The following is a 70306-nucleotide window of genomic DNA, read 5'->3' as shown; positions in this document are numbered from 1 at the left end:
GGGCATTCAAGCTCATCACTCAAATATTTCTAGCTCACGAAGTATGGCTCTGTTTGCTGTACTACTTAGAATTATAAAACTAGCCTGGAAAGGCCACACCACGTGACCACTTTGACTGCCACTTGTCAAGTGGTACCCCGTCCAGTACAGAGGGTTTAGACGGTCCACGGGCCACGTCACATTGCTTGAAGTTCGAATGGCCTTTTAATTTTCCATACAGCACGATTACCTATTGTCTATTCTTATCAGGAAAAGCTTAATCTGGGACCTTGGCAGCCAAGTCTGTTCTTCAGTGTTGGCTGTTTTATCCAGGTGAAGGGTTATGCGACTGTTGTTATCTGCACTGTCTGGAGAAGGCTGGCCAAATATTTCTTCCAAGAGTAGTACTAACACTCAGGTGCATTACAATTATATGGTTTGGGGATACACAACCTTTTGCAGATAGATGTGTTATGTTGGAGAAGCAATCCCTACAGAAGGTTTCCATTATCCTTTGTAAAAAAAAGTGTGTATCTGCGAGAGATAATCTCCAGTGACGTTTGGGATCCTCGGGGAGTGTGTCAAGTCTCTTTCGTTTAATGGAATGTTTATGCTTCTCAACAAAGTAACATTTCTGATTTGCAAACTTCTGATCTTGGCCTCTCAAATCCATTTTCCCCGGCGAGAGTATAATCGGTTGTGCGTTGGAAATAACCATACCATAACCATAAGAATCGCCCGGTATCAAAGGCTGCCTAAGTGTAGGGACCACGTGGGGTCCAACGTGCCGTTTGTGACCTTCACTGTTGTTTCGTCCACGTTTCTTCCCCTGCAGACGAGGACCAGGAGAGCTCGGGGGACTTTGGCAGCGGTGGCGCGGTCATTATCCTGGACGACCAGGAAGAAGAAGAGGGGGAGCGGGAGCCATTACAGGGCGAGCGGGGGAGGCAGAAGAAGAGACGGGGTCGGATCCACCCCCGGGGGGCCGTGGAGGACGACGAAGACCGGGAGGACGACAAAGACGACGAGATGGGATATGTCTGGTAGCTCCGCCCCCAACCCCACCCCCACCCCCCGCTCCCCTGGCCGTCTTTGACATCAGTCAACCCAAACCCAGCACAGATCTGAAGCCATTCCCCACGCGTGTCCTTCTCAACAACTTGGCATCTGTCCATCCTGAAGCTCCTGAACTCGCTCCTAAGACTATCCAACTCTCTCCCTTCAACGACTATCCTCCTCTAGGTCAAAAACTCTCCTCATAAAGCAACAAAGCCAGATAGAAACCCCTCTAGAGTTCCACCAAGGCTCTGAAGACTCTCTTCTACCTTCCCTCAAACTTCACTGCAATGACCTGGCCACTCTGCCTTTTAATCGTCTTTCTTTCTTACTTTCTTTCTTTGGTGTCGCCTTTACCCGTCCTTCCATCACAGGTTCATTACGTTTTCAGTTTTGCCGCTGTAGGGTAAGGAGAACCAGAAACTTTTTCTTTTGCAATGACTACACTTCTCCTAAGACAGGCTACAAAAAAAATTGACGGTATCTGATGGTTAAACACATCCAATGGGGCATGGTACTCATGGATCATTCAGTGCTCCATAACATGCAAAATACATGTTTATAATTAACACGTTAGTACATAGCACCCTTCGACCCGCTATCATTCTGTATATGTAATTATTAACTCATCCCCATTCAAGAAAAGGTGCCCCTGGTCCTAAACACAGAGCATCAACAGCACAACTACCTTCAGTAGCACATTTAGTGTTCATCAAAGGTGATGAACGCTCCCACAAGGACAAAAATTATTTTGCAAACCTTCATAGAACCACCGCCCTTATTTTTCTTTCAAAGACAAACTATTGGGGAACAATAGGAATTGCACTCATCTCTTGGCTTAAAACAGAAGAAAAAAAGCCTAAAACGCAGCCACAGCAGAGAAGATTAAAGCTCAATAATGGTTGTTTGTAAGAATGGTCTTGCCTCTTATCACCCGCGGGCCGTAGTGACTCCTCGCGCTCTCTCTGCTCCTACCCACGGTCTGGAGCAAAATGAAACGTTGTTTCATACATTATTCACATTAGCAACAGAATGTGTCCCTTCGGGTTCCGTTAAACCTAACCAGGAAAAGAAAGAGAGCCAATGAGGCCCCAGTAGACCCACTTATCAGGGTTTATGAAGCACTGTAATCACCTAGAAACAACTAAATCTCAGAGCAGTGTCACATGTCCAAGACATGGCGTAAGAATTTTAACGGAACATCTAGACCAGTGGTCTCAAACTCAAATGACCTGGGGGCCACTGGCCAGGTTGTCTTCTTCTAGGGAGGCCGTCTTGAACTTCAAGGGAAAACCAGCCCGTTTTTTTGTTGTTGTTTTGTTTACGTTCTCTTTTTTTCTCCTGCACATTAGCGAATTGCCTGCCAGCGAATTGCGAATTGAATCCTGTTAGAAATAGCTCTGCTTTGATCTATTTAATTGAGTTTTATATTTAGAAAATAGTCAGTATCTTTGTGTGTATTAATTAAGCATTGTGATTTGAAAATAATTATTTGCCAGATTAATCAATATATTAACACCATGTAGCCGGCCACATTAAATTGTCTCGCTGGCCGGATGTGGCCTGTAGTTTGAGACCCCTGATCCAGTGCCTGTCTTTAGTACTTAAGCGTTCATATGGCTTATAGTTTTTTAATTGATTCTGATCACAGTGAGATGTTGCATTCCTCATTGAAGCTTCATCGAAGCTTCATTTCTTTCTAGGAAAAGACCAAAGCACTTCATGACAAAAGTTCAGACTGGCTCACAAGTCGTGGCTCCTTTCGGGGCCCAAAAATTGGCATTGATTAATTTGTCCTTGAGAGGTAGCTCCAACAGTCAATGTCACTCTAATCTCTCACCATCCACCTCTGATCCTTGGAGAGATGGACGATAATCTCCTCCGGTAGTCTTGGCTCAGTTAAGCGGAGCCCGAGTTCTAGCATTTTATTCTAAGTTATGCGCACACACCAATCCCCATTAAAACACAGTCCATCAAACACGGTCAGTGGCGGCTTAGGTTTTCAAACCCAGTTGAGCGATTTCGACCTAACTCTCCTGTCCACCTAGGACTTCAATCTCATTTGATCATCCATGAGTCTACTCCCCCCCCCCCCCCCTCCCACACACACACACACACATACACAATTTTGCTCACTCCTCTGCGTTCCATGGTGTCATTGCCATCCAGTGGGCTATTAAGAGTCGGTTTTAATGCCGTGCCGCCCGCGCCGTTCCTGCGCTTCATTTCTGTTGGTTAATATGACTCTGGGATGGCTCCCAGATCAATCACCTCCCCCCACCAACCGTAGCGGGAACCAGGCAGGACAGGAAGTTTATGAGTAACATAAGATTTCAGGCAGTCTACGGGGACGACAGGTTATTGGACATCCTGGCTTTCAACCCTGTTTTTCTTTCTTTCTCCTTCTACTTTTTGCCATCTGATCTCTCTCGCTCTCCTGTGCACTGTTCATCCCCTATGTCTGGCTCACTTCCACCATCGATGTACAGTGTATATAAATACTGACTGTGTGGTGGAAGCTATGCTTAGTAGCTTACACGCCATCCAACCAGTTCTGGTTCAATTACATGTTGTGACCTATGACAAGCTCTGTGACCCGGACTTGTCTTCATAGATCTCACACTGTAACATACGCTTGTTTGCCCGCAGTTAAACCCCCTAATCTTTCCACTCTTAGCTCAGCGGACATCTACAATCTACAACCTTTTTCCACGGCCTCAAGACGTTGTCCATGAGCCTCACTCTGCTCTGGGCCTGCGGCTGTCCCTACCATGCCGGTTTGCCCCCCCACCCCCAAAAGAAAACAGACTGGCATTTCGATTTGGGATTAGCCCAGAGTCTCTCAGACGTCCATTACCCTTCGATCTCTGGATCCCTCAGAGTCTCATCCACAGCGGCGACTGGACCTGCTGTTTGACTGTTCTCACACACTGACGCTTTTCACACTGACACACAAACACACACACACAGACAGATTTTGAACAGATCAACAGAAACCCAAATGGCCATATTTGAAGATGTATTGTTTGTTAATTATCTATATTTTTTAATGAAAAGAAAAATAATGTGACTTATGACATTCAAGGGGTGTAATATGCTTTGTTGCGTGGCACTGTCCAGTTATGTTTAAATGGACTGAAATGTGTAAAGTTGATTGTCCTTATTGTAGCTCGAGTCCTGTAGCTCTCTCTTCATAAAAGCATATTGTAGTGAGTTTTTCTAATTATTTTCTCCCATTTTCTGGATTTCCAATGGAATGTTGATGTTATGAGCTAAAAATAGCTTGGTTTCCCTGTGACAATTCCACAATGTCTGAATTTGTCTGAATAAATTTGAGTCTCCGTCTTGTCCCATAATGTCTCTTTGTAGTGTCCTCATTTCAGTGGCTCCATTTTCTCACCATGTGCACGTGTGCCAGAAACCGTTACTATGTGCACGTGCACACATGCAATAAAAACCTGCTTTCACTGGTACTGGCAAAATTGCCAGGTTACGTGCACATGTGCAGGTGCAGAGTGGACAACATATTTATTCCAGTTTCAAAATATGACAAAGCTTTTAACCATTAATCCATGATTGAATAGGAACCACTTGTATGGTTGCTAGGTATAGTTGAAAGCCAGTGTAAAGACGTTAATTCTCCTGACAGCAAGGCCGTGCTACCACTCCAGAGTTTCGTCATTTGGGACCCGTACATTTGTCCTTTTAGGCAAATGTCTTGATTGCTGTGTGAATTAATGCCCAGCTAAGGTTGGTTTTTCCTTCTACCTGCCTCCTGGTCTCATCTTATCTCTCTCGTCACAGTAGTGCCTGATGTGGGGCCTGATGGACAAACAAACTGGAGGACAGAGTGAATCTTCTGGAGCAGGCCCTTTGCTGCCTAGTAGAGGTACAGGGGGGTCAGGTGGCCATCCAGCAGCTGACCCAGGCCTTGGTGGAGCTGATGGGACAACGTCAGGAAGACCAGGCTCTACTGTGAGGGCTGCGTAGTTCAGACCGCGCGCCACCCATCAATGTTTTCCCCTGGATGACCCAGGCTGATAACCCGAGGCATTTCTTGCCACCTTTGAGGACACCACAGAGGCGGGCCGCTGGCCATGGGTGGAATGGCCAGTGAACCTGCTTCCCTTCCAGACAGGGGTGGTGCAGGCAGCAGGCTTACTGGTGGCCTCATACACAGACTACAACTTCATCAGACCTGCTGTCTGGCCCGGGTCACACCCTAGATCAGGGGTTCCCAACCTTTTTATTATCACGACGTGCAGTGATAATAGGTTGCAGGTTATATCGAGTGAGCCCTGACACTCAGACAGGAGAGGAGATAAACCAGTTGTTGGTGCCAAAGAGCGGTCAGGAAATTGTCCTCCAAGTGGCTCACCATAACTTGATAAATGGTCACCTTGGTCACAGCAGATAATGGCCCGCTTCTATTGGCTGGACATTTGGCCAGATGTCCGTGAACGGTGCCTGCGTGTCCTGAGTGCCAGTTAGTCAACCCTCCAGCTGCGCCAAGAGCGCCAATGAGGCCCCTCCCCCTAGTCAAGGTCCCGTTCGAAAGACTCGGTATGGACCTCATCGCGCCATTAGACCGCAGTGCAGGGTATCGTTTTGTGTTAGTCCTGGTGGATTATGCAACCCGGTACCCCGAGACGGTGCCATTGCGCAGTATTACGGCCAAATGTGTGGCGCAGGCGCTGTTTCAGGTAATCTCCAGAGTGGCGATTCAGAAGGAAATCCTGACCGTCAAGGGCACTACCTTTATGTCACCTACACTTCAGGCTCAGACAATTGGCACCGGTAGACAAGGTGTTAGTGTTGCTCCCTACGTCCAGCTCTAAATTGCTCACGGAGTGGCAAGAGCATTTTGTGGTCAAACAGCGGGTTGGAGAGGTCAATAATGAGGTCGACCGGTCTGACAGGCAGGGGGCGAAACAGATTTATCACCTAAACCTCTTTAAAGAATGGAGGGAGGGGGTGTCCGTGGTTCTGTTCACGGAGGTCATTGAGTGGGATGAGTTGTGGCCAGAGGTTCCAAAAGCGGCCGATCATACCCCAGCCCTGTTAAGTGACCATCTCTCTGTCCTAGAGGGCAGACGTGGCCACACTTCAGTGTTGCTTCTCTGAAGTTTTCTCCTGCCTGCCAGGCCTCATGTCCCTCATCATGTGGAAACGACCCCGGGGGTGAATGTGCGCTCTCAGCCATATCGCCTGCCCAAACATTAACGCAAGATCGTGCAGTTGGAATTAGAGGCCATGCAGGACATGGGGGTGAGAGAGGAGTCCTCGAGTGACTGGTCTAGTCCCATCGTGCTGGTGGGTAAGCCTGATGAGTTCTACACAGACTACCGAAGGGTGAACGTGGTGTCAGACTCGATGCCTAGCCGATGCCCTGTCGATGAACTTCTCGACCGGTTAGGTACAGTCCTTTTTTCACAACACTGGATTTTAACCAAGGGCTACTGGCAGAGTCCCTTGTTTCAGTCCAAAGAAAAATCAATGTTCTCCGCTTTGTTTGTGTTGTACCACTTTAGCATACCTCCTTTCGGGTTGTTCGGTGCCCCTTTCAGAGACTCATGGACCACATCCTGCGTCTGCATGTAGTATACTGTGGTGGACCAATGGTAGCGACCGGTTGGGGATGGTAGCTCAGGCGGTAGAGCTGGTGGTCTAGTGATCTAAGGGTTGCTGGTTCGATCCCAGGCTCCTCCTGCTAGCATGCTGTAGTGTCCTTGAGCAAGACACTTGACCCCTAATTGCTCCTGATGGCTGCGTCCGTCGGTGATTGAACAATTGTAAGTCGCTTTGGATAAAAGCGTCTGCTAAAAATGTAATGTAATGTAATGGACCAAGTGGGCGGGGCCAAGTCACTGCTGCAGCCGCTCAGCTGCTGGGGACAAGCCTAATCAGCGGAGGGACTCCACTGATTCGCCTGTTCCCCAAAAGAGGAAGGTATAATTGTGTGTGTTTGTCCCCGCTGTAGGATGGGACTATTTATATATATATCGGCCTGCGAGCCCTGAGTTTCTTTTTCGGCCGACGAGCCACCTTTGCTTTAAGAAACTTGTTAATAAACACGCCAACTGGTGCTGTTTCACTTCTGCCTGCCTCCTCTTCCTCATTCTCTGGCCCCTGAGCTAGAACGATCGTTTACAAGTGGCACCCGAGCACGGACATTGAGTAGCGCGAGGCAGAATCCCGGACGCCCTCCCCACTGGAACAATGTGGTGACCCTCGCCACAATGCAGGAACAAGAAGCCCTGCAGTTCCAAGAGATGGCGAGGGCCTGCGAGCAGGACCAGGGGGCGCTCCAAGACAACCAGCAGGCAATACAAATCCTCCTCCGGGAGGATCTGGCGAAGAAGATGATGGGGGAGGATGATCCCGAGGCGTTCCTTGCCAACTTTGAACAGATGGCCAAGGCGGCCGGATGGACAGACCATGAGCAGGCATGGCGGCTCGTTCCACTCCTCACAGGCGAGGCCCAGCTGGCAGCGCATGCCCTACCGCCCGAGCAGCGGATGAGCTACGCTGTCGTCCGGAGGGCGGTGATGGAACGGGTCAGGAGGACACCTGATCGCCACCTCCTGTGCCTCCGGTCACTTCCTGATGACACCGCGGGACAGGCGTTCCTACACGCCCAGCAGCTCTTGGACATGGCCCAGCAGTGGCTCAGACCAGAGGAGCATTCCCCACACCAGATCGTCGAGGCGGTGGCCACCGGACAGTGATGACCTGGCGGCCATCACCAGCCTCCCTTCCGGACCCCCAGGGAGAGACCACCTCCTACCCTGATGCCCCCTCCCAATCCTTCCTGAGCGACGTGGCCTCGGGACCACCGAGAGCTGGGCAGGAGCCTAGACAGGTATGCTGGCGATGCGGAAAACCCAACCACGACTTCCAGGACTGCCCAATTATGGAGGTTGGCAAGGTGATTCGGCTCGCCGGTCTGCCGGATCCCTCCCCCGGTAGAGTAGGGACCTACTGTGTACCGGTAAGGTTACAAGGGGGTAGACATCAGACTTTGGTGGACTCGGGCTGCTGTAGGACGATGATTGAGCAACACCTGGTTCGACCAGGGGCTTTGGTAGAGGCATCTTGGGTGGATATTTGTTGTGTGCATGGGGATATTCACACCTATCCGAAAAAAAAACAACAACCTTAGCTCAGAGCAGAGGAGGGGGAGCCCCAGGTGGGAACTTCCCTGGAACCCTCAGTCCATCCCATGGAGGAATTTCCTCTGGAACAATCGCGGGACAATACGCTTTGCGGGGCCTTTGAGCGGGTCGATAAAATCGATGGCGTGTTAGTGTGTCCAGAGGCTGCACTCACTCACCTGTATTTTGCGGTAGCTCGGGATTGATTATATCAAGTGAACCGTGACGCTCAGTCAGGACAAGAAGTTACCAAATTGTTAGTCCCTGAAAGCTGTCATGATTTAGTCTTCCAGGCGTCTCATTATAACCCAATGGCCGGTCACCTAGGACATGGAAAAACACGGATAATGGCCTATTTCTACTGGCTGGGCATCTGGGCGGATGTGTGATGGCGCTGTGCTGCCTGTCCCAAGTGTCAGCGGGTGAATCCACCAGCTATTCCCAGAGCGCCGTTGAGCCCCCTCCCCTTAGTTGAGACTCCATTCGAGAGAATCGGCTATGGATCTCATCGGGCCATTAGACCGTAGTGCTCAGGGCTATGGATTTGTGTTAGTCCTAGTGGATTTCGCGACCAGATACCCAGAAGCAGTGCCATTGCGCAGTATTACGGCCAAAAATGTAGTGCAGGCTCTGTTTCAGGTCATCTCCCGGGTCGGGATTCCGTAGGAAATCCTGACTGACCATGGCACTTTGTTCATGTCACACACACTGCGCAAACTATGGGTTACAAGGCAACCGCTCTATTCGGACTAGCGTTTGCCACCCGTAGACGGATGGCCTGGTCGAGCGCTTCAACAGAACGTTGAAAAACATGATCCAGAAGTTCGTCCACAATGACAGCCGAAATGGGACACATGGCTGAACCCCCTGTTGTTTGCGGTGCGGGAGGTTCCTCAGTCCTCCACAGGGTTTTCCCCCTGCTCAACCTGATTAAGGAAAACTGGCAGGAAGGTCCCAGCACCAGTAAAAACGAGGTCCAGTAGGTCCTGGACCTGAGAGCAAAGCTACACGCCTTAGGGCAGGAATCGTGGGAGAACTTGCTCCAGGCCCAAGAATGTCAGCGGCATCTGTACGACAGGTGGGCTCGGTTAAGAAAAATCTCACCGGTAGATAAGGGTTTAGTACTACTCTCTACGTCCAGCTCGAAATTACTGGCAAAGTGGCAAGGGCCCTTCGTGGCCACACGACGCATGGGGGAGGTCGATTATGAGGTCAAAGGCACAGATAGGGAGGGGTCTGCCCAAATTTACCACCTAAACCTCCTAAAACAATGGAGGGAAGGCATGCCCGTGGCACTGGCCACAGCGACAATGAGAGGGACGAGGTGGGGCCGGAGGTTCCAAAGCCAGCAGATCACACTGCGGCCCTGTTAAGTGACCGTCTCTCTCCCGGCCACAGCGCGTATGTCGTTGCGCTGCAGCAGCGCTTTGCTGACGTGTTCTCTCCCCTGTCCGGCCGTACACCCCTCATACTCCACCATGTGGAGACAACCCCAGGGGTGAAACTGCGCTCTCAGCCCTATCGCCTGCCCGAAAACAAACGGAAAATGGCACAGTCCGAATTAGAGGCCATGCTGGACATGGGGGTAATAGAGGACTCTACGAGCAAATGGTCCAGCCCCATCGTGCTAGTGTGTAAGCCTGATGGGTCAGTGCGGTTCTGCATAGATTACCAGAAGGCAAACGCGGTGTCAAAGTGCGATGCCTACCTGATGCCCTGCGTCGACGAGCTTCTCGACCGGTATACAGGAAGGTATAATTGTGTGTGGATGGGCGTGCAGGCGAGTCTGAGAGGCAAGATGGACAGTTAGTGATCCAGTAAGCGGAGATCCACGGATAACCCAGAACTATTTATATATATATATATATATCGGCCTGCGAGCCCTGAGTTTCTTTTTCGGCCCACGAGCCACCTTCGCTTTAAGAGACTTGTTAATAAATATGCCAAGTGCCGCTGTTTCACCTCCGCCTGCATCCTTTTCCTCTTTTCATGGCCCTGAGCCAGAACGATCGTTTACATATACAGTACGCTGCAGCCTACCTAGATGATTTAATCATTCACAGCGACACCTTGGAGAGGCATATGTAGCATGTGGGCGCAGTGCTTGAGTCCCTGAGGCAGGCGGGGCTCACCGCCTACCCAAAGAAGTGTGCCGTAGGACAGAGGGAGGAACGGTATCTGGGTTACCACTTGGGTGAAGGCCTGGTCCGACCCCAGCTTGATAAAACCGCTGCGGTCGCGAACAAGCCGAGACCCAAGACCAAGAAGGAGGTGAAGCAGTTGTTGGGGCTGGCCGGCTACTATTGGAGATTTGTACCCGAGTTTTTGGAGCTAACCAGCCCCTTACATTTACATTCAGTCATTTAGCAGACGCTTTTATCCAAAGTGACTTACAAGGGAGAATAACATTCAAGATACATTGCGACAGAGACATTAGTGTAACACTAATAGTAACCGTTTTCGCCATGTTTAGTTGAAGATGATAATCCTTCATCCATGTGGATATGTCAGTGAGACAATCCGAGATCCGCGTCGAGACAGTGGGGTCGTCAGGCAGGAAGGACGGATAGAGTTGAGTATCTTTCGCATAGCAGTGATGTGAAAAGCCATGCGAGCGTATGATCGGGCCCAGTGAGGTGGTGTATATGGCAAAGATGAGGGGTCCCAGCACCGAGCCTTGGGGCACCCCTGTGGTGAGGTTGTGAGGCACAGACAGCTGGCCTTGCCATGTCACATTGAACGAGCGCCCAATAAGGTAAGATTCGAACCAGGGAAGTGCACTGCCAGACATGCCCATACTTGAGAGTATGGACAGGAGTATGCTGTGGTTGACAGTGTCAAAAGCAGCTGATAAGTCTAGCAGAATGAGAACCGAGGATTTGGAAGCAGCTCTAGCAGTTTTTACGGCCTCCGTCACAGACAACAGGGCTGTTTCGGTGGAGTGACCACTTTTGAAGCCAGATTGAAGTGTATCGAGAAGGTTGTTTCTTGACAGGTATTCTGTTACCTGTCTAGAGACCGCTCTCTCTATGGTTTCGGAAAGGAATGGGAGGAGTGAGACTGGCCGATAGTTTTATACTTGAGTGGGATCGAGTGAAGGTTTTTTGAGCAGTGGTGCGACCCTAGCTACCTTGAAAGCAGAGGGGAAAGTGCCGGAAGTTAGGGAAGATTTAATCATATGTGTGATTGCCGGGGTGACAGTCGGTGATACGGCTTGAAGGAGGTTAGATGGGATCGGATCTAGCGGACAGGTAGTAGGACGGCTACATGTTAGTAGTTTAGATACCTCACTTTCAGCGAGAGGGTTGAAACCAGGGAACGATGAGCCTAGGGCTGGAGAAGACAGGTTGTGAGTAAGTTGTTTAGTGAATTGGCTGCTGATGGCTGCCACTTTGTTGGTAAAAAAGGAGGCAAGGCAGTCAGCAGTGAGGTTAGTAGCTGGAGGAGGTGGTGGAGGGTAAAGCAGAGACTTGAAGGTGGAGAATAACTTACGTGTGTCTGTGGCACCGTTGATCCTTGTCTGACTTAACTCGAAAGGGTGCTCGAGATCAAGTTCAGTGTTCAGAGAAGTGCCAGCAGGCGTTTGTGAGGATAAAGTCAGCTCTCTGCGGGAAGCCAGTGCTGTTTAACCCCAACTTCTCTATCCCTTTCTGTCTGAAGACCGACACATCGGACAGAGGGCTGGGTGCAGTCTTGTCCCAGTGGAGGTGGAGGGGACGGAGCGGCGAGTGCTGTGCCTCAGCGGCAAACTCTCAGAACGGTAGTCGAGGTACAGCACAGTGGAGAAGGAGTGTCTTGCCATCAAGTGGGCCATTGGTTGCCTCCGCAATTACCTCCTGGGACACGCCTTCACCCTCCATTCGGACCACCCCCCACTGCAGTGGCTCCACCGCATGAAGGACACAAAGGCCGGATCACCCGGTGGTACCTGGCTCTCCAGCGCTTTAACTTCCAGTGGTCCATAGGCCGGCAGCGCAGATGGTCATGGCGGACTTTCTCAGTGAAGTGAGCTGCCCCTTCAACATTCACGCATTAGCTCCTATGTTAGAAGCTGGCATTCAAGGTTGTCCTCTGAGATCAGCTCTCAAGTATTTGTCTCCTACATCTGAAAGGGCTAGTGGAGCGATTGTGGATGGATGAGAAGAAACCAGATCAGTTGGGTGTGTAGCTCCATGGTATCATGATGATGGTTAGGAATTAATTGGTAGCCACCGAGGCTGCCGGTGCTGGTAGTGGTGGTCGAAGTGGGAATAGATGGTAGCCACTGAGGAGGCCTGTGTAGAACCAATGCCACTGAGTAGGCCTTAAAGGTGCTAGTAGTGTCTCTGGGCAGGCCTGTACAGTAGTAAGGATTAAGGGTAGTCACTGGGCCTGTATGTGCAGTTCCAGTGTCGGTAGTTAATGATTATCAATGTACATGTATTCATGGAAGAGTGGTAGGCTGAGCATGGAGGGGGGTTGAGTATTTTGGAAATGTAGTCGGCCCAATTCAATGAAACATCAGTGAAAGAGGGTGCCCGCTTGATAAACCAGGTGATACTCGGTGGCACTCGTGGTTGTTGCAGCTTGGTAGCCAATAAGCCATTCAGAGCTGGTTTATGGAAATTTATGATGGCATTGCCTGAGGTGTGTGTGAAGTTGTTTGGCTTCTGAATGTAGTCCACTAATTATCAGCACAAGGGATGTAACATGAGAGTCTGTGTATTATTGCATGACTGATTTTGTTTAGTGCTTCCACCATTGCTTTTTCATTTTGAGATGCTTAACCCTCACCCAAATACCTATCAACTTCCGATCACACCCGTCGCCATTCGTCACAGTAATCCCGGCTGTCCAGACACGCCTTTGTCTTCATCTAATACACTGTATTAAATCTATCGATCTGATAACACCCCTCCGTAGTGAATTTGATTAATGTGGCGAGAAGAAAATCAATGTCCCACCATATTTTTTCTTTTCCTCTTGCTCCATCTTCCCCTCCACATTTCTCCTCTCTCTTTTATTCCAGTCTATCAGTTTATCTGTATGCCTGTCATGTTGGTGGCTTGGCCATATGACTTCCGGCTGGTTTAAAAGTTGTGCTGCATGATTGACGGTGTGGATTACTGTGTGCACTGGACTTTTATGAAAACTTTATTTGCCTGGCGTGCGCGGGTGGGTGTGCCGATGTGTGCTCATGACTTTGTAAAAACAGGTGGGCATCAGAGGGGGAGCCAAGTGCTTCTCCTCGGATTCTGTCACATAACATGAAGCGTGAGTCATGCAGAGGCGTTGCCAAATCAAAGTATCACCAAAGCTGGAACAGTTTCAGCAACTGATTATATCTGCCTGTCTGGAGATAATCATCAAAATCATCAATCATTTTGCAGATGTCATTTTGCTTTCATTTGGACCCATCACGTAATACATGCAAGAAAGTAACGCCATTGTTATCATCAATTCTGCACAAACGGTACAAAACAGATCTGGGCATTTAAATTCTCTCCACGCTTGGAGCCCTAGATGTTATTCCAAATGGCGAAGGGTGGAAGATAAAAATCCTTTCTCTCTGGGAACCGGTCTGGTTTTGAGTGGTCACAGAAATACTCTTCCTGGTGTCGTGCATCCTCTGTCTGAAGTTGTTTCGGTCTAAGCCGCTACACTCTCCTCTCCTATAGAATTGCTTTGGCAACATAAAATGGTGGAATGGAAAACATCTGGGGCTGGTGGCGGTGGCGTTAACTTTCTTCGTGATTTTGCTCTTGCACATTTGTGTTTCGGCATATTTTCATCCTTTGTGTCGCCTCCATTTTTTTCCGTCTGTTGGCAGCGAAATGGCATTACGCTACGAGTCCCCCGGGGGGCGGTGTGAGGGTGACAGCACCATATGGTAGCCATTTTGCCTCTTTGATGAGTGATGAGTGGCATCACGGCACCATCCATCATGTGCCAACGATGACTCAGACTCCCAGAATCCTCTGGCAGGGAATACATTTGTTCAAACTTAAAACCCAAACTTAATATTTCCATATTCATTAGTCCATGGACATGGATTTTCTGTCTCTTCTTGCTTTGAGGTCTCTTGGAGCTTTAATTAGAGCGCATAGTTCAGCAGAATCAATTTCCTGGGGAGAAAAAAAACTTGGTCAAGTTTTGTTTTGTTCGTCACTTTGGATTGAGAATGGGTTTTTGCACAAAAAATCCAAGGGAAGGGTGTTGCTTTAACCGCCGCCGCAGTGTGTGGGCGGGCCGGCGGGCTCCACATTACCTTTTAGCACGACCCGTTATCGACCACATCATGAGGGTCGAGTGTGTACCCCGGCCTAAAATTGAGGTTATTGGTCTTAATCCACTGTGTTGATAAAAAAAAGATCTCCTAATAGCCTCCGCCATGTGGACAAGCGAGTGAGCCTCGCCCTCCGCCTCAGAAGCCCTCATTTATATTTATGACAACCGCGGCTCCTCCGCTTCTGATTAATCCACTTAATATTGGGAAGCAGATCCGTAAATCTCCTGTCCGCCGCCTCTGAGTGGAACAGAAAGCCGCGTGGGGGGAGGGGTGTGGGGAGGGTGGTGTGATAAGAATGTCAACTCCCAGATCTGCACGAAAGGACACACACACACACACACACACACACACACACGGACACACACACACACGCACTCACACACGCACACACGCACACACACACACACTCCAAAGCCACTACTGTGGCAATCCAAAATCCTGGCACTTGATGTCCCGGCACCAACGGCACACAGTAGATTCCCAAAAGGCACAATCCCTCTCTCTCTCTCTCTCCCTCTCTCTCTCTCTCTCTCTCTCTCTCTCTCTCTCTCTCTCTAGTGCGCTCTCAGCTTTTAGCAAACACACACACACACACACACACACACACACACACACGCACGCACGCACGCACGCACGCACACACACACACACACACACACACAGCTTCTTCAGAAGATTGGTTTAAGTCACACGGAAGCTATTGAAGTGCTGACGATTATGATCCCCTCTTTCACAGAGGCAGAGAGAAACAGTGAGAGAGTGAGAGACAGAGACGCAGAGAGAGAGAGAGAGAAAGAGGCACACTGAGTCACAGATTAGCCAGTCAGCAGAGATGAAGTGCTGCTTAATTCCCTGCGAGAAGCACAAAGGTTCCCTCTCGCCAGAAGAGAAGCCATGCTGCATTCACCGAGGAGGGTAAACATTAACAGGGCTGTAAAAAGTCTGGAAAATTCACATCTGACAAGGTTCATTCACATTTGCGTTATATTTTTTATTGTTTTTAGTTTTTTTCACGGTTGTTGTGTGTTTGAATCATTTCAGACGTGTCAGAGAACGCTGCTTATCCGCCCTTTCCATCGCTCTCTCAATTCAATATCATTGTATTCAAAAAGCTTTATTGGCATGGGGGGGGGGACATACATTAACATTGCCAAAGCAAATGGAAAACAAAAGAAAAAACTTACAATTAAAACAGAAAAATGTTGTTGTTGCATTCAAAGAATATATATATATATATATATATATATATATATATATATAAATGAGTCAAGGTTACATAAAATAAAATATGATATTAACATTAATTATATTAATTTAAAAATAGTATATAGAACATACGTTAACATAACCTTAAACATTTAAATGGAACATCTTTTAAATTTGCTGTCAAAAATATATATACAGATAAATTAAGATAATCTAAAATAGAAAACTGTGTGTTGTGACACCTTTCTATCATAGCAGCATTAACTTAGTAGCTCTTCTGTGGTATCAGACCAGACAGACTAGACTACGCTCCCCACGTGCATCAATGAGCCTTGGGCGCCCATGACCCTGTCGCCGGTTCACCGGTTTTCCTTCCTTGGACAACTTTTGGTAGCTACTAACCACTGCAAACCAGGAACACCCCACAAGACCTGCTGTTTTGGAGATGCTCTGATCCAGTCGTCTAAACATCACAATTTGGTCCTTGTCAAAGTGGCTCAGATCCTTACGCTTGTTCATTTTTCCTGCTTCCAACACATCAACTTCAAGAACTGACTGTTCACTTGCTGCCTCATATATCCCACCCCTTAACTGGGGCCACTGGAACGAGATGAGAAATGTTATTTACTTCACCTGTCAGTGGTATATATATTATATTTTAATTTATTTACAAAATACACCCCCCTATCTCTCTCCTTCAGTATAGACAACCATTACAGTTTAAAAAGCCTAATTATTATTGTGTTGTTATCTTGGGGGTCCCTGCTTTATCCATTTGGCTCCTTTTTTTTATCTGTGAGGCCCTGGTGGAGCTTTATCTAGGTGGAGCCCCACCCAGCATGACTTCCCTGACACACGGTGCACAAGGTAATGTATTTAAATGCTGCCAGGCTTCCCTCTACCCATCCATCCATCCATCCCTCCAACCATCCATCCATCCACCCATCCATCCAGGCAGATGGCTACAGATGTAAAAATGTAAAAATAAAATACAATCTATACTTTCCTTTTTGTTCAGTTTAAAATTGTCTACACAAAAGTCTACTTTTCTACTACTATGCTTTTTTGCATTTCATTGAAAATGAATACATTGTATATTCCTGAGCTGTTTATTATTTATTATTTTATTTATAATATATATATATATATATATATATATATATATATATTTTTTTTTTTTTTTTTTTTTTTTTTTAACCGCCATTATTATTTTACTTGTTGAGCTTCTGTATTACTTAATGTATATATTTGTGAATTTAGTGTATATCTTCTACACTCCATGGCTTTAAGTTTTCTCTACGGGGAGTCAATAAAGAACGTATCTTACCTTATCTCATCTTATATTATCTTATTGCACAATCCTCTTGCACCAAATGAACTGAAAAAAATGCATTACATTCCATATCTCACAATGCATTTTGTGACCTTTGACCACTACCACCAACCAGCCCATATACATTAAATTGCCTCTATAAATTATATGACTTCCGGCGTCATTATTTCATGGGAGTATCTCTTCAGAGGAAGATAGATTTTGTTTATACAGTATATTAATGCATATTTATAACAGCCTCTCGGCTTCCGTCGGCGTTGTGATAGTGAAGCCGTCCCGTCCTATTGAAATGAACTTGGAGAATGAAAGCAATGTGACCTTCTCTCCTCGGCAGATGGAGCCAGGTATGCAGCATGAGTCAGAATAGCCAGTCTCCATAGCACAGCAGGCACTCTGCATTTGAGGGCTATGGGTGATCACAGCGCTGATGTGCGGACAGATGGTAATGAATTGCCTGTTGGTACCGGTACCTGGTCATTTTCTTTTTCTTTTTTTTTTTTTCCATTTTTTTCAAGTAGCCCATTCCGGAAAAAAAACACTTCATTATGATGGGAGTGATCATTGACTTTGTCCCTAGGTGTGCAAGCAGATGTTTGCCTTGAATAAAACGAAATGTGATCATCATGCTGTATGACAACCTGCCAAATAGTTGCAAACTTGTCACTCAGATGCAAAGAGAAGAGGGGGGGGGGATCGACATCTTAAATGGCAAAAGAAGAGATTGTTCAATTTAAATGTCATCGTCGTCCACTAATTGCCCACTAATTGGAAGTGTATGTTGTCTCGTATGAAGACGCTTGATTTGTTCATTAGCCGATAGTTCCATCTAGTGGTTCGGCTGTGGTAGGGGCGCATTCTTCCGTTCAAAACGACCTTTAAATATAAACTCGTGTAAAAAAAAAAAAAAAAAGAAAAAAAAAGGAAATAAAATGAGAGAAAAGTGGAAACTCGTGAAAAAATAAATCACTGAATTGTACAGGAAAACGAAAAACAAAAATGTATTTCCAGCTCTGTCGTTTCTTTGCCATATTAAGACTGGTAGTTGATAAATCATTCGTGCATCTTATTTTACTACTGTCTTCATGTCTTTACCTCGTTATATGTTCGGTGCGATCATCGTATTTACACGTCTTCCCACGCTCTGCCAATGTCCGAATGGCTGTCGTGACTTAAAGCACTTTTTTTTTCTCTCTTTCGTTTGTTCATTTAAAATAAAATGAAGAAAACGATGAAGGTGGGGAAATGGAAACAGACGTAGAAATAATACGCCGGTGTGGCTGTAGTTCGTAAAAAAAAAAAAAAAAAAAAAAAAAGAAGAAAGAACTACAACTCCCATCGAAAAACAGCGACGCCCATCCGACTCCGCTCCGACAGCTTCCGCCCTGTTTGGACGAATCGCCCGCCGCGGTTTCACGAGCGACGGCGGAGGCGGACCAATCGCGACGCGCCCCTCGGTTTCTATGCGGTTTCCAGGAAGTGAGCGGCGGCACCTCGGAAAACCTCCCTCCCACACGTGTTGGGAGAGAGAGAGAGAGAGAGCGAGCGGAGCGGAGCGGAGCGGAGCCGGCTGGAAAGGCAGCGTCATTCCTCCGACCAGCGACCCGGCCACCTCGCCAGCAGCAGCCGCAGCAGCGCCAGAACCGAGAGAGCGGGAGCGGCGGTGTCCGAGGCAGGTGCGGCGTCGGTACGCCGGTTGGTTGGGATTGAGGAAGAGAAAGAGACGCTTATTTCGGCGCCCGCTCTGTTTTCGTTGCGGCGGGGCTGGTTCTCCTCCATTGGGGGGGGGGGCGAAGTAGGTCGGCCGGCGCCGCCGTTAGATAACGAAGCCGGCGGACACTAGGGCCCGGCGGAGCGCTCGCGTAGGCCGCGTTTTTATCCGCGCCCTTTCCTGACCGAGGCAGCCGGGGCTGGGTCTTTCCCTTTCCGGTCAGCCCGCCTGCCAGCCACCGGTCAGTTGCCGTACGGGACGACCGACCCCGCCACTTGTTTCCGAGAGGTAGACGGGCCGAGCTACCGCGCGTGTGTCCGCGGGTCCGCTCCGCTCCGCTCCCCCCGGGGCCCGGGCCCGCGTCCGCCTCCTTTACCACGTCTTTTCTCTCACCAGGTGCTGAAGCGACCACAGTGGGAAGATGGCGGACGACCCCAGCGCGGCGGACAGGAACGTGGAGATATGGAAGATCAAGAAGCTGATTAAAAGCTTGGAGGCCGCCCGTGGGTACGTGGGGTGACCGTACGCGGTGACCCGCCGTGGGTTTATCGCGTTGTTTGTTGTTGTTGTTTGGGGGGTTTTGCGGGAGGGGAACTGTCTGTGGACATCTGGAGCTCGGATTTGGCAGCGGAGTTAGCTTAGCCATGCTAACCGCGCTTGCCTTGCTAACGTGAACTAGTGTCGCATCGACACTCTGGTGAGGCTCCCTACCGTCGGCGCGAATAGACGAGACAGCAAGGCCCCGGCGAGATGTGTGCTTGGCGGCGTGGGGAAAGTTAACCTTGTTTTTGTTGTTATTGTTTCTTTTTTTAATTCAGCTTAAGTATAGCGGTCGCCGGGGCTAACAGACGTCATGGGTGCGAACAGGCCTCTGACAACGAACCACGTTGGGTGATCGAGGAAGGCCCCGGCGGGGAGAGAGGGGCTGGAGCGGTATCCCATGTGCTCCCACAGACGTCTCACCCAACACGCACCCTAGATTAACACGAGAACCCGGATAGAGGCTTCGTAGGCCAGTTTACACATACAAGGAATCAGACCGTACGGCAACATTTACAAGCAGTTAAAGGCAAAATGTGACCACTATTTACATTGGGTACAACGGGCAAGCATCCTGTTCAAGTGCAAATGTACTGATCAATACACAGTGAATATTACCAATGAATGAATGAATGAATGAATGAATGAGTGTACAGGTTTGTGGCAGGCACACAGATTAGGACTTGACGATCAAGTTGGCATATGGGAGTGAGCGGCTGTCTCCGGTGTTTGTTTTGCTGTTTTCGGCTCTGAAGCACCTGCCAGGGGCAAGGTGTGGGAACCGGAGGAGGGGGCGGTCAGTCAGCGGATAATGTCCCCCCCAGTCCACTTCCTGGCCCCGTCGCTGACCAGATCATGGAGGGTGGCCGGCATTTTGACTCCTATGGTGGGACGGTGCGCTCCAGTCTGTTTCTGTTGCGGACCCCGCCCCAGACGGTAGTTGCGGGGGTGGTGAGGACTGCCTGAACAGTTGCCGTGAGCTTGTGATCTGGTTTTCACCAGCTCCATTGCACTTCGGCTACAAAGTAGGCACTTTAAAGTACTTGGACGCTGGCGTTTGAGGGCGGAATACCGTTACTCCGAACCTGCGATTGTCGCTCGATTGGTCGAATATGACAGGCTCATCTCTGCTAGCGTGTTCCCGTTCTCCCGGCTTCTAGCGCGACGCAAAATGTGCCATCTCAGGTATTCGACTCGGTTTGACCATTTTGACAGGTAGCTAGTTCTAGCGGATGCTATTATGGAACTTAAGCGTGTTAGGGACCCTTGATGTCAAGGGCATATGTTGTATAGCATGTAACTCAAACACTTGCCCTCTCTCCCGCCCTCTGTTACCCTCAAAGCAATACTTAGCCAAGAGGCTGGATAAGTCTTTTCTTTTTAACAGAAGAGAATACTGGAATAGAATGAAGTACTTTGACAGCGGACGGGAAACACTACCTTTTTTTTTCAAGAGGTTGAATCTGCCGCTAGTTTTGTGGCAGATCGTCTGGAAATTAGCGTCATGTGTTGCGATGACTTTTTTTTCTTTCTCTCAAAGAGCTATGGTGGCACCGACTATGCAAAACTCACTTTTTCAGTGCTCGAGCACCTACATTTTGGTCTCTGATGAGCCTTCTAACACACAAACTGAAAGAAGACAACCCAGTCAGTTTTTGAGTGTTCTGATTAAGAAATCCTTAAACGAGCCATTCCAATTAGCCTCAGTACTACGTAACATTTAGACACATTAGAATTAGAACATTTGTTAAAACGGATTTTGGTAGAGTGATGGCTGAAATCAGTGAACGTTTATGGAGTAAATCAAACTAAGCCCGGAGTAAAGCTCAAACCCCATTGGCTCACAGAACTAGGGGTTTTGTGAGCGTGCCTCCTCCCACTCACACCCCGTCTGAAAACGGGCTGTTTATTGGACGCACGTTAGAGTGGCTCAAATCTATAATCTAGTCAAGAAAGGGATTTAAAAACAACATATTTACATATCTAACGAAATATTACCGGGAGTTGCTCCCGTACATGAGTGAACTAATTATAACTAAGTAAAAGTAACTTGGAGCTCATGGGAATGTTCAAGGATTAACGAGAGGAGAGGATTGATGGATTGGCAGCGACAAAGCAATGATTATTCTTAACCGGGCAATAGATTGCCGGACTGGACTAACCTTTCCCTCCCCATTCCTCCCTCTTTTTTTTTTTTTTTTTTTTTTTTTTTTATCATGTTGGAGATTATATTTCCACATGCAGCATAAATCAGGATTTTCTGTCAAATGTCTGACTTTCTCCCTCTCCCCTTTTTCCCCTCGACAGTAATGGGACCAGTATGATCTCGCTGATCATCCCCCCAAAGGACCAGATATCCAGAGTGGCCAAGATGTTGGCGGACGAGTTCGGCACCGCCTCCAACATCAAGAGCAGAGTGAACAGACTCTCTGTGCTCGGGGCCATCACCTCTGTACAGCAGAGGCTAAAACTCTACAACAAGGGTGAGTGTTGTGCGGAAATCAAAAACACTTTTGTGACTTTTTTTTAATTTATTTTTTATTTTTTTTAAATGTTCATCTGACTTACACTGTTCACTAGAATATTATTTAATCAATAAAAACCTGAAGAATGAACTAGGGATGTTGATCGATAACTGGTAAGTATTTTGACGGATTAATACTATCAGTTAAACAGTTAAATATATTGTAAAAAAAAAAAAAAGTTGGCATCATAAATTAAAAATAGTGAGGGTTTGTTTGTTTTTTTTGTCCGATTTTTATTAATTATTTCTAGAGCTGTACCTGACTCAGAATTTGGCTGTTCAGTGCGCCTATTCGAGCACACTCACGCACACTATATGAGTTCCTCCATGCCTCCAAATCAATCGACTAAAGACAATGTTTCTTGTCGTTTTATTTGGAGGAACGGCTTCATGTCTCGCGATCGGAGGCACAGGGAGATGTGTTGGTGCATACTAATGTACTTATGATTCCTCTTGTATATAATTATAATTTGTGAAGTCCAATAAAAAAAGCGTTTTTTTTCTCGGGGGACATTGCCCTAATTTTGTTGGATAACGCTTAGTGATCAGTTAACCAGGGTCGTCTATCGGTCATTCTAAAATAGCATCCCAAGAATAACTAAAAAATAATCCATTGAGATATTAGGCTATCTTGATGAGATACACTGCCTGTAATAAGCTAGTTAGTGCATTGTAATAATTCACATTTTAATTTATACTGTATAAACCATAACAATAATTTAGCCTGTGCCTATTGCATTTTGTATATTTATAAGTATGACTTGTGTTTTATATTTTTCAGCAAGCTGTATATAATTGTATTTTTTATCTGATCATTTATTTCATAGTGAAAGATGGTAAAGACTATTTTGCTACATTTTTGACATTTGTTAACAAATTAAATGTCAGACGCTACGACCGTAAACATGGTCACAGCACTTGATGTTTTTAGACTATTAAAGCAGCATTATGTAACTTGATATTTGCACCCATGCATTTTCTGAGTGCAATTGCGTTTTACACAACTTTCCTGAAATTTGGTTCATTGTCCGAAAATAATTTATTTTTCCGGACAAAACTGAACTTTAGTGGTCACGTTTCAATAATAGTCTGTTACAAACGCAAATATGGTGTCCGCCTAGGTTACAGCGGCCCTTGCACGGACCTCGCTGCTTCCAAGCCGTGGGGAAGGGTGCGGGTCAGGGTGAAACAAACCCTGTGGCGCAATAAAAAGTGAGGGGAGGCGCGCGCTGGCTGATGTGCGGGTGCCGCGGGCACCATTGGCCCGTCTCACCCGCTCCCTCTCGAATGTGGAGCGGCTACGTTTTTGTATGCGCGTTATCATTATCATTTTGACCGGCAAGTTTATCATTCATAAACTTTTTTACCAGGGGGGAAAAACGGATTATAGCATAATTATACCCAAACACAGAAGTTACATAGTGCAAGAACATGCTTTCCGGGGGGATGGGTGGGAATGAAAGACGTGCCATTCTTCAAATATAAGTCCATCAAAATTATTTAGAATCTGTTATTTTAAGGTAAAAAAGTTACATAGTGTTGATTTAGGCCACAAAACTCCCAAAATGAATGAACTTTAAAAGGAAAAAAAACAACTTGTAATTGGTTTCAAATTGAGCATACTTAATAGAAGTTTTCTGTTTTGCATTTGTCTCCATATATAGTTGATTTTAATAATAATCAATTCGAACACTTTGACCCATTCACTTTCCATCCAACGCAATGTATTTGTATTAAGTTAACTCTGTACAGCACACGTCCTCGTTGCAGCTGTATCTGTTCCTTCTTGCACAGCAAAGCCCAGTTCTGACCTTTCTGCCTACTTCCTTCCTTTTATCTTGTTTTTAGTGCCACCCAATGGCTTGGTGGTGTACTGCGGCACCATCGTGACTGAGGAGGGCAAAGAGAAGAAGGTCAACATCGACTTCGAGCCGTTCAAGCCCATCAACACCTCGCTGTACCTCTGTGACAACAAGTTCCACACCGAGGTGAGGGGGCGCACGTGCGGTGGTGCAGGTGGGGCTTTTTAACATCGCTTCTGCCTTTTCCCTTCACCCCACCTAATGCCACCGAATCTCAATCTTTCTGACCCCAGGCGCTGACTGCCCTGCTCTCTGACGACAGCAAGTTTGGCTTCATTGTGATAGATGGTAGCGGGGCTCTGTTTGGCACACTGCAGGGCAACACCAGAGAGGTGCTGCACAAGTTCACCGTGGACCTGCCCAAGAAGCACGGTACTGGCGGCGCGCACACAGACAACACCGCTTGGGCTCCCACGCCGACACACTCTCTCTCTCTCTCTCTCTCTCACACTGGGCCATTTCTATCGCCGGGTCTTGTAGACGTGGGGCTGGGTATCGTGGCAGGATCTCATGGTTCGATTCCGATACAAAGGGTCACGACTAGGTCCGATCTGATGTTAATGAGATGGAAGGTTGCCGGTTCGATCCCCCGCTCCTCCTGGTAGCGTGATGGCGTGTCCGTGAGCAAGAGGCTTAACACCTAAACCTGCTCCCCAGGCGCCTCTATGTGGCAGCCCACTGCTCCTAGATACGTCAGTTACTAGGATGGGTAAATTCGGCAAAATTGCAAATTTACCCGTTGTGGGACTAAAGGTACAAAGAAAAAAAAAATTAGTTTTATTTTTTTTCAAATTGATTCAGAAACTGAAACAAGTGAATTGTATCTGAGTATCTTGTTTTTCCAAGGCCTTAAGTCACAATGAGAACAATCATAAATCTAAAAGCGGAAAATCAACAGTAAAAAGTCAGTAAAAAGTAAATCTACACCTGTTAATATAATATTCATTTGCACTCCTCCCGCTTTTAGGAAGAGGAGGGCAGTCAGCTCTGCGTTTCGCCCGCCTAAGAATGGAGAAGAGACACAACTACGTGAGAAAGGTGGCTGAGACGGCCGTCCAGCTCTTCGTGTCCAACGACAAGGTCAACGTGGCGGGCATGGTCCTGGCCGGGTCTGCCGACTTCAAGACGGAGCTCAGCCAGTCGGACATGTTTGACCCGGTAAGCGATGATTGGACCAACTTAAAGGGGACCTATTATGCAAAGCTCACTTTCAGTGCTTGTACACATCCATTTTTGTCTCTGGACCTACTTAGACACAAACTGAAATACGACAATCCAATCAGTCAGTTTTTGTGAGTCAGTGTTTGTCCTAAAACAAGCCGTTCAGCTCAGCTGCCCTAATATACGTCATCGCAGTTATATACGCCACTGTGATAGAATTGGAACAGACCATCATCTGATAACCACCCACGGCTGGAGCGTGACCGGACCCGCTAGCATCATAGCTAAGCAGGGGATGTGCTCTGTTGGCTGCAGAGACCAGCACAAATCTTTTTGAAGAAAGAGGAATTAATACCAACTGTCCGTGACAGAACTGCAGACGGTGGAAATCGAAGTATTAAAAATAAAAAACAATTTTGCTGTGTTTTTGCGTCCACGTTAGTTTACTGTAGGCTGTGGCGTGCGATCTGCTCCACGTATATAACAACAGATGGGAAATCGTTTTGTTTAATATATTTTATTGGAGTCATCACCATAGCAACACCATTCGTCACGCTTGTTTCGTTTTGCCTTGTACCTCTCTTGCGCCGGGTTTTTGTTTCCCTCCGTGCCGTCATCCTGTTCCCGTCTACCGTGTTCTATGTGAACGCAGCGTTAGTTGTTGAGATACAATTAACATTGTTTTTTCCTCTGTGTCGTGAAGTTCCCCTTTTCTATGCACAACCATGTTTGTCCCATCATTCCGTTGAGTACTACGACTTACTGGCTGGGTAATTTTTATTTTTCTCCCAATGCCCTGTGCCCCCAAGGACTCCTGTTGATACAATTATGATGATACCACAGATTGTTCAGTTCTTATAGAAAAGATTGATTATCGATTAAATTATTAACATCCCTAGCTCTGACCCGTGGAGGCACGGACTCCACAAGACCTCTGAAGATGTCCTGTGGTATCTGGCACCAAGATCCTTTAACTCCTGTAAGTTGTGAGGTGGGGCCCCCATGGATCGGGCTTGTTGTTCCAGCACATCCCACAGCTGCTCCATCGCATTGAGATCTGGCGAATTTGGAGGCCAAGTCGACGCCTTGAGCTCTTTGTCAGTGTTCCGCAAACCATTCCTGAAAGATTTTTGCAGTGTGTCAAGGCGCATTATCCTGCTGAATGAGGCCACTGTCATTAGGGAATACTGTTGCCATGAAGGGGTTGCCATAAAGGGGTGTACTGTACTACTACTCTGCAACAATGTTTAGGTAGGTGTGGTACGTGTCGAAGCAGCATTCACATGAATGCCATGTGATCCGACCAGAGAGCTAGCCTTCACTCCCAATGTGCATCATGAGCCTCGGGCACCCATGACCCTGTCGCCGGTTCACCAGTTGTCCTTCCTTGGACCACTTTTGGTAGCTACTAACCACTGTGCTGTGGTCTAGCCATCACAGCACAGTCATCCTTGTCTTAGGATTTCATTTCAGACCAAAATATTACCCATGAAATGGATACACACGATGTAATTATCAATTCAGGAGTTGAGCACTGAAAACATATTTTAAGTCCTGTAAAGTGAATTCAGTGATTTGCTTCTAAACACATTATACATGGGAGAGATGGGGCACATTTTGAGCACCCGTCTCCCTCTCCGATGGTACAGACAATGCCAGTGCTGGGGTGCCCGTAATCAGCTTGCCAGAACTGGGTTTTTTTTCCGTTTTTTGTTTTTTTTTATCTGAGATGTAGGTTATTTTACATTTGCTTAAGGATCAAAAGCGTGCGCAATGGAGACATTTTCTCTGTAAAATAATCTTTACAAGTTGTGCCCCGTTCCTCGATGCCTTGTCCCCACACTGGTTTTAGTTGTTTTAATTGGGGATAGGCGCTCCATGTTGCTCTCTGCGATCTGAGCTCATGGATGGCCGTGTTCGCGTCAGTGTCCGGTTGCGGGCGATTCACACGCGAAAAATATATTTGCCCCATTGAAATAATATCCATGTGCATTTGGTAAACTTCTATCTGTTCTATATTGTGATTGCAATGCACACTGACTGGGGAAGGGGCGGTGGGGTCGACTTTCAGGGGGCAGCCCTAGTTTTTTATTGTCCATCCCCTCCATGTGCGCATTATTTGGGCGGGACTGCTTTGCGATGTAACCTTTTTGATATCACCTAAGCCTACTTAAGTTATGCTGATGTGGTCATCCATGATTTCACTCGGGTATAAATATGAAGTGACACCAAGGCCCAACTCCCTTAATCATCCATCAACATGGGAAAGATCAGAGAGTATATGAGGCAAGTGTATTGACAGTCATAAAACCAAGCAATGGCTATAACTAAAACAGCTACACACCTGAAAACGTCCATCTTTACTTTAAGGGCGATAATCAAACAGCAACTGACCCATGAGGAAACTTCCTGAAAGAAGACACGAGTGTGTTTTTGCCCTAATTTCCCCGAGGAACACAGTCGGAAAAGTTTGCAAGTCTGGGTCGAGTCTCCAAAACGTCAATCAGATGCTGTCTCCATGCCAACAAGCCATTTGGAAGAAGAAGAAAGTTGAAGAAACGCTTGGCCACCATCAAAGCACAAATATAAACTCCCAGAGTTTTCTAAACATCACCGGGACTTTGACTTAAACCGGTTCTACGGTCAGGCAAAGTGGAGGGAAAAGAGCTTTTTGGCAACAAACGGGGAGAATGTTTGGAGCTAAAAGGGGATGGTCATGCAAAAAATAACCTAATCCCTGTAAGTATGGTTTTGTGGGAACCTTGTTGGGATACGTGGCATCATGGACTCCCATCAACCACCAGGAGGCTTTAGATCCAAACAGAGCCGCCTCTGCCGGGAAGCTAAAATGGTTCAGATGCCATGGAATGAAGCTTCTTGCACGGCCGTCCCAGTCCCCTGACCCGAACCCCCATGGAAACCTGTGGGGCGGGGGCTACAGAGGAGTCCACCGGCGAAGACCTCAGACTCTGAAGAATCTGAAGAGGTTCTGAACTGAGGAAGGGTCTCTGAGGAGAAGTCTCTTTGCCGTTACATTGGCAGAGGATAGGAGCACCAAGTACTGAATACAGCGGTGCCAATAATTGTGACGTGTCTTTTTCAGAATATTCTTTATCCAGCATAATTTTTTTCCACTTCATTTGATTGAGGGTGCCAATAATTCTGGAAGGCACTGTCGCTTGTGTTCTGCTATCGTGAAAGATCTGAAACCAAATTTCCCTGGCACTCGAGTACCATAATATGGGTTCGTCAACGGGTCGACTAACAGCTGAAAAGATTGAAATTATTGCAACATTTAGAAGAAGAAGAACAGTCTTTATTTGCCACACAGCACACCACACTACAACACATGCTTGCACGCACGCACACACACACATGCTTTGGATGGTGGCCGGTGAAATGGTTCCTCTGCATTTAACCCATCCTGGCTTGTCCTTCCTCCGGGGCCACAGCCAGGAGCAGTGGGCAGCATACGTTGACGCGCCCGGAGACCTGGTGATGAGTGTCCATCGCTGGTCAGACGATGATGGGTGCATGTTTTTGAGGGGGGTCCTTACTGACGTGAGGTGGAGGAAACCCTATGTGAGCACGGGGAGAACATGCAAACTCCACACAGAAAGGCTCCTATTTGGGAGATAACCCACCGGAGCACGGTGCCAACAGCGCCCCATTTTGGTACAACACTGTGGATGAGATGTATTTAAAATGATTCTCAATGTTGTTTATTCATTTGTTTTACAGATTATAGATGAAGTAATTGTTTTGTCTGTGTGCACCTACAGAGGTTACAGGCCAAAGTTCTCAAGCTGGTGGACATCTCCTATGGAGGGGAGAACGGCTTCAACCAGGCCATCGAACTCTCGGCAGAGGTCCTCTCTAACGTCAAGTTCATCCAGGAGAAAAAGCTTATAGGTGGGCGGCCATGGAATTTTTTTTTTTTTATTTACTTAAAAAATATATATATATATTTTTTGTATAATATACAATATCATTTTAGTACTTTTTATTTTTATTTTTTTTTAGAAAGTTGTTAATCTCACCCTCTCTCCGTGCAGGGCGGTACTTTGACGAGATCAGCCAGGACACGGGGAAGTATTGTTTCGGAGTGGAGGACACGCTCAAAGCCCTGGAGATGGGAGCGGTGGAGATCCTCATCGTCTACGAGAACCTGGACACCATGCGCTACATCCTGCGCGTTCACGGGGCCGAAAGCAACGGGGCCGAAAACGGTAGATACAAATCCAAATAGGCAGCTTCTACACCTGCAGTGTTGACAAAAATCCAGCGTCCTGGTCTATGTAACTCCCGTTATTGTGTAGTTATTGTTCATATGATGTATGTTGGTTAATAGCTTATTTGTTCTTTGTTTTTTGTTTTTTTAGACGAGAAGACCTTGTATTTAACGCCGGAGCAAGAGAAAGACAAGTCCCACTTCACAGACAAGGAGGTCAGCGCCCGCTCACAACGTGCTAAGTGAACGCAGTCACATTGCCAGACGGAGGAGTTGGTTTGAGTTTTGAGTTGCTGCTGGACGGCGTCGCAGGCTTTCTAAGTGCACTGATTCTTATCTTGTTTATTTTTTGAACAGACGGGGCAGGAACACGAGCTGATCGAGAGCATGCCGCTGCTGGAGTGGTTTGCCAACAACTACAAGAAATTCGGGGCCACGCTCGAGATCGTCACTGACAAGAGCCAGGAGGGGTCCCAGTTCGTCAAGGGCTTCGGAGGCATCGGGGGTGAGCGCGCACGGTCTTTCCTAAAAGCTCTGTAGAGGGGTCAGGTGCCCGGTTTTTTGCTTCATTGAAGCTGCTGCAGATTAAAGAACAGTCTTGCATACCCAGACTTTATTTCCTCCTGACCCCCGGGCCACAACAGAAGCAACACGAAAACCCTTCAGGTATGCTGCCGTGTTGATCAACATGCAAGATCACGCCAAACGAGGGCGTCGCAAAAGCGGTGCCTCGGCTCTTTTTTTCGGGCGAAAATCGTAAACTGGAGCATAGATTCCCATAGAGGTCTATTCAAAAGAAATATTTACTGAAAGTATTTATTACCGAGCCTGGTATGCATCAACCACACATCACTGCAACCCTGAGATTATGCAGACATAACCCGGAGGAGCTGTATGTGTGAATGCAAAATGGCCGAATCATTTTAACTGGACTTCAACTTGCCAGCACCCTAGTACAAACTCTGCGTGATTGAACGGCGCAGGTAATTCACGGCGAGTGAGTGGGCGTGTCGCTTGTCGATGGTTTCTCTATCTGGCACCAGTTATTTTACCTTTGTGTGGATTTTCATGCACAGAGCATAGCTGCTTCGTTTTCCTTTATATTCCTTTCCACTCTTTCGTTTGTATTGCGGATACCTCCAAATACATGGAGTATCAACGCCAAAGAAGATTAGTCTTGTGTGCTAAAACTCCAGTGTCATTGCGTCACGTCCTGCCTCCTGCACGCTCTACCCAAACTCCTCCCCTCGCCTAAACCAAACAGTCTGTTTCCAGGTAGTGTAAACGCTTCTGACATGGGCAACCTCCGTGTAACATGTGTGAAAGGGATAGGATGATAGGCACTAGGTAAAATCATATCTAAAGAATTTCCTTCAGCTTCACGCCTATATTATCAGATAAAAAAAAAAAAGAATTAAAAACAATTTGTAAACAAGCAAAATATTGCATGTAGGCCTCTCTGGCTCTTACCATTTATATGACCGTGTACTTCCACCTTGAAATCGAATTTGATAAACATATCACATCTGCCATATGTCATGTAAGGAAGAAGTATGAAGTGCAGCTGCTTTAACATTTCACTTAAAAGTTAAATAAAATCGAAAATAAATATGCCAAGTTGGCCTCAATTTAAATAAATCAAGTTTGTGGTGTCCGTCTTCATCCGCACGTATTGACATATTTTGCACAATGAATATTCACCGTCTGTTTTGGGTTGGAAATTAAGTATCCAAAAAAACGCCAAACTATGGATCTGTGTGGCCCTCATGTATGGACATCTTGTTTTTCCTTCTCTGAGTTGCTCATTTTGGGCGCTGCAACTCTCACCGAGGCCGGCGTGTTTACGAGCAACCTCCCCACACGGATAGGGCGGGGCTTTTTTTATCAAACCTCCTTGGCTCCTTGGGTAATTGGCTCAGCCTTAGATCATCTTATTTGATTGGCTTTCCGTTGCAACTTGCCCCACGTTTCTATAAATGAACAAACACACGGAAGATTTTATTGAAATGATCAAGCCTATTTTATTTCGACATCGAAGTGGAAAAAAATATTGCTCTCATCGTTTTATCGCCCAGCACTAATTGGATTGTGCTTAGTATTTTCACCGTACATTATGACCGGAGAGATTTAAATGTGTCGGTCTTCAACCGATTTTTTTCGGTTAAGAAAAGCTTAATTACTTAAAAGGGAAACTATGCGCATCGTAATGTGCATCGTTCCTTTGACGTCGTCCTGATCTCCATAACCATGAATTTAAGCCCTTTGTTTCCCTTCTTCTCTCTGTGCTCCTCAGGTATCCTGCGGTACAGGGTGGACTTCCAGGGTATGGAGTACCAGGGAGAGGACGACGAGTTCTTTGATTTGGATGACTACTAGGTAGTCCGGGACTGACATCGGGAGAGAGAGAAAAAAAAAAAATGACAAAAGCAAATCAACAGAATGAAGAAATGAGGAAGGAAAATTAAAACACGCCACCTCTCTTTTGCAGCAAGTGAGAGGAGGGGGGAGCAGAGCTGATCGCGAACGACAAGACACTCGCCAATACACCGGTCGCATACACGCACACAACACACACTCATTTGATACACACACACACACACGTACAAAAAAAACTCACCCAGGCTGAAGCGGAGTGAAATTTTCTTTCAGTCCGGCGAGGGAGAAAACCCTTCATGAATAAATCCCTGCCTTAGAGTGCTGGTTCCTTCCCCTCGTTGGATTGGACTTAACTCATTTTTTTTGTTCTTTCTTTTCCTCCCCCTCCATTTGAATGAACACAACAGCAAGTTCCCAGAATCCTCGCTGCCCCCAACCCCCCCCCCCGCCCCCCTCCAACCGGGTCTGAAGAAGAACTTTGGAATCGCTTCTCCTCGCGTATAGAAAATATATATATTTTTTTCCCCTCGCCCCCTCCCTCCCTCCTATTGTTTTTTTTTTGGTTTTTTTTTGTTTTTTTTTTTCCCCTCTTGCCCTTTTTCATTTTATTTTTTTACTGGTTACTGCTGCTGTTGTATTTTATGAGAGCGGGGGATTTTTTTTTACCTGGGTTTTCGTTAGAGAAAGGGGAACAAAAAATATTAAATTTGAACTGCTGAAAACCATTGCTAACTCCTGCTCTGCTGCTCCTCTACTCTTCTTCCACGCTCTTTGGTACCAAGTCTTGTGTTTTTGAGATGCGATATCAATTCAGTCCAATCTGCCAAGAATCGACTGTTATTCCTAATTGTTTCCATCCCGGTGTCTTTACTTTTGAATGCGCTAACGTTTAATGCATTCCAAATGATTTTACCGTGTTCCAATCTGCCACTAATGCATTCTCAAAAGTATGATATTGATACAAACTGGAATCATGTCTAGTCTCCTTTTAGGTGATGCACTGAAACGTGAGTCGAAGTGTTGAGGTCAACAGAATAATGTGCAGACTGGGAAATGGCCAATTTGAATCGACTCCCACATGCTGGATTCATCCGTTAATTTTGGGGCGCCAGGTGGTCCGACAAAGGAATCTAGTTTACATACTGTTGAGGTCCAGGAGCAGATGATGTATTAAAAACCTGTGCAGCGGAGCCACGCAGGTACGATTTGGTGTCCGGTTCTGTGCCGCTGCCTTTCATCCCAGTGGGCGAGGCTGTATTGTAAATGAACATTCTGGCGTAAAGGAGGAATGAATGCCACTTGCGATCAGGAAAGCCGTTGGCGCAGGGCTGGGGTCGTTCCCATTCATTATACTCCATATGGAACCCGAGTGCACTCCCAAGCAGCTGAAGGTGGGCCAAACCGAAATCTACTTTGTCTGATAAGGGATCGCCTTGCTCGAACACATCCGAGCGCCGGAGATGCGAGTTTGCAAGGTTTATTTATTTATTTAATTGAACTTGTGCCTCACAGGCCCCAAGTTTAATGTTATTGCTAACGCAGCACCACGCGTCCTGCGGCATCTCTCGTATCTCTTGTCAATCAAATGCAATCATAAGAGGAAGGTGCAGTGAAATGCACAATCCAACCACTGCGCAACAGGATAAGGAAATCACATTGAAAATTAAAAAAAAATAGCTGTAAATATATATAGATTCATTTAAAAAATCTTCAATCAAATAACTGGTTGAGCGCAGAGCTCTGCGGATGACTGATCTCCGCGGCGTGCTCCTCTTCATGACGTCATTTGCGCCCGGCTGCGGCGGCTCGCGCAGCCCGGGGATGGCAACAGCGTCTCCGTCCATTTGCCCTTTTGTTTGGGGGCGTCGCCGGGGGAAGCCTCGGCGGCGCGGCCGGCCAATCGCCGAGAGGCAAGCCCGCCTAGTCCCGCCCCCTTGGGCGAATCCCCGCCAGTGGCCGCGGTCCTCGCCCCGGCGTGGGCGGCGCCCGGCGCCCCGACGCCGCGCCCCATCGGGGCTGTTTGGCTGGAGCGCGAATGACGTCCTCGCATTTCGCGGCCGCCGACGCAGGGCTGGGCTTCCATTTTCACAGCCAGTTTCGGGGGGGGAGGAAAAAAAAAAAAATCGTCAACATGGAGCCGGAGATGGAGGACAAAACGTTGGAATTGATGGTAAGGTTTGCTCGGGATGTCGTTGCCCGCACCGGCGGCCCCGCGTACGTAGATGTAAAACCGACCGAGCCGGAGCCGGGGCTCGGCGGCCGCCGGAGGAGGGAGGAAGGAAGGAAGGAGGGAGCGGAGACGGAGCGGAAGGGCCTGGATTACGGACACATTCTGGGGAGGAAAGCCTTCGTATGTTTGGTTTCATGCTTCGGAGAAATGCGGAGGAACGGGTCCCGCGGCGCGGTCCGCCGCTTTCAATGTGACACGAATGTAGAAGAAGAAAAAAAAAAAACAACCCACCACCGACCCAGGCAGTTGAAAGGTTACTCGACAAGTCGTCGGCCCGGAGAGAGCCGATGATTCTCGGCGTAGCGTTGACTGCGGTGACGCTGCGCCACTGAGCCTGGGCCCTGCCCGCTAGTCTTTAGCACTGGCTAGCGCCGGACCGGACTGCCCCCCCCCATTATTTAACTCGTTTCGCCGCGCGGCCCGTGGCTGCTACGCCGGCGCCGTGGAGCGGGGTAATCGACGCGCCGCCGTTATTCGATATACACCCGGAAACGTCCCGGGTTCCGCTCCGTATGGTTTATTCTCCGAACTGCGTAGAAGGAAGTGCGCTAGCGCTAACAAGGCTCCCGTGGTTAGCCACTAGCTTAGCACGCTAGGCTAGTATGCCTAGCGGGTAATTACAATGACAGCCGAGGTCCAGGTCTGCGACGCTTAGCACGTTAGCCAGCCGCTAACCGTTTCGCCTCGACAATAATACCAACGCCGGCTGCGGGCTCGTTGAAGCGGGCTTATTGCGGCTTGGTACCCGCTAGCGGGTCGAAGTGGGTATCGGTAACCGTCGGACGTGCTGTGAAACCCTCCTTAAAGCCACATTTTAAGAGTACGTATATGATACGATTCTTCCCGTCAAGCTGGTCGCACTTGACCAGGGCCGCACTTTGTGTGTCGCGGGGTCTGGATTACGCGTTGATAAGGGCTTTACGTGGCTGTCATCGCGGACACGGGTCCGGCCCAATTCGGCGGCGAGCCCGTCGCGCACAAACGAGCGCCACCAGCCCAGACCGCCACAGACGCTGTCGGCGGACGCTGTGGCGGGATCATTCGCCGGCGCGTTTCTTGATGCAAGTCGATCCAAGTCAATATTGGTTTGCTGGAGTTGCGAAACAGTTCGGTCGTATAGTTCGGGCAGTTGTCAACGGTGGTGGAGGAAGTATTTACACCATTTACTCAAGCACGAGCAGGAATGTCCAAAATAACCAGTAATGCCGAAAGCACCGCAGTGGCATTACTACATGAGTACAAGTGCTCAAAAATATTGACTGTTAAAGTATTTGTCGGGTCCAGTGTCCTGATGTAACAGACTAAAATATGACCTACAGTGTCTCCTGTTTGTTATTTATCCATTGTTTTGCTAGAGAGTGTTGATGTAGATGCTGATTATAATTCACACCGTTTGGGTGGAGTCATGGATAATGAATCATTGATGAGCTGATGGATCCAGTCCCAGATTGCCCGAATTTTGGCCCGCTTTGAATATCAATCCTCATTTTAGATTATAACAAAAAAATATTTGTCAGTATTGTGATGTGTTAAATGTAATGTCGAGTATAAAATACAGATACTTGCTTTTGAAATGTGAAGAAAAACGTAATAATACATTTTATTTGTCCAGTGTTTTTCAAGGGGGGATTGAAAGTCTCAAACAAAATATACTTAATTCAATACAGTTAGGGCTGCAGGAACAACATTTTAATTAAAAAAAATCACTATTGGGATGCCGAATTTGCCATTCTATTATGTATTCCTTTTTAGAAATAATTTATTATAAATGTTTCGCAATCTAATGTTGGCAAATCAATCCACATGCGATGAGAAATAAAGTTCAATACAAAAGTTGATCCGGTTTGTTGCAGACCGAGAGAAATTCCCGGTAACGGTGTTCGAAGTCCGCGTCAGCGCGTCTCTCTCTCCTCCAGCGTTTCACTGTCTGTACAGGGGACCATGCACCTCTGACCACCATGTCCAGGAACTCCACAGATGTGGAAGTGTACAAATTTGAATGTGCTTATAGAGGAATATCTGCAGCACAGATACTTGAAAAATGCACCTCCTTGTTACCTTCCACCACTTATCAATTCTAAAAGAGTGTGTGTGTGTGTGTGTGTGTGTGTGTGTGTGTGTGTGTGTGTGTGTGTGTGTGTGTGTGTGTGTGTGTGTGTGTGTGTGTCCCCGTCCTATCTTTCGTTAAGTTTCCTTGGAGGGGGATCTCAAAACTGCAGCGTCTGCTCAGTCCGTATTATTACACCTGACACATGTTTAGCTCTTGCGTTGTGAACAGTTGAATGGAAAACCTTCCAAACTACTAGGAAGCGAAACAATTGATTCACAAAATGTCCGACATTCCATGGATTTGTAATATGGAGGAAGGGTAACTTTCAATTAAGGTATGCAGGGCCAAGTATACAGGCTGACATTTCCAAAATGTTTAACCTGGTGTGTGTGTGTGTGTGTGTCCCAGTGTTATCCGCTAACCACTCATTTGAGTGGGGACGGCAGAACCGTGGTTGGGGTATTTTGAATTGACAGTCTCACACTGACCCCAGCCCCCTCCTCCGTTCTACCTATCCCCACCCACCTCATATCCAATAATGCGTGTCTGTGGGTGTGTGTACCACTCTATGACAGAGTGTGTTTTCCTGCGCTCACTGTGCAAACCTGTGTGTAGCTCTAATACTGGTTTTTCCCCTCACTGCCCCCCCCCCCTTCCTCTTTTCTCTCCACCCTTGATGGTTAACATCCCCCAACCCACCCGCCCCTCTCCCCCTGATTCATATATTCAATCCACTTACTTATTTTTCTGTTTTGGGTTCCTTACGCCGTTTTGTTGACACACTCCACGGCTCCTGTGCCCCCAAACTCCCACCCATCCATCTACCTTCACATGTCCTTCATTTATGTCCTCCCGAATTTTCTCCTTGGTCCCCCACCCCACTATTTCCTTTGTTTCTGGTCACATTTCTGCTCTGGCTCTCTCCTCCTCTTCCATCCTCTTCACTGGGTTCTCCTCTCCCTCCTCCTCCTCCCCTCTCTCTCTCTCTCTCTCTCTCTCTCTCTCTCTCTCTCCTCACACAGTGCTCTGTGCCTCGCTCTCTCTGGCTGGGCTGCTCCTCGGTGGCTGAGAGTTTGTGTGCACTCAGGTGCCTGCAGAGCATCCCCTCCAACCGGGCTCACAACCAGGTTCTGCCTCTCCTCTCTTTAATTCTGCTGCCCCCCCACCCAAAACCCTCCCTATTCCAACTCCCTCCCCCACACCTTTCATCATCGTCCATGGCTCACCGCTCCTTACCCCACTGGTTGTGGTGGTGTGGACTGCACCCACCCACCTTACTAACAAACTCAACCCCCAGCTCACCTATAAGCCACCCTCCTACTCGCTCCTCTTCTTCTGTTGTCCCTTTTATTCCTCCCTCCCTGTTAAAAATCCACTGTTCTCTGGTGCCAGCCCCCCCCCCTCCTCACATGGCTTAAGAGTTACAAGATATAATTAATGTGGCCTTCTCCTGTGTCGAGCTCCCTATAAGTGGTAATTTGATGTCGCTCAAAATCCTCTTTACTCGACGATAGTGAATAGGCTGATAAATTCCGCTATCAGATTATAAAAAAAATAATAATTTAATGAATCCCCGTTCGCTAAGAGTCGTGAGAATGGGTTTCGTGTGGGGGTTGGGACCAGAGAACGGCACCTGTTGGGGAGCCTTTTTCTTGAATTTTTCCACTACCTGGGTGTGTGGAGCCTTTGGTTGGGGGGTCGGGGTCCTGCTGAGCTCTGAGAGGCCACATGCTTGCCTGTCTGTCCGCCTGCTTGGCCCAACTCAGTCTGCCGATGTCTGTCCATCCGTCTCTCCGCTTTGCACGTTTCTCGAATCCAGCCATCCCATCCTGCCTGCTTAGCCATTCTGTACCGGTCTTGCTATGGAAGTGTGTCTGTTCGGCCATGTGCGTGGGATTTGAAGCCTTTCTCTGCAAAGTCCAGGTAGGAGCAGACCACAGCAGGTCACTGTTCGCTTGTACGGTGCCATTTGCAGCGTGCGCCAATAGATGTGCTAGTTTATAGACGCACAAGCCTACATAGCCCTTTTGTGACCTTGGCTCAGCCGTCACCTGCACGCACTCACTGACCGCACCTGGATCAGGTGCATCGATGCCTCGCGTCCTCAGCTGAACACACCGGGAGTTGAAACTGCCCACAGTCAAAATCCAGGTAGAAGTAAATTGGACGTGGATGTGTAAACCACAGTAGAGTAACTTTTTGATGCATCTCTCAGATGATCGTTTCTCTCTTTAGTTTGGATTCTAACTTCATCAAGGTTATTCTTCTTTAGACTATTTAAGGCATGTTGTTTCTTCTGCCTCTGACACCAGCAGTCCCAAGCATCATCTATTTCAACTAACTGCAACAGAAAAAAGTTTTTGGGGGGGTGGCCTGATGTCTTTTTTCCACAAAAATATTTTTTTCCGAACATCACACGGCGACCCTTATCCGCCAGTGCTATCTGATATTACTGTCTGACTTTTCATGGATCCTGCGGAAGTATGCCGGTTCGATTTCTTTTTAGAATCTTTACTCGATATTTGTCATAGAAATTTCAATTAACGTGATGGAATGAAATGATTGTGTTAATTATAAATTAAAAAATGAATACAATTGTTTTCCATTGTGCTGTTTATGGATGTAATGGTTTACAGTTTTAAGGTATACCACGGTATCAAGCAAACACATTTCTGAACTGTAAGCCTTTGTTGCTAAATTGAAGATGTAAACTTAAATTCACCTTACCTTACGTCGCTGCCGCGCTGTAGCCAACTGCCAAATGTTGTAATAATCCATGCAGTGAGTAATCTTTTACACTTGCAAGTAACCTACAGCACTTTGTCGTAAAATATTGGCGTATGGCAGTATCGCTATGTCGCAAATCAGTAGCAGAACTGCTTTACAGATGCATTATTACAACATTTGGCCATCTTGCTTACATACAGTGGCAACATAATGGGAGGTGAATTGAAGTTTACATCATCAATTTCGCAAATAAGTCAGAACTTGATTTGTTGTTTTTTTTGCCTGTCCTGTGAATTTCAGAGCCCTGACAAACACCTTCCCGTGCCGCATCAGAGGCTTTACTATTTGTTTTTCTTTTTAAGAAATATACATTTTAATATAAACAATTTATTAATTGAATATACAGAAAACAAAGGGGAAAAATTTATACCGTGAAATACTGTATACCACAATATTTTCATAGATACCATAGCGTACTGTGAAATTTCATCCCGTTACATCCCTAGTTCTGTTCGGAGTACCCATCATGGTCGGTAGCTTTGTTATTTTGCTTGGTTTTGTTTTTTCTTCATAAGGGACCATGGTGATGGTCAAAGACTGTCTCCATGTGCTATGGGCAGCACAGGGTTCAAACTGTTGTCAGTCATGGTGCTGAGGGCAGCTCCTTCTTCCCTGCGTCCTGCAAGGCTTTTTGATTCTTCTTTCATTACAGCGGCATCTGAGCTGCTTCCAGTGACATACCCAAGACGCTGCACTTTAATTTCCTGTCCAGACTACTTAGCTCGCATTGCAGACGAGCTCACGCATAGATTTCTTTTGTTGCAGTGCTCGGTCTATTAACTTTTGTGCGTGTGTGTGTGTGCGTGTGCGTGTGTGCGCGCGTGTGTGTCTGTGTGTCTGTGTGCAAGCCCCAAGAAGAAACCTTGGCTTTTCTTTTCTGTGGCTGTGTTTGTGGCACTCTTGTCTTGGGCACTTTCAACTTGGCTCTCGTGCCTTTTGCCATTTGCACGCATGAGATAATCCAGGTCTAACCCGCCCACGCCCCTCTGCTCTGTCCTCTGTCTACAGAACACGTCAGGGATGGAGTCACAGAACACAGACGATCTGTCGCCAAAGAAGAACACGGTTCTCAAGGTGTGTACGTCAGTTCGTCTGCGCGGGTTGTGGTGATGGTACCGCCAAAACCTGGCTCAAATGACCCCTGATATGATGTGGATTTATTGCCATACGCATAACGAATGAGCTTTCTATGGCATGAATCATTGCTGAATTGTTTCTTTCATTCAAACGCCCTAGCCTGAGAATAACCCTCAGAATTAGCTTGGTCATATGGAGGTCATTCTTGGGTAAGCTTATTACAAGGCTCCCATGGGCGTCCATTTGAAAATGTGCAGATTAAAAAAATAGAATAAAACAAACATTTACAAGGTTGGATGAATGGAAGACAGGATGTTACACTTTCTGCACTTGTTTGAGGCCGTAAGCCAAGTACGTGAAATATTGACTACTCTCCTACCATGAGAGTAGTCAATCCATTAGACTGCTGTGGACCATTCTCGAGCCTTGAGATTATTCTACAAACGGTTTGTGTTGATTTACGTCTCCCCGTTCGCTTCCCGGGTCATTAAAAAGGTCACTTAAATGGTCAGGGTTACGGGATGAATTACTTACCACCAGAAATGGACGCTTGCTGCTTTCATGCAGATTTCACACAGGTTCTCATAACTCAAAGACCTTTCAAATATGACCATACCAACTTGTAACGACCCCTCAAAAGCTGTCAGTTTCTACTCCAACCGAAATGGAATCCCTGCGTTCCCCCCCACCTCCTTCAGCCCAGTAACGGTCCAGTGATGGGGTCCCGCAAGCGTCCGTCAGAGGGCAACTATGAGAAGGAGAAGGACCACTGCATCGCCTTGTTTGACCAGTGGTCGGAGGCCGACCAGGTGGAGTTCGTGGAGCACCTAATCTCCCGCATGTGCCACTACCAGCACGGCCACATAAACTCTTACCTCAAACCCATGCTGCAGAGGGACTTCATCACCGCACTGCCAGGTACACAAAAACACACACACACACTTGCGCTGACACAAATTTAGATTGTGAATGTGCTGCAGTGGCTGAGCACTACACACTAGGGTTTGGCCCCAGAGAGGAGTTTTTTTTATATAGTTGTACCATCACGTTGCTTCATCTGCTTTAATAACAGAAATGTCTTGATCGTGTGTAAATATACAGCCAAGGCCCAAATCCCATGTTAACACCAGCTTTACGTCAAATCCAACGACCAACGACAACGATCTAGTGCCCGGATGTGTTGAAATTGTGCAAGCCTCGTGACACAATGATCAGGCACTACAACTGGAAGACACTTTTGCTGAGGATGACAAGCTGGCATTATCGGCGCTCAGCAAAAAAACAAAATATTTGCGTGTATAAAATGATGACGTTGTTAACTTAAGCATTGGGTGTCCATATCACTATTGATAAAAAAAAAATTACGTTTATGAATTGTGTATTTAATTTTATATTTTTGCAATTATTCATGGAAAATTATTAAGGTCGTGTTTGACTGAATGCCAATTTAAAGTCCATCTTTTCTTAGTCATATTGTGAGAGATTATAGAAAATAGCATTAATTTAGAATACAAAGCTGTTCAGCACTTTTGACAGTGTCAAATTTAACCTTGATACAGAATCACTGATAAGCAATAAGCGGCAATGTCAATAGATTGTCCAGCCATAACACACACACACACCCACACAAGTAGCAGAGCGTTGTGTCACTGTGTCCCCTGTGTTCTGCAGCCCAGGGCCTGGACCACATAGCAGAGAACATCCTGTCCTTCCTGGACGCTCGCTCCCTGTGTTCGGCAGAGCTGGTGTGCAAGGAGTGGCAGAGGGTCATCTCCGAGGGCATGCTGTGGAAGAAGCTCATCGAGCGCATGGTCCGCACCGACCCACTGTGGAAGGGCCTGTCCGAGAGACACCAGTGGTGAGGACGCACATGATGGTTTTGTTTTACGGGAGGACAAGGGAAGACCCAAAGGCTCTCCCTGAAGAAGCTGAATTGATTTACACAGTGACCAGTGGACATTTTCCCTTCCTCCTTTTTTATTTATTTTTTTTATTGTTGACCGTTCACTCTGTGTGTTTCAAGTTTCTTTGCAACACGCCCAGTGGTGTAAACCATAACATACAGATAATCCACTTTTTTAAAATGTGGTATTTTGTCAGTTAAGATTAAAAAACAAAACAAAAAAAACAACGAAAGTTACCAGTAAAGCTTGATAATGGCAATACAATCAAATATCAATACAGTACATTTGCATGAGTTGATCGATTTAAAATGGATCAGTTAACTGTAATCCAGCCTTCAAGGCAAAAAAAATGTTCGACACAAATGGCACTAGGGAATTGGATGGAAAAGATTTTTATGAAGTTAGAAACTTGTTTTGTGAGTCTAATGGCTCCCCTTAATAAATGTTGGTCAAGGCTGAGTATTATCGCTCTAAAGTAATATCACAATACTTTGGGATCCAACAGCAAATTAGCCTTTGCACCCTAATACAGTTCTTAATTCAGTGAAATCACATTATATTCACCAAAATAAAAATTTGCAAGCTACCCTGAATTTAAAAATGGCAAACAAATATTATACTGGAAATAATTACAAATAAATTTTGAAGCATTTTCTTGGGTCAACAGTTTGAAATGTCAAAACTAGGAGTGTGTGTGACTTTGTAACTGTTGTCTTTTGTCTTTTGTCTGTTTAACTTTGTTTCCCTTTTTTAACTTGTAGTTTTTATTTGTTTCCTATGTCATTGTCAGTTTGATGTTACTCTTTGTCGTGGTGTTACATTGTTCTGGACTGCCCAACGCGTATCCTACTTAAGTGTCTTAATGTGTCGCCCCACAGGGAGAAGTACCTTTTCAAGAATCGCACTACAGAAGTCCCACCCAACTCCTACTATCACTCCCTATACCCCAAGATCATCCAAGACATAGAGGTAAGCCGTGATGACCCCGTGAACGAACCCACTTCCTATTCACCTCCACCTTTTTTATTATTATTTTTTCAATGCAGTCTTTAGGGAATTCCTAATTCTTGTTAGTGCTGCGCCCCCACCTCCCGTTCAACACCCCCTTTTTTCCATTTTCTGTTCTTTCTTGGGTATACACTCGCAGTCTGCCAAGCGAAAACAAATAAAAGACGATTTGAGTTTCTGTTAATAACTGCACTAAGCTTACTGCTGTGTGCAGTAGAAAATGCAATTATCGCTTACGAGAAAATCCCTTCACACACTCAATTCCTCCATCACAAAAAGCTGTTACTCGACCAGGTTATTTTCTATTATTTTACTTAACAGAAGGCAATCCCTACTGCTACTATTACATTTATTCATTGCGCAGCGTTGATTCCCAGTTAGTCTCTTCAAGTGTCTGCTCGCTCTTTGCGCGCGGCTTGATTACCAGCTATTAATAAAGCAAAGTTATTAGTCTGTGAACGGCGCAGTGCTATTCTGGTCTCTCGCACACCCACTCCCCTTTTTCTCCCGCCACAGGTTGCTTCGGCCCTTGTTTTTTAAAACACCCGTCACTAAAATCCGCATTTGTCCACTCCACTTTTTTCAGACCATCGAGGCGAACTGGCGGTGTGGCAGACACAACCTGCAGAGGATCCAGTGTCGCTCCGAGAACAGTAAAGGGGTCTACTGCCTCCAGTACGACGACGACAAGATCATCAGCGGCCTTAGGGACAACTCCATCAAGGTACCTGCTCGCCTCCCACTCCGAGCACAAACTATCTCTGTATGTGGTCTCGAGGACAAAGGGGGAAAAACCTGCGTGTTTGGTTTCATTCCTGTGGGTTTGCATGCCCACTCCCCCCTCTCCCAAAACCTATGTTTGTCTACTCTTCCACTGAGTCTTATTTGCCCTCCACACAAAGGCTTGCCGCTGTTTGTGTCGCTGGGGCAAACCAGAGGTGGGGATTACCAGCTGGGTGATATATCGTTTTAATATAGATATTGTGATACAAGACTAGACATCGTCATGGATTCTGGTTGTTTTAATATCGCAATACGGTTAAATGTGTACGGCCAACTATCTTAAGTTGACTTATTGTGACTGTTCCTAGTCTAAGAGGAAATCGGTGAAATGGTGTCTTCAGAGAGAACTGGCTGGGAAGCAGGATGAAGCCGTTAGTCGTTCATGCTCCAGTCGTTTCCTGGGAGTTCGTGCAGATCCGGCGCTGCAGCCGGGAGGCTCCACTACATAGAGAACATGGCAGACTATCTAATCTCTCTGCGGGGCATACCACCCCAGCAGACAGTCGGAAACACGCACAAGTGAATTATGGGATAAGGGGGAGGCTCATCTCCAGACTCGGTGTGTTCCGCTTATCCCCCCGGTTTGGGAGACAGGAAGGTCGGCAGGACAGGAGGGTGTTCGGCTCGTTGATTTTTGCCGGAGAAACCGGGGGAGACAGCAGGGAGGGCGGGTGCTCTGCGCTCGCGGGAGAGCGCGGCGCAGCACCACTGGGGGGAACGGGGCATGAACAATACCGTGAGATCAGGCCATTCTTAGCATGACCCAAATCTGCAGAACTCACTTTAACGTCACTCTGCGTGCCTCCGCCCTCTCCCTCCCTCCTGTCATCTCACAATATTATTCTTCTACTTTAACCAAATCAGGCCCCTTAACCCCCTCCCCTATGTACCGTACCTGGGTTACAGATTTGGGATAAGCAGTCTCTGGAGTGTCTGAAGATACTGACGGGTCACACGGGCTCCGTGCTGTGTCTGCAGTACGACGAGAGGGTCATCGTAACGGGCTCCTCCGACTCCACCGTCAGGTAGGCCGCACAAAAATGAGCCAACACTCTTTCATGAAACCATGACAGATTTTGGGTTGTTTTTATTTCCATCTCTGATGTGTAAGCCCATTTGACGGGCATGGTTTAAGTGCTGGAAAAGACAAAGTAGCGTAAGATGTTCCCATGGCTCCAATTCTCCCCTCCCCTCACCATGTTGGACAGACAGCTCCACGTGTCTTTTGCAGTCTGTCCTCATCTTCATCAGTTCATCGTAGGACGCCATTTTGCTCTAATGTCCTTTCCTCAATATGTGGATGCACTCTCCGGCTGCCCAGAGAAAATACTTTTATTTTTATTTTTTATTTTTTTTTCCCCTGTATAGTTTTGAAGCCTTGGAACCTTCCCCGAAACGTGCTCAGGCTCCCTAGACAGTTGTGCCATTTCGATTGAATTAAACACAACGCCCTAATGTTGCTTTAATTGCACGGATCCTGTCCACATTACTTCCACTATGAGGTCATATAAAAACTTCCATGCACTCTCTGATGGTGTGTGTGTGTGTGTGTGTGTGTGTGTGTGTGTGTGTGTGTGTGTGTGTGTGTGTGTGTGTGTGTGTGTGTGTGTGTGTGTGTGTGTGTGTGTGTGTGTGTGTGTGTGTGTGTGTGTGTGTGTGTGTGTGTGACCACTGGTCCATCACAGCCAATCTAAAGTTTTTGGCATCTTTGATCAGCGGACAATAATTGTCAATTGTCCTCTAGTAAGAGGTGTTTCCTGTCTACAGAAAGCGAGGGTGGAATATTTTTAATGTCGCTATAAGAGTGTGTGTGTGAGCACTTTGCATGCGCTACTGTACACAGAAGCTCAACACTCGTACTCGTTACCTCACACCCCGGTCGCGTTCTCTGGGCGGTATCCAAGGAAAATGTGATCTCACTTCCTTAGCGACGGCTCAGCGGCCGCTTGTTTTGTTGGTTTTTGAGTGTCAGCTTTTCCAGCGTGTGTGTTCGTTCGTTCTGCATTTGATGCCCACTGCCTGGCGGCGTGGTGGCGAGAATGTGCTCAATGGCCGCGCACTTACTTTCAATGAAGCATCCCCTATGCCCAGTAACTCCTCTACCTCCATCCTGTGTCTTTCTTGTCTCCCCCTCCTTCGACATCTCTCACCTCCCGCCGTTTTTCGTCTATGTTTATCCTGTCCACCTTCCTTCTTCCCGTCTTCACATTTCTCCTTTTTAATTTCCCTCGTTTATCCCCCTCCCCCGGCCTTAGGGTGTGGGAGGTGACGTCGGGCGAGGTGCTAAACACCCTGATCCACCACAACGAGGCGGTGCTTCACCTCCGCTTTGCCAACGGCCTGATGGTCACCTGCTCCAAGGATCGCTCCATCGCCGTGTGGGACATGGCCTCACCCACCGACATCAGCCTGCGCCGGGTGCTGGTGGGCCACCGCGCCGCCGTCAACGTGGTGGACTTTGACGACAAGTACATCGTGTCGGCCTCGGGGGACCGCACCATCAAGGTGGGCCAGGCATTTTTAAGATGTTCATGTGTGAAGATGCTGTGTGTATGTTCAATGTGTAAGACATGTATTGTGTTTATACCATCAGCATTAACTAGCAAGTAGCCTTAACTTTTAATTCATTAGCATTACCTAGCGATTAGCATGAACACCAGTGTTTTTAAGATTGACACAGAACTATCGAATTAGGTATAGAACCCCCATTGTGTGTTTAAAATGCATTTATTGAGCAAGTTCAGTCTGTGTGGTACTTTAGAGCCTCACGCCTGCTGATGAGTAAATTTAGCTCTTTGGGTTTTTGGGTTAAATGTCTTGCTGCAGGCTGGATTATGCTTCTCCGCCTGCACGTCATCAAACTTTTGCGGATTTTGTTCGGAGACGTTCGTTGTTGGCTTTTATATTGTAGGGGTTTTTTTGGTCATATTGTTAAGTATCCACACTTTGTTAACCACAATGTACAGAGAACAGAATAAGGTTTTTTTATTTTTTTTGTTTTACTATATTTGAAAACTTTAGAACCTAAAACGATGATTATGAAAATATAAATCTGTATTCGAACCTCTTCTGCAAGTCGCACTTCTATCCGTTAAATTTTCTTTTCAGTTTCCAACCCGCTTAAGGCTAGTCAACCAATCAGTTTTGAATAGTCTCGTCGTTGCTGGGATTTGGGAGGTGTTCGCATTGGCTCCTCTGCGAGACTCCCCGAGCTACGGTTTCCTCATAACACCCTTCGCTGCATAGCTCCTCTGAGAGGCGTACCTACTGAGAAACATAATCCAGGCTTTACAGCTGGCCTGTCAGGGGTAGTCGTCGGGTTTTTCCACATCCTCTTTTATTGAGGAAGTGGTCCTCTTTTTCTTGCTACGTATTCGTCTTAGTGCATGTAATGAGAGAAGATGATGAAAAGCTTGAGGTTTAAAGCGTACAGGTCCAGTCCATGCTGTTGTTTACTATGAAGTGGCTTGGCCACAATCCGCATCTACTTACATATCATTCTAAATCCTTTCCCTCCTCCCGTAGGTGTGGAGCACCAGCACTTGTGAGTTTGTTCGCACTCTCAATGGGCACAAGAGAGGCATTGCCTGTCTCCAGTACCGAGATCGGCTGGTGGTCAGTGGCTCCTCAGACAATACCATCAGGTGTGTGTGTGTGTGTGTGTGTGTGTGTGTGTGTGTGTGTGTGTGTGTGTGTGTGTGTGTGTGTGTGTGTGTGTGTGTGTGTGTGTGTGTGTGTGTGTGTGTGTGTGTGTGTGTGTGTGGTAAATTCCAGACCAGAGGTACTGTGTGTGTGTATGTATTGTAACCGGTCTTCCGCCGCACAGGTTATGGGACATAGAGTGTGGGGCATGTTTGCGGGTCCTGGAGGGCCACGAGGAGCTGGTGCGCTGTATCCGCTTCGACAACAAGAGGATCGTGAGCGGCGCCTATGACGGGTGAGCTGCGCAACAACACACACATGCACACGCATATAAGAAACCTGAATATTACTTTATTACCGCTGCCCCTGTGACCTGTGGTGTCTGTTTAACAGTAAGATCAAAGTTTGGGACCTGCAGGCAGCCCTGGACCCCCGAGCCCCGGCCAGCACCCTCTGTCTGCGCACACTAGTGGTGAGGGAACATTTGACTTGAATATGTTTTGTTTTCAGTGCCCCACTGAGTTCTGAGTTGATATTTACATTGTGTTTGTTTCCATTTCACGTGTAATATTTTGGTCTGAAATGTTAGACTACTTTAGGTCTAGGATGACTTTGTGTGTACTTACTCTTTGAGATAATCATTATTAAATTGTTTCCCACGGTCTAAGGAAACTAAATCCAATATATATCAATAACTTTTCTATCCAATGACAATAGTAGGAATCCAACAGGAATATATGTAAATATTATGATTTTCTTTCCCCCGTTTTGTGCGTCCAGGAGCACTCGGGCCGTGTGTTCCGCCTGCAGTTTGACGAGTTCCAGATCATCAGCAGTTCCCACGACGACACCATCCTCATCTGGGACTTCCTGAACGTGTCGACCAATGGGCAGTCGGAGGGACGGTCCCCCTCCCGCACCTACACCTACATCTCCAGATAGCAGGTACCAGGTCCATGTTGGAAATTGTGATGGCTAGACGACTAGGTCAGAAAATCTCCAAAATGGCAGGTCTTGTCGGGTCTTGCTGGTATTCAGTGGTTAGTACCTAGCAAAAGTGGTCCAAGGAAGGACAGCCGGTAAACCGCCAACAGGGTCTCGGGCGCCCGTGGACTCATTGATGCACGTGGGGAGTGAAGAGTAGTCTGTCTGGTCTGATCCCACAGAAGAGCTACTGTGGCACAAATTGCTGAAGAAGTTAATTCTGCTATGATAGAAAGGTGTCACAACACACAGTGCATCACAGCTTGCTGCGTATGGAGCTGTGTAGCCACAGACTGGTCTTAGTGCCCATGCTGATTGACTCCTGTCCACTGCTGAAATGCGCCTACAATGGGCATGTGAGTGTCTGTAATGGAGCAATGGAAGAAGGTGGCCTGGTCTGATGAATCTTGTTTTCTTCTGCTTCATGTGGATGGCCGTTATTAGGGTTTGTTCAAGCGTCTGTGAGATGTGCTGGAACGACAAGCCCGATTCAGGACTTAAAGGATCTGTCGCTAACGTCTTGGTGCCAGATACCACAGGACACAGAGGTCTTGTGGAGTCCAAGCCGGGTCAGAGCTGTTTAAAGGGCACGAGGGGGAGCACAATATTAGCGGTTATTAGTGGCAGTTTAAATGTTGGCGATGATTGGTGTATGTTAGGGGTGTCACGATTCCTATTAGAAAATCGATCGAATGAGCGTTCCGCTTCAAACCTCAAAATCAAAAGCAGGTTTGAGATTCTCCCCATATTTTTGTGGGTAATTTTGTCCAACATCAGTTGCCATATTTGAGTCCATTTTCCTCTACCTACCTACCTACGACACGACACGAACAGCCAATCCTACAGCAGAGAAAAAAACATGTGACACGAACAGCCAAACATCTGACCAGTGTTGGGTTCCAGAAGTGCTGAGCCTTTATCCGATTGCTCCCTGGCTGTGGCGTTCTCCGGCTGGACAGCGCACAGCGGGGATGAGGCCCTCTGGCGCTGACACAGCGTTTCTTCCTCAAATACTAACTTGAAGTCAAACTCGCCCTTCTCCTAACGGCCTGGTGCAGCCTGGGATTTTCAGTGACATCTGGTCTGATACGGCCAGAGAGTGTCCCTCAATCCACTCCAAACGTCGTTGCATATTATCAGAGTGCAGATTCAAGAACTTTTAGCACTGTACTCAGACGACAATGAATATTTATTTAATATATTTAAACGTATATTATATATTATATACACTACTCACAAAAAGTTAGAGATATTTGGCTTTCAGGTGAAATTAATGGAAAATGTAAAAAGTTCACGCTACAGTGATAGTCGAAGCAATGGTGATTTTCTCATCTCAAATAATTTATTGAAGCAAAAGCCAACAACAGCGGTGGGTTTACCACAACAAAAAATAACTTGTCATGTGCCCTTGAGCATCAATTACAGCTTGACAACGACGTCTCATGCTGTTCACAAGTCGACTCATTGTCTGCTGAGGCATGGCCCCCCCACTCTTCTTGAAGGGCGGCCCTCAGGTCATTGAGGTTCTGGGGGACAGAGTTACGAGCCTCTACACGGCGACTCAGTTGATCCCATAGGTTTTCTATGGGATTCAGGTCTGGAGAAAGTGCAGGCCACTCCATTTGAGGTCCCCAGTCTCCAGCAGCCGTTCCCTAATGATGCGACCTCCATAAGCTGGAGCATTGTCGTCCATGAAGATGAAATGAGGCCTGTGTTGTTCATGCAGGGGCACAATGACTGGATGAATGATGTTATTCAGGTAGTATGGGCTTGTCACTGTACCATTCACGAAGTGTAGGGCAGTTCTGTATTGACTAGACACACCTGCCCACACTGTAACACCACCACCACCAAAGGCTCGTCTGGTGACAACAGTGGCTGATGCACAGCGCTCTCCTTGACGTCTCCAACATCGTTGGCGGCCATCATTTCTGCTCAACGTGAATCGACTTTCATCAGAGAACAGCACTGAGGCCACTGGTCCCTCGTCCAGCATCAATGCTCCCTGGCCCGTGCAAGACGATGATGCCTGTGCCTGGTGGTGTGGTCAGGTACCCTTGCAGGTCGTCTAGCACGCAGACCACGCTGATGTCAACGGTTTTGAATGGTCTGACGTGACACTTGGGAGCCTCTCACCTCCCTTAAATGTGCCTGGAGTTGAGTGACATTCATCATCTGGTTGCGCAGGGCACTGTTCACAATGAAGCGCTCATCAGTGTGGGATGTGTCAAAGGACGTCCACGTCTATGCCTTTCTGTGACTCTTCCAGTCTCTGTATCTCTGTTGCAACCTGCTGATGACGCTCTGTCACACTTTAAGCTCAGTGGCCACTTCCCTCTGAGAACATCCTGTTTGAAGCCTCACAATGGCGAGGTACTGTTGATCAATTGTTAGGCGTCGTCTTGGTTTCATAATGTCAAAATGTGAACAGCATGATGAAGAGGACTGTTTAAATACCAATTCTAATTGAACCTGGAAATGTATTGGTCGATTCATGGATCAAACACCTGTTGTGAATTTTGCCGTTCAGCTCCTTGTTAGAGAACAGCAAGTTGTGCAAAAAGTACTGAAACACTGAACAGTTGGACATGTGCATTCAAAAGTTTAGAGAAGGTCAAATTAAGTTCACCTGTAAAGGTTATAGTGCATTTTAGGTTCATCCTGAAATTTCACCCGAAAGCCGAATATCCCTACTTTTTGTGAGTAGTGTATATTTATATATAATTTATTTTATCTTTTTTTTTTTTTGTATTCAGGGTTTAATGCAAAGCCATGAGAATACACTGTAAACTGTAAACCGAGCATTATTAATATTATTCAGTATACATCCTGATATCCTGATCGACATCGATCAATTTAAAAAAAACCTTTTGGTAACATTTTTGGCCATATCGTCCAGCCCTAGTGCAGACACAAACATAAGAGTTGACGACCGAGCCGATCACGCTTTACTACAAGACACAGCTAGTAATTAAACTTTTGCCCTTTTGGAGAGTAACTAAGAAGTAGCGTTATAAGTAACTTATTGTTTATTGTTCTAAAGTCCGGTTTTGATAAAGCTCGTAACTGTTTAGGTGTGTTGTTTGAATATTCTAATATTTTTGTTGTTGTAAATATTGTTGTTATTCAAATAAAAGTTACTTATTCAGAAACTTGTTTCTGAATAAGTAACAAAACATTGTTATTGGCTATTTATTACACATAAAATATTATGTTATAAAGTTTTTGAATAATTCTTTCATTATAATACCACCGTCAACAATGATGATAATGTAGTATAAAATATCGCTCAAGTGTGATTGTTCAAGTGGTGGGATACAGTAGGAGCCACTCAAAGAGAGCCGGCTGACAGCCGAATTGCAACCATCTTCCAGACAGTTTCCAGCCAACTAATTGCCTGATCTTCACTCATATTAGATCTACAAGTTATAATTTAAAAGTTTGTTCCCACTTTCGTAAAGCACGGCTTACTTTCTCTGGGTTTTCTGTTTCATTCAATTGACATCGTAAAATGAAATGAATACGTTTACAATAAAAATACTTGTTTTTTGTCCTTTTTATTACCGCTGAGTGTGCGTGAGCTGGAGCGATGCAACTCGACTGGGCGCAGGTGCGCTAAGCCCATACCTGTCAACATTGGGATTTGAAAATAAGGGGGAGTAACTGGTGTTTTCATTAGTTGAATTCAAGTAAATACATCTACAAACAAAACAAACACTGATTCATTCATTCTTTTACAACATTGGTCCTTTAAAATCAGAGATGCAAATAATGATTGTATTGGATGTACAGAAAATACGTTCCGTTCCAAAACATGTATATTTCTCATAAAAACGGAAGATTATCCCGCATACGCAAGTTGCTTTACGTTTTGAACCGCTGCTTGCCCCGGTGTACAGATAAAGCATTGCAACTACTTTTCCAAAAATGCAGCCTGGGGGAGTTCCCAGGCACCGGCACGTGATTGTAGTCATCGAGGGGGATATCATTACTGGAAAGATTCGAGCAGGGACCCCACAGGCGCCCTGCATGGGTCAACCACGCCCCAATCACGGATCTGCCTGGCTCCTGTCATGTTCCAGCTGCCCTCTCGAAGTGGCTCCTACTGTATATTAGGCAGCAAGTGAACGGTCAGTTCTCGCAGTTGATGGGTTGGAAGCAGGAAAAATGGGCAAACATAAGGATTTGAGCAACTTTGACAAGTCCAAATTGTGATGGCTTGACGACTGGGCCAGAGCATCTCCAAAACGGCAGGTCTTAGCATGCAGTGATTAGTACCAAAAGAGGTCCAAGGAAGGACAACAGGTGAACCGACAACAGGATCATGGGCGTTCTTGGGCTCATTGATGCGCATGAGGAACAAAGTCTGGTCCGATCCCACGGGAGTGCTACTGTAGCACAAATTGCTGAAAAAGTTCATGCTGCAATGCTCCACCTACCTAAACATTGTTACAGACCAAGTTCACCGCTTCATGGCGACTATATTCCCTGATGCCAGTGGCCTCTCTCAGCAGGATAATGCTCCCTGCCACACTGCAAAAAAATGTTCAGGGATGGTGAGGAACTTGACAAAGAGGTCAAGGTGTTGACTTGGCCTCCAAATTGCCCAGATCTCAATAAGATGGAGCATCTGTGGGATGCGCTGGAACAAGCCCGATCCATGGAGGCCCCACCTCACAACTTAAGGAGGACTCACAGGATCTGCTGCTAACGTCTTGGTGCCAGATACCACAGGACACCTTTAGAGGTCTTGTGGAGTCCATGCCTCCACGGGTCAGAGCAGTTTTAGCGGCACGAGGGGGAGCGACACAATATTAGGCAGGTGGTTTTAATGTTGTGACTGATCTATGTATGTCTGTCTGTCTCTTCGCCGTTCGTATGATGGCTGACTCCCCACCCCCCTCTCTCCCAGGTGGCGTTGCCCAGCGCAGCCTTTCTTTGAGGATCCCCGGGGGTCCGATCAGGTGGATCGGTGTGTCCGTCGTGGGAAGGAGAGCCCACCACCTCCTCTTCCTCCTCCTTCTACTTCTCCTGCCCCGCCCCACCATATCCCCAGGCCGCCATCGTCGCTCTATCAAGACTTTGAAAACTTTGAAACCCATCCCCCGCCCCGCCTGCCACTTTGCGCGCGCACACACACACACACACACACATACACACACACACACACACACACACAAGGAAGTACCGCGTATTTATGTAGTGTAAAAAGCACCCTGGAATAACAGTATTATAGAGATTAGATTAACGTTTAAACTTTAAAAAGTCACAGAGGCTCCCCCCTCGAAACAAAGTAATAGACAGCTTCTGCCTCTCAGTTTAAACAGCTCTTCACACACACACACACACACACACACACACACACACACACACACACACACATTTATACACACACACACACACACACACCCCACTGATAAGGAATCAGCTCTGAATATATATCTATAGAAATGTTATGGTGGCGGGGCAGAGGACGGGCGGAGCCGTGATTCAGGAGACAGACTCTTTACTCGGCTCTTAAGGACATATGGGACAGGAGGGGGGAGGGGTCGTGAACAAGGGTGACCTCCTCCCCTCTTTCTCTCTCTCCAACACCATCTCCGGTCGCTCCTTTCTCCCCCTCGCATGGAACCGGGGCTGTTGGCGGGGTGCTGGGGGGGGGGGGTGATACACGCACTCTAGTTTGCATGAGTGTGTGTGCGTGTGTGTTTCTTTATGTGGACTCGTGAAACGGCGGAACGTGGAGGAGTCGACGGCGATTTAAAAGAAGAAAAAAGAAAACGACAGACGTGCATGTGAGGTTGCCGCGGATTTGGCATCCCGGCGTAACCTCTGCTGTTTTTTTTTTTTTTGTTTGTTTTTTTTGTTTTTTTTTTTCTTTTACTTTCTTACCGTTTTTTGTTTTTTTTGTTTTTTTTACTATTATTTTCTAATTTTATTTCAATAATTTGATTCTTAGTACAAAAATCACACTAAGTGTAGCTCTCTCTCTCTCTCTCTCTCTCTCTCTCTCTCGCTCTCTCTCTCTCTCTCTCTCTCTCTCCCCCTCCCTCCTGCTACTTCTGTCAATCTGTCCTCTCACTCGTCCCTCTTTCTCCCCCATACTCCCCCCTCCCTGGACATCTATGTGCTTGCTTTGGTTATGAGAGAAGCTGGAACTCAAGAGCTCAGATTTTAGCTGTAAACGGACTTGTCTTGTCAAAAATTGTGTTGTATATTAAAAATGATTTTTTAAAGAAGAAAAATGACCTTATTGTGAATAAAGTACTTGACAGTGGTGGAGTGTTGAGCCAACTGTAACACGAACGGCCGCTTGTTTGTTTCTGTGTGGCTGTTTATACCATGCCAGGATGCATACTTTTAGCATTTTTGTAATTTGTTGCCGCAACCAGGGTTTTACTAACCAAACTTGAGCACAGTAGTGTTGCCCCCCCCCCCCCAACCCCCCATCCCCACCCCCACCTCACATCTCTTTTTAGCTTTCTACTGTTGATCAGTTAAGGGTGTGTATCGTCGGTGGCCACCAGGGGGGGCCACACACCCAGCCGTCCATCCGTCCGTCCCCTGCAGCCTCTGGCACTTGTGTGGGAGACTGAGGCCCCGATTGTTTGGAAGCCAAGCTTGGAGTCTGAAACAACCTGCTGCGCTGGGTTCAGCGCACATTCTTGTAAACACCATGACCATGCAGGTCTAACATGTGCTCGACGCGCTAAGGAAGGGCGACCCGTCGGGGCGGGGAAGAAAAACGCCGGTGACCAGGTAACAAAGCGGTGTTGTACTGGGGAGTAAAATAATCTGGCCCGCGTAGGGATTCTCGTTCTGTTACTGTACAGTGTATCTGTCCAGGAGAGAGGGCGGCGAGGGGGAGTCGGCTCGCCAAAAAGTAAGCAAGGTTGATTTGCTGCTTCGTGCAGTGTAGTAGAATGCCTCAGGTTCTGGGAATGGGTTACGCGGGATGGACGAGTGCTTGGTGGAGCACTATTAGTATATGGTGTGTGTGTGTGTGTGTGTGCGCGCGCGTGCGTGCGCTGGATATGGGTGTGTGTGCTTCCTCTGGGTCTGTGGGATTTTGGCCCATAATTCCTGCAGCTCTCAGGTCACCGCTCCGTTCTCACGCACATATTTGGCATTCCTTCCCCCGACATGATTACCATACACCTTCCACTCTGGGTTTGGCTCCGCGGAATATTTCCATCATTCCCGAGTGGAACTGCAACGACGTTCCAGAACCGAATCCCCCCCGCCCCCCACACTCCCCCCACCCACCCTTTGAGTTGAGATTCCTGCCTGGGATTCAGAATTCTCCGGCACGCCCCGCCGCCCCACCCGACCCCCCTCTCTTTTTTTCCCCCCCTTAGTCAGCTGTTTGTGTCTGCCCACGGGATCAGGTCATTTGGCCAAGATGTCTCTTCAATGACCCCCCCCCCCCCCCTTCAAGGGTGGTGGTCTGGGGGGGGGTGGGGGGTGGGGGGGGGGGGGCACCGCCATAGATGAGTGGAGGAGTAGCAGTAGAGTAAAGGCATCGGAGTGGTGCATGGACCCCGCCTCCCACGCACCGTTCTAACCTTTGACCGTTCTGTTTCGAAGGAGAAAAAAAGAAAAGTAAATGGAAAGAGTGAAACTCTCGGATTTCCCCGCCACTCAACAGGCAACCTTTTGGCCAAATCTTGCCCCCAGTGAACGAGTGAAATGTTGCCTGCGATGCAAAGTTGTATTAGAAGTGGACCATCAAACGGCCGTTTTTGACGATAGCTTCATGCCCAAGGAAGGATTTCATGGGGCAGTTACGCAGACACAGATTATCTCTGATTTTAGACGAAATCCCACTTTTAATTATGGACTAACTGAAATGGCCTTCCTCAGTCATGGTTGAAATTAGTCTCAGACTTCCACCTTGTCTTGGTTAAAAAAAATAAAATGAAAAATGTTGATGGCCAGAAGGAAGATTAGAGCTGATCTCGGTGTAAAGGCTTAAATTAAAGCTGGCCACAGAGGCAGGTTTATTTTTGGATTAATGGATGTGGCCACCAGGTCAACCAGGTTGAACAGATGGAAGGTGCTGACTAGTCCTTCATCCCCTTAGTCTAGTACGTCCTAGTCTAGAACCGATCGCGCAGAAAGGCCTTTTTAAATTATGCATCAATTTCAGCAGGGTTTGTGAAGCCCTGACTTAGATGAAACCGAGCCTGCGAAACCGCCCCTCGGAGTTTGCCGATGACCCTTCCAACGTCAATCTATTTACAATGGTGAGGAGAGTTGCAATGGCCGGGGTGGAAAGACCTTCCGTCTGATATCGGGCCAGGCAGATTCGTTTTCTAGGGGTGGGGGCTTTAAAGGAGACCGTAGCATCGCTCACCGCCGCTGACCTGCGATGAAAGTACACCAACAGAGAAATTCCAACCGCTCTTGTGTTGTTTTGGAAAAGGTGATATTTCAGTTGCTGTATCCCTGTTGTAAACCCATCTGTCCTCCTCCTGCGAACGCCATATCTTGCTGATGGAAAACACTGTGTGTGTGTGTGTGTGTGTGTGTGTGTGTGTGTGTGTGGGGCGCTACGCAGAGAGGCCGACACAGACGGAATGTTTCTGTTAGGTTTACTGGGGTCGAGAAAGACTGCTGCACACAGAGCTGAAATAAATAAATGAAATAATTTTATCATAACAAGAACAATCAGAATAACCGTCATAGTAAGATTGCTTATTTCAGGATTTTGTCTTCTTTTTTATATATATATATTTATATATATATTTATATATATATATATAATTTTTGTTTTTATTATAAATTGTTCCCTTTAATATTTTCCTTCTCCTTTTGTGTACGTATGAGCACGTTTGGCGTGATCCAGCGAATGCCCCGGTAGCAGCATTCTGTGTCCATGGCATCACACGGGAACATCACCCCCCTTGGGTTGTTTCTATAGCGACGCCTAAATGAAAAAAAAAAAAAAAAAAAAAGAGAGAGAGAGAGAGAAGGCACCCTCCCCTCCCCTCCCCTCCCCTCCCCACTCTCCGCGGCTCCTCACCCTGTGGACCTATAAGCCCAGGGTGTTGGCGTCCTGGAGGGGGCGGCGGGGGCGGTGGGGAGGGGCAGGCGGGGCGTGGGGGAGGAGTCATGTTGGCGAGTCTCCGGTCGTCTTTGGTTCTCAGTCGAGGACTTTTGGTTTCGGTGCATTTTTCCTTGTCGTCTTTGTTTTGGTGCAGCTTGTTTATTGTTTTCTCTCTTTTTAAAATTTTTTTTTTTTTAATTCTTGTTTTATACATTCCGTTTTTTTTATTTTTAATATATATATTTTTTTTAAAGCTTCAGTCCCTTTGGTGAGTTGTCACGGGTCCAGGGTTACCGGGGCGTATACACAGTCCCTTATCGTCCCAGCTTCACTACTGGTTTTTGGTGCAGGCGCACACTGACACGCACGCACGCACACACACACGCACGCACACATACACATACATAACGTCTTGTGTCCACCACCTGTTCCACACATGCATTTAGTCAGTGAGCCGTTCACTCAGTCATTCCCTCATTCATGCATTTTACCATCCATCCATCCATCCATCCATCCATTCATTCCTCCATCTGTGCGTCCAAAGTCTCACGGGTTCCCATCATTTGAGCAGCGAGACGGAAACGAGCGCGTGGCGGCGGGCGACATTTCACCAATGTTCCGTCCGACGTGTCCCGTACATTCTATCCCTTAGTCCGTGCCGCCCTCTTCCTGTCTTCTTTTCGTTTTCCTTTTCAAGCGTTCAAAGTTCCCTTTTTGGGGGGAGGGGGGCGGGGATGGGGGCTTCGTCGGCTAAGCGCCCGCTCCCCGTTTTGAGCCTCGCCTTCCCCCACTTCCCCACTTTCCCACTCCCCCCCCCCCCCCCCCCCCGCGCTCCGTACCGTCCGGTCCAGTTGTGGTAAAACCCGTCCAGGACAGTGTCAGATAGCTGGTCCGGAACATAAACCATGCAGGCCCTGTGTGGTTCTTGCGGTCGCGGAGATGGGGCCTTTGTGGAATCCCAAGCCAGGGACTAGGTTTAGCGGCCCATTGGGGGCCCCGTCAAGATTTCTGGGCTACGAAGGGAAGCTCTCCAGGCCCTTTGAGTTCCTTCCAACGGTTTGGGCGTTGGAAGTAGTTGTCAATGTGTTAAACTTCACCCCTTAAATCATTCATCAAATTCCACCAGGATGGTAAATGTTTGCTTTCCCAGTAAAGGGAGATGTTCAGCGAGGGTTCATCAATAAAAAAAAAGAAAAAACTAGCGGGTTAGCCATTAAGCAGGCGTAGGTCAAGGCTTTGGAAAAGGGGGCGGTGGGGGGCGCTGGAGTCGGCTAGCGAGGCCCGGTCGCTCGCACCCTCTTGCTCCGCTTGCTGACCGTGGTGAAGCGGAAGGGCGTGGTCAAGTCGGGCTGCTCCCCCGGCGGGAAGCGCTTCATGAAGTGGACGTCCTGCTGGTTGGGGAGCGTGTGCGGGCCGCGACGCGGACGCCCCCGCTTGGTGAAGCCCACGTACCAGCCGGCGTAGCGCGCCGACATCAGGGCCGTGTAGTGGTTTTCCAGAACCTTCTCCACGAAGACGCAGTCGGCGCTGCGGTTGCTGGCCTTCTGAGGGGAGAGAGGGGGAGAAAAAGAAGGCCGGTCAGGACGCCGAGAAGGGGAGCGCAACGGGCGCGCTTGCGTTGTGCCGACGGAGGCCTCACCTTTCCCACCAGCTTGCCTCGGCGGTTCATGCACAGGTAGAAGTTGGTCTCTTTGCCCCGAATTCTCACCTGGCTGCCAAAGGTATCGGCCTCCACTACGAGCTGGGCTTGTGAAGGGACGGACAGAGATACAGACAGACATTAGAGGGGGTTTGACGTAAAACACAACGACCAGAGCATCGCCAGAGTCGGATAGAAAATTAGGACGGCTCCCTGAGTCTCCTCCCCGTCTTTGCTGGGAAGGACGGGGCCTCAGCGCTGGCTTGGCGCTGGCGATCCCCTGGTCCCGCGTAATGGAACCCTTGCAACAACAACAACAACGAGGCGGCGGACGAGCGAGGACCCAGCGACGCTCTCGCAGCCGCGGGGAACGCCGATGGCGGTTCAAGCGAAGACAAAACAAGCCGGACGGGGCCCCCCGGCGGGGTCAGTCGGGCTCCCCACGGCGCGGGGCCCGTTTAACCAGCGGGGGATCGGGTTCGACTCTCCGAGAAGCCGCGGCCGCTCGCGCCGGAGCGCGGCTTCGGGGATCACGCGTCCTGTTAAACGTGGCGATAAATCAGTGACAGATGTAAATGTCAGGCCGGACAGATGGTTGTCAGATAAGCCTGGCCTCGCTCTCTCTCTCTTACACGCACGCACACGCACACACACACACACACACACACACACACACACACACACACACACACACACACACACACACACACACACACACACACACACACACACACACACACACAGTTATAAGAGACCTTACCACAAATGGGCCTCATAAAGTAGATAACACACTCGGCTCCAAGGAGCATGGTGGCCTGAGGGAAGACAGTCTGCGAGGCAGTTCTTCTATTATAAGGTGTGTCCAACGTAACTGTTTTAATACTTCCATCAAAACATCTCATCTAGACGAGTGGGTTCAGGCAGTGTGTTATACACAGTGTGTATGTTTGTGCGTTTGGTCAATAGTCAAATAATTAGTAAGAGTAATTCAAGGGATCGTTATAATGAATAATGAATTAACCCCATCCCACCAAGTTGGAAAAAAGAGAGAGAAAAAGAAAAAAAAAAATTTAAAACGGACGCGATCAAAACGACGCCAAAGAGGAGGCGTTGTTTTTTTTTTTTGTTTGTTTGTTTTTTTTTTTTTTGTGTATTCCTCACGCTACGACGCCTTAAAAAGACGACTCTCAGCGCCCCCGAGCGACGTGTTTGTGACTGGCTTTCGAGCCGCTTTAATAACTAACGCCTCCCCTGAAGAGAGGGCTCGCGCCTGTTTAAAAAGAAATCCCCGAAAATGGTTCCGACATGACCTCGGTCAACAAAGGGGTCAAAGCGAAATCAATACCCCCGCCCGCCCGCCCTCCCTCCCGCCCTCCCGCTCCCTCTCTATCTCGCCCCCGACCCTCCTTCTTTTTTTTTTTTTACTCCTCTGCTTCTTGTGTACACCTCTCAATTCCCACCCCTGTTTTTATTCCTATTTTTCTTATTTCCGTCGTTTCGGTTTTCTCGGCGTTCCGGCGGCCGGTTCATCTCGTGAGAGTCCTGCCTGCGCTCCGTTCAATTGACAGACTTGTGATGAGGAAAAGGTGGAGAAAACAAACAAGGGTGAAGCCGGGGGAAGGTGTAACCAGAGCTGCCGTCGTGTCCTGTCGAGGAATATCAAGCAATTTCTTTCTTCTTGCCCATTGATTCTCACTGGCATTGGAGCGGCGGCGCTGTCATTACAGACGGAGGAGGGGGAGGGATGGATGGATGGAGGAAGGAAAAGAGAGAGAGGGAGGGAGGGAGGGAGAGGAGGTGGAAGAAGCTTTTGCTGTTTTAAATCCAGAGGAGACAACGGGGAGGACGGAGAAATCGATGCACGGATCAATGGAGGAGATGAGTCTCCAACACTCTGGCCGACACTTTACCTTCCGGGCCTCTTTCTTAAACACTCCTTTCTTTCTCGCTTTCTCTCTTTCTTTCTCTTCTCCCCCCTATGCCCCCCATCTCTCCATCTCTTTCTCTCACAAACACTATCACTCCCTGTGCTCTCCTGTGAATCATTGAGTCAGCAGCCAGTCGATGAGGTCTTTGTACTCCCAAGACAAGCTCCACTGCCCTTCTCCCAAAGCCCGGGTGTGTGTGTGTGTGTGTGTGTGTGTGTGTCTGTGTGTGTCTGTGTGTAACCTGTACACACTTGTATTCGGTGTTACTTAATATAAGAATATCTGTATACGTTCAAGTTTTATGGTTGTTTTTGTGTGTGTGTGTGTGTGTGTTAGTGTGTGTTCATGTGTGTTTGTATTGCTTGTGAGGACCAGTCTGTGTTATGTAAGCAACCAAAATGTATTTCATTTTTGGGGTTCATTTCTCTTAACCAACACGTGTGTGTGTGTGTGTGTGTGTGTGTGTGTGTGTGTGTGTGTGTGTGTGTAACCTGTACATACTTGTATTCGGTGTTGCTTAATGCAAGAAAGTGTGTATACTTTCAAGTTTTATGGTTGTTTTTGTGTGTGTTTGTATGTGTGTTTCTGTGTGTTCATGTGTGTTTGTACTGCTATACTTGTGAGGACCAGTCCGTGTTGTGTAAGCAACTAAACGTAATTTTATTTTTTGAGTACATTTGTCTAAACCAACACGTGTGTGTGTGTGTGTGTGCCTGCCTGCGTGCGTGCGTGCCTGCGTGCCGTTCCAGTGTTTTTACGACCACGCATCTATCTGTCTTACCATATTTGTCTCCGTCTTCTCCGCGGGCGCTGATGCGGCGGCCCAGGACCTGGACGTGCTTGCCGCTGGTGCGGCTGTACAGCTGGTAGACGCGGTGATGCCGCCGGCTCATGGTGTCCCGCACCTGCGTCTGGTTCTCCACATGCACGCTGAAGTTCACCCCATCCACACCGAACACCTGCTGTCGGGGTTTACGCACGCGCACGCACGCGCGCACACACACACACACACACACACACACACACACACACACACACACACACACGTGCACAAACACACGCAAACACGCACACACATGGACAGGGGCACAAAGAGCCGGGCGTGAACAAGGTCTGAGAAAGCTGCAAGTATTTCCGATCCTGACACAGTAACTTGCAGCTGCTCCCTTTCGCTGCCCTTCGCTGCCCCCCCGCCCCCCCCCCGACACTCACCTGTAATGGATTGCACATCACCAGCAACATCTGGACACATCTGGAAAAATGTAGTGAGGAAAGAAAAAAAAAAGGGGGGGGGGGGGATTGTCAGAAATGTTCAGCTCAAACAAGTTGAGTTGCAGAGTGTCTGGCGTGGCCCTGGCATTCATCCCCTCGCCGCTCTAACTCTTTCCGCGGAAACATCTTCTCGGGATCTCCCGCGCCGCCTGCGATGTGCGGCCATATTTACAGTCACGCTATCTCCGCGCAAAAAAAAAACAAAAAAAGACCAACCTACTTTCTGACCCGCCCGCGACTATTTGCCACACTGAAATCTGGCCGCCAAATGACCTCGGGGTGGGGTGGGGTGGGGTGGGGTGGGGTGGGGTGTGGGGGGGGGGGGCGCAACATGCCGAGACGGCTAGAGCATGTTTTTGGTCCGGACATCTGAGGGACCGAGGGCCGGCCCGCTTGGCCGCCCTGGATATGTGGACAGCTGGGGCCGGACTGCAGGTGCGCGTTCCTCCCTGTCGTGGATTCCGGGGAGAGAGGGGGCGAGACGCGCTGCCTGTGCGCCGGGAGGCGGCTCCAATGATGAGCGCTTGGGGGGTAGATTTGGCGGCATAAATCGCGCGTGTAAAAACGAAAAATGTTGCCGCTGATCTGTCCCTGGGCAATTTCGGGGGGCTTTACGATGAGGGGAGAGGCGGCTCCGGCGGAGATGGGATTCCTCGCCGGTTTATCGCGGAATTTACTTTTCAGACCATGACCTTGAAACATTTTGAATGTTATTTACAGCTTGGGGCGGGGGAGTCGGGTTGCCGACACCTCAAAACCTGCGTTGGACCGTCCTTGAACCGCGTAGGACGGGGATCGTCCCGACGTCCAGAACACATAATGAGGCTTGTGACTAAATGTGTGTGTGTGTGTGTGTGTGTGAGTGCGTGTGTGCACGTGTGTGTGTGGGCTGCGAAAGCAGCGCGATGAGTTTTGTCTCTCCACACCTCATCTTTTTAGTTACGTCACTGCATGCCACCTCTCTCTCTTTCTCTCTCCCTCTCTCTCCCTCTCTCTCCCTCTATTGCTCTCTCTCCTCTTTCCCCTCACTTCTTGTCCTCCATATTTCACATCTTCCTTATCGTTCTCTCTCTCACTCAACTCTACCTTGCTGCTATCGTTCCCTGCCTCCCATATGCCTTGATGTTTGGGGTTAGCTGGGCAACTCCTCCACACTGTCACGGGCAATACACACACGTACACACAGATGTGTGTGTGTGTGTGTGTATGTGTGTACACGTGTGTGTGTGTGTACAGGAGAACCAGGCAGCTGACAGCTGGGCCAAAGCAAAGACGTATGCAGTGCTGAGAGAGAGGGCGATAGCAAGAAGGAGAGAATGGTAGCAAGAGAGCTGCGTGTATGGTATAGAGAGGGGGAGTGGGAGAGAGAGGGGGATCACGTCGAGGATAAACAGGTGAGGAAAAAGGGAGTGCAGGTAGAGACGGGTACAAAAGGAAATGGCGAGACGCACACTGGGGAGGCGGGATGGAAATGGAAGGGCGAAGAAGAAGAAGGAGGAGGACTGGGCTGCTGGAGGGTTGGGGGAGCATCTCTCTCTCTCTCTCTCTCTCTCTCTCTCTCTCTCTCTCTCTCTCTCTCTCTCGAGCCTTTCACCAGCGAGGAGTGGGGACAGATGTGCGCTGAGAGACAGAATGCGAGCCCGGTGCGGCGCTACGGCCAGAGAGCGAAGTCTGGCATGAAAAGTAGACAAAAAGATAAATAACGGTCGAGAAAGAGGAAGGGGGGCTCCACTCATGCACATCCTAACACATGTCACTGCTGCTTGACTCACACAGACGGACACACACATCGCCTCCGGGCTCGGCGCTAGGGTTCACAGGTCCCCCCCCCCCCCCTCCCCCCCTCTGTTTTCCCCTAGCCGGTGTATCGGCCCCTGGGTTTTGCTAATAGATGCAGACACCCAGGGCAACGCGGCAGCGGCGGTGCGTTGGCCCCGAGCAATCTGCCTGCGCAGCTGAAAAGGCCCGAGCGCCCTGTGCCGCGGTGAGGACTCTCAGCTGTTAAAACACGGCTGCCGAGGACGCTGCGAGGGAAAGTGCCCGGGCTCTGGCGCTCTCCTGCTCTCTCCCAAACCACAGACACTCTGCTCCGTGCCAGCCGCGGCGGGGAGAAACGGGAGAGGGAGAGAGAGGAGACGGAGAGGGAGAGAAGGAGGGCGGGGAAGGAGGTGGAGGGAGCGGTGGTGGGTTTCGGCGCGGTCGAGGTGGGTGGGGGGGTGGTGGGGGTGATAAAACGAGAGAATAAGAGAGTGCTGCCGCCGCCGCCGCCGTTGTGCGCGAAGTCGGGGTGCGGGAGAAGGAGACAGAAGGAGTTATGGGGAAAGAGGGGAAGCCCGGTGCGCCTTGGCCGGCGGCCAACGTAAGCAAGGGTGGGGGGGGTCTGACATCATGAACCTGCGTCCCTGCAGGTCTGAGCGTGGGGAGGCCGCGGTTAGGCTACAACCCCCCCCCCCCCCCCCCCCGCGCGCACGCCTTCCGGTGGGACCCGGGAAGAGCGGCGGTTTTTAACAGTGTGCGACGGGCGGTTAGCGCGGTCGGCCGACGCTGGAGCGATTGAAGCCCCAGCGTCCAAGCGCGAGTTTCAAATGTACAGAGTCGCGTCCCCCTGGAAGCGTAGCGGTTGGGTTAGTCTACCCTGGGCGTAGCGGTTAGGCTACCGGGCGTAGCGGCATCGACAGTCGTGCGGTTGCAGGGGGTGGGGGGACATGGTAATGGGCCCTGCCCTTACGCCATGGCCACAGAAGTGGTGGGTCTCGACATGCAGCTGCGGCTTCGGCAGCAAGAGAGTGCTTTCTCATGTGGTGCGGCCGCGGGGATCGAGGGGCAATAACAGGATCCCGTGCAGAGAAACCCGGGGCCCTTGGCAGCGCTCGCTGGCTCCGAGGACTCGGAGCGCTCCGGTTTGTCGAAACGGCGTGTTTTGCGAGCAGAAACTGGAGTCTTCCGCGGAGCGAGGCGGCTGCGGTAATACAGATAAGCACGAAGGAAATGAATGCGGGGAGCTAATTGGCTCTCAAAGACCTCAACTAAGACCTGTAGACTAAACAGTCAGTCCTTCCAATCTCCTCGGATCTTCACCAGGGGCGCCGTCATTCATCAATTATTAATTCATAGTTTTATCTGAGAATGTATTGGGGGGGGGGGTATCAGCAAGACAGAGAGACAGATGTAAGTAGTTAGGTCGGTGGAGAGAGAGAGAGAGAGAGTGATAGAGGGACGGACAGGCAGGCAGACACCAGCGGCACACACCCCTTCCAGGTTGGGTGAGGAATGAGAAGTATCTGGAGATGACTGCCATCTGGGAGAAGTGCAGCCGGCCGGCACAAAGAAAGAAAAATAAATCTCTTGGCTTTAAACAGGACACACCTCAAATGGGCAAACTCGAGCCCCCCGAGTCTGTATCCTCCCCTAAATTTTGGACTTGGCACTATCATTTTCCTATCCACAAGATGATAAAGCCAATGTCGTTTGACTCAACTTCTGAAATATTTTGGCGGGGGGGAAAAAAACCTTTTCTTGGCTTTCTCCGAGACGGTCTGGCCATCCCCAGAAGTACGTGCGTGTGGTGATGGAGATGTTTATGGCAGCTTTTATGAGTAACATGTCCCTGACTCTGACCTAGTGACCCTGAACTGTCAGCCAATCAAAACAGGACCTTGCACGGCATGTTTTCTATGGGGACTGATGAGGAGTGACGTAATGGTTTGGCACAACAACCTTCCTCCCCATCTTCCCGATCAGCCCGGAAGAAAGTTTGATGTGATTCTCAACCTTTTTCATATCAAGGACCCTCAACTTCATTTGCACATTAGGCTGGGAACCCGACGTGTCATGATTTTGTCTCTCGGACCCCAATTTGCAAAGATTTTTTATTCTTAGATAGGATTTAGTCCAAACTTCAATACCTGTCTAAAGTGTGTAGATACTCTAGTTACACAGAGATAAGTGAAACTATGATCAAAACAGTCAATTGCACATTCGCTAAGCTTGAAATATGATCATTTCCGGAAACCCCCCTGAAACCTCTTAAAGGACTCCCCAGGGAAGGGGGGAGGAGGGGGGTGGGGGTCCCGGACCACAGGTTGAGAACCCCTTGTCTTACACTAAGCCGGTGATCTAAGTTTCGAGAGATGACTTACAAGACAGCCAGCATGGAGAGAAGGGACCACATCGCTTCCCCCTCCTCCACTACGGAGCTCGGCCCGGGGTCAGCGAGCCAGTCCGAGAATCCAATGGGGTCCGAGTCAAAGGGTCAGCGGGCACTCCCGTTGGCATCGGCGGCGGCGCGCCCCGGTTCCCCAGGCATGAGGGTTAGGTGTCAGGCGGGGCGGGGTGGCCGTGCCACCGTGACCGCGGGGCAACCTCTGTCCGGAGCGCTGGCGAGGACCGGAGAGGCGGATGAGCGCACTGAGAAGGGTTATGGCCCCGGACGGGGACCCCTGCCCGTGGAACAGGTGAAAAGCGTGACCGCAATTCACACAGACACACACACACGCACACATACACGCGCGCGCGCACACGCACACACTCCCACACCCACACACACACACACACACACACACGCAGACCGCGAACTCCAATTGACTCCCGTGGCCTCCCTTTGGAATGAAGTTCGGATTCGGACCTGCGCCCGGACGCGTCGTGTGCGTAATCCCAATTCGGCGTCTCCAAAGCGAGGTGCTCCGAGAGGTTGAGTTTCCAGGGGGGGGGGGGCGGGGGGGGACGAGAGGGTGGATGCGTTAAGTCCGTGCGCAGGGTTCTAGACCCCACAAGGCAGTGTCGGGTCCTGCTGGAGCCGGGCTACCCGGGCGGGCTGACCTGGAGACGGGGGATCCGCGGCGGGCGGTGCGGGGTCCTGCTGCAGGGTGGCCCCGGCCATGGCTGCGGCGAAGTGTGACGGGAGCCCCGGGAGCGGTCCCAGATCAGCTCCGATCGGGGGTGCACGGTGGAAGAGAGTTGAATGAGAGAGGCAGGGGAGGGGTGGGGGGGTGGGTGAGTCGGGAGGGAGGGAGGGATGAGGGATGGGGAGGAGGAGGAGGAGGAGGAGGAGGGTGGTGGTGGTGGTTGGAGAGGGATGGATCGGCAACCCTGCGACGCGCCGGCGAGAGGAAACGACGGCCGCGCTCCGCACCTGATTTTCCCGCACTGGCCCCGGCGGCTCGTCCCTCAGCCGCTGGTCGTCCGCCTGCTGCTGCTGCGGCGGACCACCTCCTCCCCGCACCCCGACACCACACAGCACGATGACATCACCTCCGAGATGTTTTGAAGGGAGTGGGGGTGGGTGGGGGTGGAGGGGGGGGGGGGGGGTGAAAAATGCAATCCGAGCTTTTTATTTCTTTCTTCCCTTTCTTTTTGTTTTTTTTTTTTTTGTTTTTTCTTCTTTCACGCTAGAAAGTTGAGGCGGTTTCCTCCGAGTCTCGCTCCCTCCCCGCTCCCCCCGAGTCCACTTCCACGGGGATAAAAGTTAAAAGAAATGCGTGCGCCTCAGACCGCGCCGCCGTTCCTCCACCAGATCCTGACAGATCCAACCCCCCCGCAGCCCCAGGAAATCTCCACGGCGGTAGTAGCGGCGGTGGCAGCACGTCTGCAGGAAAAACACCCGAAGGAGAGGGACCATCGCTCCGGCGTGGAGGTGTAGGTTATGGTGTGGAGATCTCCACTCCTGCAGCGCAAATGCACGGCACGGGGTTCCTCCTGCGTGGAAAGCTCCTCGTTTTTCTTTTTCTTTTTTTTTTTTATTTCTCTCTCTCTCTCTCTCTCTCTCTCTCTCTCTCTCTCTCTCTCTCTCTCTCTCGTGCGGATGGGAGAGAAGGGGGCTGCGACGCAGGAGAGGTGAAGGCAAAACCTCCCTCCGAGGAAAGAAAAGGGGGGAGGAAAAAAAAGGGAGAAAATATTTGAACAGACGCGGATCAATCCTCCCTCCCTCCCTCCCTCCCTCGATTTTAATTTGTTAAAAAAAAAGAATAATGATAATTAAATATATATTTTTTCCTTCAACTTTTTCTTTTTAAATGTTCTTTCCTTTGTGCGGGGGATGTATGTGTCTGCGAACACACAGATGTGATTAAAGTACATTTTGATTTTGATTTCTTTTTTTACGAACAGTTCCTCCCTCTCTCTCTCTCTCTCTCTCTCTCTCTCCCTCTCTCTCTCTCTCTCCTGCGCGCGCGCACACACACTTATTGGATCAAAATGGGATTAGTCAGCCGTTGTGCAGATGCAGAGCACTGAGTTAACAGTCATGTCACTTGGCCGATGTTGGGAGAATGGTGTAAATGACCCCTCACCCCTGCACCCCCCCCACCCCATGCATGCACGGACCCTGCAGACCACCACACACACACACACACACACGCACACACGCGATGCCGGGGCGCACAGGGCGCGCGCACTTGCGCGCACCTTCCAAGTTGTATTTTGACTCCCCGTTTCATAACTTTTAAGTTAAGGGGAGGAAAAATGAAACAGAAAATGAGATTGCATTCCGCCCGGGAGAAGCAGGAGGGCGGTGTGTGTAAGCACGGAGTCCGATCCAAAACGAACATTTCTTGGGGATTTCGGCAGCAACGCCCGCTCTGCTGCTCCCAGCCCTCCCTCTCCCACCGCCGCACAACCGCAGACGGTCAGCCAAGCCAACACAACACTCCTGCCATACCTTTCATTCATGCACATTAGCGCACACACACGCACGCACGCACACACGCACGCACGCACGCACGCACACACACACACACACACACACACACACACACACACACACACAGGAAGAGAAGTATGTGTACGTGTGTGTGTTGGAGTTGGGAAGGGGATTTGGCCTCATACAACAGGGACAGTTATCTTGGCCCGGAGAGCGCATGTAGTCTTTTTTAACATTGAACTTTAAGATCACACTCATACTCCACACACACACACACACACACACACACACACACACACACACACACACACACACACACACACACACACACACACACACACACACACACACACACACACACACACACCACTACGTGGCTGGACAGGGCTGTGCTGGGCTGGGAGTGGAGCTGAGCTAGGCCCGGGTATGGGGTGGTGGGGGGTGGGGGGGGGGGGTGCTGTGGTCGAATGCCTTTCCAGTCACGCTCCGCAGACGAACCTCTGGCCTCTTCTGTCACCGCTGGCGCGGCCTCCCTCTTTGCACCTGCGTCTGGGCGCTTTTCGCTGTGTTCGCCGCACTGCTGCAAGAGACAAGAGTGTAAATGTTGTGGCGAGGGGTTTGGAACCACATCGTGGTGGTGAGGAACGGGGGCCGCCTGCTACCCTTGCAGCCCCAGATGGAAGGCGTTCAAAACAATGGGACGCAAGCTCACTCGTGGCCCAGTGGCCAAGCGCTGCCACTGCACATCCTGGTGCTCCCATGTAAAACACGTGTGGTTGTGCGTTCTAGTTTTTTGGGGGTTTTTTTTGTTTGTTTTTTTCTTGAAGGACGGCGCGGCTAAGCCAATTCTACTTCCATGTGCAGGTCAACATATAGAACGTTAAAACGGCAGAGAGGTTGTAGTCAAACTGAGCCTGTTCCCGAACCGAGAAGTATCGAAAGGCCCGCACATGACGTACAGGAGATAAAGGTAGATTTGGGAATTCTGTGAACCCAGTCGCCAGAAGCAGCGGGCAATGGCAGGTGTTGGAGTCCCCTTTGAAATTGAACATTTTCACCAATTACAATTTGGGTACATTTTCCCCAGAAAATACTTCTGATCAATCCGTGGCGCAAAGAAAAGCGGATGTCGTCGGGGGCCTTTGTGAAATAAATTCTCCTCCCTCTCTCCGCCCTTCTGTCACATCACCTTTCTGCCCATTCATTTCCCGTCAGGCCTATCTGTCTCTCTAATCCCCCCCCTTCTGCTCTTTTTTTTATCTCCTCTTGCCCTCCCTCTGTTCGCAGCCAGCTTATTGATTGCCCATGTCTTTGCTTCTGCAGCTCCTGCCTATTGATCCTCGCCTAAGACGTTTTAAATACACACACGCACGCACTGACACACGCACGCACGCACGCACGCACACACGCACACATACACACACAAACACACATACACACACACACACCCACACACACACACACGGCACAAACTTAAATGTGCACCTGGACTCATAATGTGGACATCCTCTTCTTTCTTTTGTCTTCACCCCAAAAACCTTCTCCGGTGCAGTGTGTCCGGTGCGGTCAATTGCGTTGCGCATATTATTCATGTGTGCAAAAGCACACGCACAAACACGGGCAGACAGACACACACACACACACACACACACACACACACACACACACACACACAAGGACACCATTTTTTTTTGCATACACCCTTTCTTGTGCTGAATAGACTTGGCATTGATGGACGTAATGCCTTTGTGTTCCTCTCTCCACTCATTAAACTGAATGAGAGCTCGGTGTGTGTGTGTTTGTGTGTGTGTGTGTGTGTGTGTGTGTGTGTGTGTGTGTGTGTGTGTGTGTGTGTGTGTGTGCGTGCGTGCGTGTGCGTGCGTGCGTGCGCGTCAGGCGCGCATGTTTGTGATATTGT

At 48.5% G+C, this 70306-nt stretch overlaps 4 protein-coding genes across 10 annotated transcripts in view; 3 read left to right on the top strand and 1 right to left on the bottom strand.

The window, feature by feature from the left end:
• The window catches only part of LOC307235856 (testican-1-like), a gene marked incomplete at its 5' end in the record, with an annotated part of 132082 nt that extends 131032 nt beyond the window's left edge, over positions 1-1050 (top strand). The window contains one exon of the mRNA XM_080008114.1: positions 815-1050. Within this exon, the coding sequence (XP_079864240.1) occupies positions 815-1026 (212 nt within the window). The 3' untranslated portion in view covers positions 1027-1050. The remainder of the gene's footprint in view (positions 1-814) is intronic.
• Positions 1051-18542: 17492 nt separating this feature from the next.
• Positions 18543-32146, top strand: LOC307235720 (eukaryotic peptide chain release factor subunit 1). Of its 4 annotated transcripts, none has more exons than XM_080007900.1 (11): positions 18543-18669; positions 19101-19211; positions 21552-21727; positions 23617-23756; positions 23864-24002; positions 24598-24788; positions 28574-28703; positions 28847-29020; positions 29174-29238; positions 29380-29527; positions 31316-32146. In XM_080007900.1, exons 2-11 carry the CDS (start codon positions 19126-19128, stop codon positions 31396-31398), a joined length of 1332 nt encoding a protein of 443 aa, XP_079864026.1. In that variant the 5' UTR covers positions 18543-18669; positions 19101-19125; the 3' UTR covers positions 31399-32146. The 4 variants fall into 4 exon arrangements, with proteins under 4 accessions (XP_079864026.1, XP_079864028.1, XP_079864029.1 ...); XM_080007902.1 differs by having other exon boundaries at positions 18555-18680; XM_080007903.1 differs by lacking the exon at positions 18543-18669 and adding an exon at positions 18922-18992.
• Positions 32147-33433: 1287 nt separating this feature from the next.
• Positions 33434-54140, top strand: LOC307235484 (F-box and WD repeat domain-containing 11-B; the record flags this gene model as incomplete). Its single annotated transcript, XM_080007602.1, has 13 exons — positions 33434-33568; positions 39474-39539; positions 40241-40460; positions 41214-41400; positions 42325-42415; positions 43041-43178; positions 44144-44262; positions 45493-45742; positions 46763-46881; positions 47064-47174; positions 47273-47351; positions 47660-47824; positions 52776-54140. The coding sequence occupies 12 exons, from the start codon at positions 33434-33436 to the stop codon at positions 47819-47821; spliced, it is 1677 nt and encodes a 558-aa protein (XP_079863728.1). The 3' UTR covers positions 47822-47824; positions 52776-54140.
• A 2306-nt stretch (positions 54141-56446) lies between these two features.
• On the bottom strand, positions 56447-67496 carry fgf18a (fibroblast growth factor 18a). Of its 4 annotated transcripts, none has more exons than XM_080008624.1 (5): positions 65891-67496; positions 61692-61731; positions 61261-61441; positions 58552-58658; positions 56447-58456 (listed from the first exon to the last, which is right to left on the bottom strand). In XM_080008624.1, the coding sequence occupies exons 1-5, from the start codon at positions 65920-65922 to the stop codon at positions 58184-58186; spliced, it is 633 nt and encodes a 210-aa protein (XP_079864750.1). In that variant the 5' UTR covers positions 65923-67496; the 3' UTR covers positions 56447-58183. The 4 variants fall into 4 exon arrangements, with proteins under 4 accessions (XP_079864750.1, XP_079864751.1, XP_079864748.1 ...); XM_080008625.1 differs by having other exon boundaries at positions 56447-58453; XM_080008622.1 differs by having other exon boundaries at positions 58552-58653.
• Positions 67497-70306: the final 2810 nt, after the last annotated feature.

Source organism: Zeus faber (genome assembly GCF_960531495.2).
Source record: "Zeus faber genome assembly, chromosome: 10".
NCBI classification, from domain to species: Eukaryota; Metazoa; Chordata; class Actinopteri; order Zeiformes; family Zeidae; genus Zeus; species Zeus faber.
The sequence above is the reverse complement of the archived record's forward strand: the minus strand, read 5'-3'. Positions and strand labels throughout refer to the sequence as shown.

What these genes read in the sequence shown, in the direction of transcription:
- LOC307235720 (XM_080007900.1), top strand. Translation starts at nt 19,126, where the DNA reads ATGGCGGACGACCCCAGCGCGGCGGACAGGAACGTGGAGATATGGAAG. An exon ending in ACAACAAGTTCCACACCGAG is followed by an intron (nt 23,757 to 23,863) that starts GTGAGGGGGCGC and finishes TTCTGACCCCAG; the next exon opens with GCGCTGACTGCCCTGCTCTC. An exon ending in GGACCTGCCCAAGAAGCACG is followed by an intron (nt 24,003 to 24,597) that starts GTACTGGCGGCG and finishes TCCCGCTTTTAG; the next exon opens with GAAGAGGAGGGCAGTCAGCT.
- fgf18a (XM_080008622.1), bottom strand. Translation starts at nt 65,922, where the DNA reads ATGTGGTCCCTTCTCTCCATGCTGGCTGTCTT. An exon ending in TGATGTGCAATCCATTACAG is followed by an intron (nt 61,442 to 61,691) that starts GTGAGTGTCGGG and finishes AAACCCCGACAG; the next exon opens with CAGGTGTTCGGTGTGGATGG. An exon ending in GAGGCAAGCTGGTGGGAAAG is followed by an intron (nt 58,457 to 58,551) that starts GTGAGGCCTCCG and finishes CTCTCCCCTCAG; the next exon opens with AAGGCCAGCAACCGCAGCGC.